Consider the following 67,203-nt stretch of genomic DNA (forward strand, 5'->3'; position numbering starts at 1 on the left):
AAATATATATATACACACAGATAATAATATATAATATATATACATAATATATCCATTCAGATGTAGCGGCCACAGACATGGCCGGTGAAATGGAAAGGCTTACCGCAAAGTTGTTTTCTGTAGGTATGGATATCAAAGAGGGTTGTGAGCATGCAGCTTGTTGACCAACCACAGCAGGAGCCACTGATGACCTGCACCTGCTGGCCTTTTACTGCTTCCTTGCAGCACAGACAGCCAATCAGGAGGGGACCTACCGTCAGCTGACCAAGTCATATGGCTGCTCATGATTAGGCTGGTGGGAAGACATGGGTTACACTGGCCCTCTAAAGCTGGCGCATTAAGGCTGGCCTTTTAAGCCGGCCCTCTAAAGCTGGCCCTCCAAGGCTGGCCCTCTAAGCTGACCCTTTAAGGCTGCCCTCTAAGGCTGGCCCTCTAAGACTGGCCCTTTAAGGCTGGCACTTTAAGCTAACCCTTTAAGGCTGACCCTCGCTGGCCCTCTAAGACTGGCCCTTTAAGGCTGGCACTTTAAGCTAACCCTTTAAGGCTGACCCTCGCTGGCCTTCTAAGGCTGACCTTCTAAGGCTGGCCCTCTAAGGCTGGCCCTTTAAGGCTGGGCCTCTAAGGCTGGGCCTCTAAGGCTGGCCCTCTAAGGCTGGCCCTCTAAGGCTGGCCCTCTAAGGTCGGCCATGTAAGGCTGGCCCTCTAAGGCTGGCCCTTTCAGGATGGCCCTTTCAGGATGGCCCTTTAAGGCTGGCCCTTTAAGGCTGGCCCTCTAAAGCTGGCCCTCTAAGGCTGGCCCTCTAAGGCTGGCCCTCTAATGCTTGCCCTCTAAGACTGGCCCTCTAAGGCTGGCCCTCTAAGGCTGGCCCTTTAAGCTGGCCCTTTAAGCTGGCCCCTTAAGGCTTGCCCTCTAAGGCTGGCCCTCAAAGGCTGGCCCTCTAAGGCTGGCCCTCTAAGGCTGGCCCTTTAAGCTGGCCCTTTAAGGCTGGCCCTCTAAGGCTGGCCCTTTCAGGATGGCCCTTTAAGGCTGGCCCTTTAAGGCTGGCCCTCTAAGGCTGGCCCTTTAAGCTGGCCCTTTAAGCTGGCCCTTTAAGGCTGGCCCTCTAAGGTCGGCCCTTTAAGCTGGCCCTGTAAGGCTGGCCCTCTAAGGCTGGCCCTTCAAGGCTGGCCCTTTAAGGCTGGCCCTTTAAGGCTGGCCCTTTAAGGCTGGCCCTTTCAGGATGGCCCTTTAAGGCTGGCCCTTTAAGCTGGCCCTTTAAGCTGGCCCTGTAAGGCTGGCCCTCTAAGTCTGGCCCTTTAAGGCTGGCCCTCTAAGGCTGGCCCTCTAAGGCTGGCCCTTTAAGCTGGCCCTTTAAGCGGGCCCTGTAAGGCTGGCCCTCTAAGGCTGGCCCTTTAAGGCTACAGCTTTAAGGCTGGCCCTTTAAGCTGGCCCTTTAAGCTGGCCCTCTAAGGCTGGCCCTCTAAGGCTGGCCCTTTACGGATGGCCCCTTAAGGCTGGCCCTCTAAGGCTGGCCCTCTAAGGCTGGCTCTTTAAGCTGGCCCGCTAAGGCTGGCCCTCTAAGGCTGGCCCTCTAAGGCTGGCCCTTTAAGGCTGGCCCTTTAAGGCTGGCCCTTTAAGGCTGGCCCTCTAAGGCTGGCCCTTTAAGCTGGCCCTTTAAGCTGGCCCTGTAAGGCTGGCCCTCTAAGGCTGGCCCTTTAAGGCTGGCCTTTAAGGCTGTCCCTTAAAGGCTGGCCCTCTAAGGCTGGCCCTTTAAGCTGGCCCTTTAAGCGGGCCCTGTAAGGCTGGCCCTTTAAGCGGGCCCTGTAAGGCTGGCCCTCTAAGGCTGGCCCTTTAAGGCTACAGCTTTAAGGCTGGTCCTTTAAGCTGGCCCTTTAAGCTGGCCCTCTAAGGCTGGCCCTTTAAGGATGGCCCCTTAAGGCTGGCCCTCTAAGGCTGGCCCTCTAAGGCTGGCCCTCTAAGGCTGGCCCTCTAAGGCTGGCCCTTTAAGCTGGCCCTCTAAGGCTGGCCCTCTATGGCTGGCCCTCTAAGGCTGGCCCTCTAAGGTCGGCCATGTAAGGCTGGCCCTTTAAGGCTGGCCCTCTAAGGCTGGCCCTTTAAGCTGGCCCTTCAAGCTGGCCCTTTAAGCTGGCCCTTTAAGCGGGCCCTGTAAGGCTGGCCCTTTAAGCGGGCCCTGTAAGGCTGGCCCTCTAAGGCTGGCCCTTTAAGGCTACAGCTTTAAGGCTGGCCCTTTAAGCTGGCCCTTTAAGCTGGCCCTCTAAGGCTGGCCCTCTAAGGCTGGCCCTCTAAGGATGGCCCCGTAAGGCTGGCCCTCTAAGGCTGGCCCTCTAAGGCTGGCCCTCTAAGGCTGGCCCTTTCAGCTGGCCCTCTAAGGCTGGCCCTCTAAGGCTGGGCCGCTAAGGCTGGCCCTCTAAGGCTGGCCCTCTAAGGCTGGCCCTTTAAGCTGGCCCTCTAAGGCTGGCCCTCTAAGGCTGGCCCTCTAAGGCTGGCCCTCTAAGGTCGGCCATGTAAGGCTGGCCCTTTAAGGCTGGCCCTCTAAGGCTGGCCCTTTAAGCTGGCCCTTCAAGCTGGCCCTTTAAGCTGGCCCTTTAAGCGGGCCCTGTAAGGCTGGCCCTTTAAGCGGGCCCTGTAAGGCTGGCCCTCTAAGGCTGGCCCTTTAAGGCTACAGCTTTAAGGCTGGCCCTTTAAGCTGGCCCTTTAAGCTGGCCCTCTAAGGCTGGCCCTCTAAGGCTGGCCCTCTAAGGATGGCCCCGTAAGGCTGGCCCTCTAAGGCTGGCCCTCTAAGGCTGGCCCTCTAAGGCTGGCCCTTTCAGCTGGCCCTCTAAGGCTGGCCCTCTAAGGCTGGGCCGCTAAGGCTGGCCCTTTAAGCTGGCCCTTTAAGGCTGGCCCTCTAAGGCTAGCCCTTTAAGCTGGCCCTTTAAGATGGCCCTGTAAGGCTGGCCCTCTAAGGCTGGCCCTTTAAGGCTGGCCCTCTAAGGCTGGCCCTTTAAGCTGACCCTTTAAGGCTAGAGCTTTAAGGCGGCCCTTCAAGGCTGGCCCTTTAATGCCAGAAACAGGTATTAACATGTCAGTCCACTTTACAAAATGTACCGGTAAATAATCCAACACTTATACATCCAATTCAAGATGGCCATCCTTCATAATGACAGTAAAAGTTCACTTGTGGCATTCATCCCACTTTACTGTCGAGCAATGAGTTTAGCAGTTGAAATATATATATACACACAGATAATAATATATAATATATATACATAATATATCCATTCAGATGTAGCGGCCACAGACATGGCCGGTGAAATGGAAAGGCTTACCGCAAAGTTGTTTTCTGTAGGTATGGATATCAAAGAGGGTTGTGAGCATGCAGCTTGTTGACCAACCACAGCAGGAGCCACTGATGACCTGCACCTGCTGGCCTTTTACTGCTTCCTTGCAGCACAGACAGCCAATCAGGAGGGGACCTACCGTCAGCTGACCAAGTCATATGGCTGCTCATGATTAGGCTGGTGGGAAGACATGGGTTACACTGGCCCTCTAAAGCTGGCGCATTAAGGCTGGCCTTTTAAGCCGGCCCTCTAAAGCTGGCCCTCCAAGTCTGGCCCTCTAAGCTGACCCTTTAAGGCTGCCCTCTAAGGCTGGCCCTCTAAGACTGGCACTTTAAGCTAACCCTTTAAGGCTGACCCTCGCTGGCCCCCTAAGACTGGCCCTTTAAGGCTGGCACTTTAAGCTAACCCTTTAAGGCTGACCCTCGCTGGCCTTCTAAGGCTGGCCTTCTAAGGCTGGCCCTCTAAGGCTGGCCCTTTAAGGCTGGCCCTCTAAGGCTGGGCCTCTAAGGCTGGCCCTCTAAGGCTGGCCCTCTAAGGCTGGCCCTCTAAGGTCGGCCATGTAAGGCTGGCCCTCTAAGGCTGGCCCTTTCAGGATGGCCCTTTCAGGATGGCCCTTTAAGGCTGGCCCTTTAAGGCTGGCCCTCTAAAGCTGGCCCTCTAAGGCTGGCCCTCTAAGGCTGGCCCTCTAATGCTGGCCCTCTAAGACTGGCCCTGTAAGGCTGGCCCTCTAAGGCTGGCCCTTCAAGGCTGGCCCTTTAAGGCTGGCCCTTTAAGGCTGGCCCTTTAAGGCTGGCCCTTTCAGGATGGCCCTTTAAGGCTGGCCCTTTAAGCTGGCCCTTTAAGCTGGCCCTGTAAGGCTGGCCCTCTAAGTCTGGCCCTTTAAGGCTGGCCCTCTAAGGCTGGCCCTTTAAGGCTGGCCCTCTAAGGCTGGCCCTCTAAGTCTGGCCCTTTAAGGCTGGCCCTCTAAGGCTGGCCCTTTAAGGCTGGCCCTCTAAGGCTGGCCCTTTAAGCTGGCCCTTTAAGCGGGCCCTGTAAGGCTGGCCCTTTAAGCGGGCCCTGTAAGGCTGGCCCTCTAAGGCTGGCCCTTTAAGGCTACAGCTTTAAGGCTGGCCCTTTAAGCTGGCCCTTTAAGCTGGCCCTCTAAGGCTGGCCCTCTAAGGCTGGCCCTTTACGGATGGCCCCTTAAGGCTGGCCCTCTAAGGCTGGCCCTCTAAGGCTGGCTCTTTAAGCTGGCCCTCTAAGGCTGGCCCTCTAAGGCTGGCCCTCTAAGGCTGGCCCTTTAAGGCTGGCCCTTTAAGGCTGGCCCTCTAAGGCTGGCCCTTTAAGCTGGCCCTTTAAGCTGGCCCTTTAAGCTGGCCCTCTAAGGCTGGCCCTCTAAGGCTGGCCCTTTACGGATGGCCCCTTAAGGCTGGCCCTCTAAGGCTGGCCCTCTAAGGCTGGCTCTTTAAGCTGGCCCTCTAAGGCTGGCCCTCTAAGGCTGGCCCTCTAAGGCTGGCCCTTTAAGGCTGGCCCTTTAAGGCTGGCCCTCTAAGGCTGGCCCTTTAAGCTGGCCCTTTAAGCTGGCCCTGTAAGGCTGGCCCTCTAAGGCTGGCCCTTTAAGGCTGGCCTTTAAGGCTGGCCCTTAAAGGCTGGCCCTCTAAGGCTGGCCCTTTAAGCTGGCCCTTTAAGCGGGCCCTGTAAGGCTGGCCCTTTAAGCGGGCCCTGTAAGGCTGGCCCTCTAAGGCTGGCCCTTTAAGGCTACAGCTTTAAGGCTGGTCCTTTAAGCTGGCCCTTTAAGCTGGCCCTCTAAGGCTGGCCCTTTAAGGATGGCCCCTTAAGGCTGGCCCTCTAAGGCTGGCCCTCTAAGGCTGGCCCTCTAAGGCTGGCCATTTAAGCTGGCCCTCTAAGGCTGGCCCTCTAAGGCTGGCCCTCTAAGGCTGGCCCTCTAAGGCTGGCCCTCTAAGGTCGGCCATGTAAGGCTGGCCCTTTAAGGCTGGCCCTCTAAGGCTGGCCCTTTAAGCTGGCCCTTCAAGCTGGCCCTTTAAGCTGGCCCTTTAAGCGGGCCCTGTAAGGCTGGCCCTTTAAGCGGGCCCTGTAAGGCTGGCCCTCTAAGGCTGGCCCTTTAAGGCTACAGCTTTAAGGCTGGCCCTTTAAGCTGGCCCTTTAAGCTGGCCCTCTAAGGCTGGCCCTCTAAGGCTGGCCCTCTAAGGATGGCCCCGTAAGGCTGGCCCTCTAAGGCTGGCCCTCTAAGGCTGGCCCTCTAAGGCTGGCCCTTTCAGCTGGCCCTCTAAGGCTGGCCCTCTAAGGCTGGGCCGCTAAGGCTGGCCCTTTAAGCTGGCCCTTTAAGGCTGGCCCTCTAAGGCTAGCCCTTTAAGCTGGCCCTTTAAGATGGCCCTGTAAGGCTGGCCCTCTAAGGCTGGCCCTTTAAGGCTGGCCCTCTAAGGCTGGCCCTTTAAGCTGACCCTTTAAGGCTAGAGCTTTAAGGCGGCCCTTCAAGGCTGGCCCTTTAATGCCAGAAACAGGTATTAACATGTCAGTCCACTTTACAAAATGTACCGGTAAATAATCCAACACTTATACATCCAATTCAAGATGGCCATCCTTCATAATGACAGTAAAAGTTCACTTGTGGCATTCATCCCACTATACTGTCGAGCAATGAGTTTAGCAGTTGAAATATATATATACACACAGATAATAATATATAATATATATACATAATATATCCATTCAGATGTAGCGGCCACAGACATGGCCGGTGAAATGGAAAGGCTTACCGCAAAGTTGTTTTCTGTAGGTATGGATATCAAAGAGGGTTGTGAGCATGCAGCTTGTTGACCAACCACAGCAGGAGCCACTGATGACCTGCACCTGCTGGCCTTTTACTGCTTCCTTGCAGCACAGACAGCCAATCAGGAGGGGACCTACCGTCAGCTGACCAAGTCATATGGCTGCTCATGATTAGGCTGGTGGGAAGACATGGGTTACACTGGCCCTCTAAAGCTGGCGCATTAAGGCTGGCCTTTTAAGCCGGCCCTCTAAAGCTGGCCCTCCAAGTCTGGCCCTCTAAGCTGACCCTTTAAGGCTGCCCTCTAAGGCTGGCCCTCTAAGACTGGCACTTTAAGCTAACCCTTTAAGGCTGACCCTCGCTGGCCCCCTAAGACTGGCCCTTTAAGGCTGGCACTTTAAGCTAACCCTTTAAGGCTGACCCTCGCTGGCCTTCTAAGGCTGGCCTTCTAAGGCTGGCCCTCTAAGGCTGGCCCTTTAAGGCTGGCCCTCTAAGGCTGGGCCTCTAAGGCTGGCCCTCTAAGGCTGGCCCTCTAAGGCTGGCCCTCTAAGGCTGGCCCTCTAAGGTCGGCCATGTAAGGCTGGCCCTCTAAGGCTGGCCCTTTCAGGATGGCCCTTTCAGGATGGCCCTTTAAGGCTGGCCCTTTAAGGCTGGCCCTCTAAAGCTGGCCCTCTAAGGCTGGCCCTCTAAGGCTGGCCCTCTAATGCTGGCCCTCTAAGACTGGCCCTCTAAGGCTGGCCCTCTAAGGCTGGCCCTTTAAGCTGGCCCTTTAAGCTGGCCCCTTAAGGCTGGCCCTCAAAGGCTGGCCCTCAAAGGCTGGCCCTTTAAGCTGGCCCTTTAAGGCTGGCCCTCTAAGGCTGGCCCTCTAAGGCTGGCCCTTTCAGGATGGCCCTTTAAGGCTGGCCCTTTAAGGCTGGCCCTTTAAGCGGGCCCTCTAAGGCTGGCCCTCTAAGGCTGGCCCTTTAAGCTGGCCCTTTAAGATGGCCCTTTAAGCTGGCCCTTTAAGGCTGGCCCTCTAAGGTCGGCCCTCTAAGGTCGGCCCTTTAAGCTGGCCCTGTAAGGCTGGCCCTCTAAGGCTGGCCCTCTAAGGCTGGCCCTCTAAGGCTGGCCCTCTAAGGCTGGCCCTTCAAGGCTGGCCCTTTAAGGCTGGCCCTTTAAGGCTGGCCCTTTCAGGATGGCCCTTTAAGGCTGGCCCTTTAAGGCTGGCCCTTTAAGCTGGCCCTTTAAGCTGGCCCTGTAAGGCTGGCCCTCTAAGTCTGGCCCTTTAAGGGTGGCCCTCTAAGGCTGGCCCTTTAAGGCTGGCCCTCTAAGGCTGGCCCTCTAAGGCTGGCCCTTTAAGCTGGCCCTTTAAGCGGGCCCTGTAAGGCTGGCCCTTTAAGCGGGCCCTGTAAGGCTGGCCCTCTAAGGCTGGCCCTTTAAGGCTACAGCTTTAAGGCTGGCCCTTTAAGCTGGCCCTTTAAGCTGGCCCTCTAAGGCTGGCCCTCTAAGGCTGGCCCTCTAAGGATGGCCCCTTAAGGCTGGCCCTCTAAGGCTGGCCCTCTAAGGCTGGCCCTCTAATGCTGGCCCTTTCAGCTGGCCCTCTAAGGCTGGCCCTCTAAGGCTGGGCCGCTAAGGCTGACCCTTTAAGCTGGCCCTTTAAGGCTGGCCCTCTAAGGCTAGCCCTTTAAGCTGGCCCTTTAAGATGGCCCTGTAAGGCTGGCCCTCTAAGGCTGGCCCTTTAAGGCTGGCCCTCTAAGGCTGGCCCTTTAAGCTGACCCTTTAAGGCTAGAGCTTTAAGGCGGCCCTTCAAGGCTGGCCCTTTAATGCCAGAAACAGGTATTAACATGTCAGTCCACTTTACAAAATGTACCGGTAAATAATCCAACACTTATACATCCAATTCAAGATGGCCATCCTTCATAATGACAGTAAAAGTTCACTTGTGGCATTCATCCCACTTTACTGTCGAGCAATGAGTTTAGCAGTTGAAATATATATATACACACAGATAATAATATATAATATATATACATAATATATCCATTCAGATGTAGCGGCCACAGACATGGCCGGTGAAATGGAAAGGCTTACCGCAAAGTTGTTTTCTGTAGGTATGGATATCAAAGAGGGTTGTGAGCATGCAGCTTGTTGACCAACCACAGCAGGAGCCACTGATGACCTGCACCTGCTGGCCTTTTACTGCTTCCTTGCAGCACAGACAGCCAATCAGGAGGGGACCTACCGTCAGCTGACCAAGTCATATGGCTGCTCATGATTAGGCTGGTGGGAAGACATGGGTTACACTGGCCCTCTAAAGCTGGCGCATTAAGGCTGGCCTTTTAAGCCGGCCCTCTAAAGCTGGCCCTCCAAGTCTGGCCCTCTAAGCTGACCCTTTAAGGCTGCCCTCTAAGGCTGGCCCTCTAAGACTGGCACTTTAAGCTAACCCTTTAAGGCTGACCCTCGCTGGCCCCCTAAGACTGGCCCTTTAAGGCTGGCACTTTAAGCTAACCCTTTAAGGCTGACCCTCGCTGGCCTTCTAAGGCTGGCCTTCTAAGGCTGGCCCTCTAAGGCTGGCCCTTTAAGGCTGGCCCTCTAAGGCTGGGCCTCTAAGGCTGGCCCTCTAAGGCTGGCCCTCTAAGGCTGGCCCTCTAAGGTCGGCCATGTAAGGCTGGCCCTCTAAGGCTGGCCCTTTCAGGATGGCCCTTTCAGGATGGCCCTTTAAGGCTGGCCCTTTAAGGCTGGCCCTCTAAAGCTGGCCCTCTAAGGCTGGCCCTCTAAGGCTGGCCCTCTAATGCTGGCCCTCTAAGACTGGCCCTCTAAGGCTGGCCCTCTAAGGCTGGCCCTTTAAGCTGGCCCTTTAAGCTGGCCCCTTAAGGCTTGCCCTCTAAGGCTGGCCCTCAAAGGCTGGCCCTCTAAGGCTGGCCCTCTAAGGCTGGCCCTTTAAGCTGGCCCTTTAAGGCTGGCCCTCTAAGGCTGGCCCTTTAAGGCTGGCCCTTTAAGCGGGCCCTGTAAGGCTGGCCCTCTAAGGCTGGCCCTCTAAGGCTGGCCCTTTAAGCTGGCCCTTTAAGCTGGCCCTTTAAGGCTGGCCCTCTAAGGTCGGCCCTTTAAGCTGGCCCTGTAAGGCTGGCCCTCTAAGGCTGGCCCTTCAAGGCTGGCCCTTTAAGGCTGGCCCTTTAAGGCTGGCCCTTTCAGGATGGCCCTTTAAGGCTGGCCCTTTAAGCTGGCCCTTTAAGCTGGCCCTGTAAGGCTGGCCCTCTAAGTCTGGCCCTTTAAGGCTGGCCCTCTAAGGCTGGCCCTTTAAGGCTGGCCCTCTAAGGCTGGCCCTTTAAGCTGGCCCTTTAAGCGGGCCCTGTAAGGCTGGCCCTTTAAGCGGGCCCTGTAAGGCTGGCCCTCTAAGGCTGGCCCTTTAAGGCTACAGCTTTAAGGCTGGCCCTTTAAGCTGGCCCTTTAAGCTGGCCCTCTAAGGCTGGCCCTCTAAGGCTGGCCCTTTACGGATGGCCCCTTAAGGCTGGCCCTCTAAGGCTGGCCCTCTAAGGCTGGCTCTTTAAGCTGGCCCTCTAAGGCTGGCCTTCTAAGGCTGGCCCTCTAAGGCTGGCCCTTTAAGGCTGGCCCTTTAAGGCTGGCCCTCTAAGGCTGGCCCTTTAAGCTGGCCCTGTAAGGCTGGCCCTCTAAGGCTGGCCCTTTAAGGCTGGCCTTTAAGGCTGGCCCTTAAAGGCTGGCCCTCTAAGGCTTGCCCTTTAAGCTGGCCCTTTAAGCGGGCCCTGTAAGGCTGGCCCTTTAAGCGGGCCCTGTAAGGCTGGCCCTCTAAGGCTGGCCCTTTAAGGCTACAGCTTTAAGGCTGGTCCTTTAAGCTGGCCCTTTAAGCTGGCCCTCTAAGGCTGGCCCTTTAAGGATGGCCCCTTAAGGCTGGCCCTCTAAGGCTGGCCCTCTAAGGCTGGCCCTCTAAGGCTGGCCCTTTAAGCTGGCCCTCTAAGGCTGGCCCTCTAAGGCTGGCCCTCTAAGGCTGGCCCTCTAAGGCTGGCCCTCTAAGGCTGGCCCTCTAAGGTCGGCCATGTAAGGCTGGCCCTTTAAGGCTGGCCCTCTAAGGCTGGCCCTTTAAGCTGGCCCTTCAAGCTGGCCCTTTAAGCTGGCCCTTTAAGCGGGCCCTGTAAGGCTGGCCCTTTAAGCGGGCCCTGTAAGGCTGGCCCTCTAAGGCTGGCCCTTTAAGGCTACAGCTTTAAGGCTGGCCCTTTAAGCTGGCCCTTTAAGCTGGCCCTCTAAGGCTGGCCCTCTAAGGATGGCCCCGTAAGGCTGGCCCTCTAAGGCTGGCCCTCTAAGGCTGGCCCTCTAAGGCTGGCCCTTTCAGCTGGCCCTCTAAGGCTGGCCCTCTAAGGCTGGGCCGCTAAGGCTGGCCCTTTAAGCTGGCCCTTTAAGGCTGGCCCTCTAAGGCTAGCCCTTTAAGCTGGCCCTTTAAGATGGCCCTGTAAGGCTGGCCCTCTAAGGCTGGCCCTTTAAGGCTGGCCCTCTAAGGCTGGCCCTTTAAGCTGACCCTTTAAGGCTAGAGCTTTAAGGCGGCCCTTCAAGGCTGGCCCTTTAATGCCAGAAACAGGTATTAACATGTCAGTCCACTTTACAAAATGTACCGGTAAATAATCCAACACTTATACATCCAATTCAAGATGGCCATCCTTCATAATGACAGTAAAAGTTCACTTGTGGCATTCATCCCACTTTACTGTCGAGCAATGAGTTTAGCAGTTGAAATATATATATACACACAGATAATAATATATAATATATATACATAATATATCCATTCAGATGTAGCGGCCACAGACATGGCCGGTGAAATGGAAAGGCTTACCGCAAAGTTGTTTTCTGTAGGTATGGATATCAAAGAGGGTTGTGAGCATGCAGCTTGTTGACCAACCACAGCAGGAGCCACTGATGACCTGCACCTGCTGGCCTTTTACTGCTTCCTTGCAGCACAGACAGCCAATCAGGAGGGGACCTACCGTCAGCTGACCAAGTCATATGGCTGCTCATGATTAGGCTGGTGGGAAGACATGGGTTACACTGGCCCTCTAAAGCTGGCGCATTAAGGCTGGCCTTTTAAGCCGGCCCTCTAAAGCTGGCCCTCCAAGTCTGGCCCTCTAAGCTGACCCTTTAAGGCTGCCCTCTAAGGCTGGCCCTCTAAGACTGGCACTTTAAGCTAACCCTTTAAGGCTGACCCTCGCTGGCCCCCTAAGACTGGCCCTTTAAGGCTGGCACTTTAAGCTAACCCTTTAAGGCTGACCCTCGCTGGCCTTCTAAGGCTGGCCTTCTAAGGCTGGCCCTCTAAGGCTGGCCCTTTAAGGCTGGCCCTCTAAGGCTGGGCCTCTAAGGCTGGCCCTCTAAGGTCGGCCATGTAAGGCTGGCCCTCTAAGGCTGGCCCTTTCAGGATGGCCCTTTCAGGATGGCCCTTTAAGGCTGGCCCTTTAAGGCTGGCCCTCTAAAGCTGGCCCTCTAAGGCTGGCCCTCTAAGGCTGGCCCTCTAATGCTGGCCCTCTAAGGCTGGCCCTCTAAGGCTGGCCCTTTAAGCTGGCCCTTTAAGCTGGCCCCTTAAGGCTTGCCCTCTAAGGCTGGCCCTCAAAGGCTGGCCCTCTAAGGCTGGCCCTCTAAGGCTGGCCCTTTAAGCTGGCCCTTTAAGGCTGGCCCTCTAAGGCTGGCCCTTTAAGGCTGGCCCTTTAAGCGGGCCCTGTAAGGCTGGCCCTCTAAGGCTGGCCCTCTAAGGCTGGCCCTTTAAGCTGGCCCTTTAAGCTGGCCCTTTAAGGCTGGCCCTCTAAGGTCGGCCCTTTAAGCTGGCCCTGTAAGGCTGGCCCTCTAAGGCTGGCCCTTCAAGGCTGGCCCTTTAAGGCTGGCCCTTTAAGGCTGGCCCTTTAAGGCTGGCCCTTTCAGGATGGCCCTTTAAGGCTGGCCCTTTAAGCTGGCCCTTTAAGCTGGCCCTGTAAGGCTGGCCCTCTAAGTCTGGCCCTTTAAGGCTGGCCCTCTAAGGCTGGCCCTTTAAGGCTGGCCCTCTAAGGCTGGCCCTTTAAGCTGGCCCTTTAAGCGGGCCCTGTAAGGCTGGCCCTTTAAGCGGGCCCTGTAAGGCTGGCCCTCTAAGGCTGGCCCTTTAAGGCTACAGCTTTAAGGCTGGCCCTTTAAGCTGGCCCTTTAAGCTGGCCCTCTAAGGCTGGCCCTCTAAGGCTGGCCCTTTACGGATGGCCCCTTAAGGCTGGCCCTCTAAGGCTGGCCCTCTAAGGCTGGCTCTTTAAGCTGGCCCTCTAAGGCTGGCCCTCTAAGGCTGGCCCTCTAAGGCTGGCCCTTTAAGGCTGGCCCTTTAAGGCTGGCCCTCTAAGGCTGGCCCTTTAAGCTGGCCCTTTAAGCTGGCCCTTTAAGCTGGCCCTGTAAGGCTGGCCCTCTAAGGCTGGCCCTTTAAGGCTGGCCTTTAAGGCTGGCCCTTAAAGGCTGGCCCTCTAAGGCTGGCCCTTTAAGCTGGCCCTTTAAGCGGGCCCTGTAAGGCTGGCCCTTTAAGCGGGCCCTGTAAGGCTGGCCCTCTAAGGCTGGCCCTTTAAGGCTACAGCTTTAAGGCTGGTCCTTTAAGCTGGCCCTTTAAGCTGGCCCTCTAAGGCTGGCCCTTTAAGGATGGCCCCTTAAGGCTGGCCCTCTAAGGCTGGCCCTCTAAGGCTGGCCCTCTAAGGCTGGCCCTTTAAGCTGGCCCTCTAAGGCTGGCCCTCTAAGGCTGGCCCTCTAAGGCTGGCCCTCTAAGGCTGGCCCTCTAAGGCTGGCCCTCTAAGGTCGGCCATGTAAGGCTGGCCCTTTAAGGCTGGCCCTCTAAGGCTGGCCCTTCAAGGCTGGCCCTTTAAGGCTGGCCCTTTAAGGCTGGCCCTTTAAGGCTGGCCCTTTCAGGATGGCCCTTTAAGGCTGGCCCTTTAAGCTGGCCCTTTAAGCTGGCCCTGTAAGGCTGGCCCTCTAAGTCTGGCCCTTTAAGGCTGGCCCTCTAAGGCTGGCCCTTTAAGGCTGGCCCTCTAAGGCTGGCCCTTTAAGCTGGCCCTTTAAGCGGGCCCTGTAAGGCTGGCCCTTTAAGCGGGCCCTGTAAGGCTGGCCCTCTAAGGCTGGCCCTTTAAGGCTACAGCTTTAAGGCTGGCCCTTTAAGCTGGCCCTTTAAGCTGGCCCTCTAAGGCTGGCCCTCTAAGGCTGGCCCTTTACGGATGGCCCTTTAAGGCTGGCCCTCTAAGGCTGGCCCTCTAAGGCTGGCTCTTTAAGCTGGCCCTCTAAGGCTGGCCCTCTAAGGCTGGCCCTCTAAGGCTGGCCCTTTAAGGCTGGCCCTTTAAGGCTGGCCCTCTAAGGCTGGCCCTTTAAGCTGGCCCTTTAAGCTGGCCCTTTAAGCTGGCCCTGTAAGGCTGGCCCTCTAAGGCTGGCCCTTTAAGGCTGGCCTTTAAGGCTGGCCCTTAAAGGCTGGCCCTCTAAGGCTGGCCCTTTAAGCTGGCCCTTTAAGCGGGCCCTGTAAGGCTGGCCCTTTAAGCGGGCCCTGTAAGGCTGGCCCTCTAAGGCTGGCCCTTTAAGGCTACAGCTTTAAGGCTGGTCCTTTAAGCTGGCCCTTTAAGCTGGCCCTCTAAGGCTGGCCCTTTAAGGATGGCCCCTTAAGGCTGGCCCTCTAAGGCTGGCCCTCTAAGGCTGGCCCTCTAAGGCTGGCCCTCTAAGGCTGGCCCTTTAAGCTGGCCCTCTAAGGCTGGCCCTCTAAGGCTGGCCCTCTAAGGCTGGCCCTCTAAGGTCGGCCATGTAAGGCTGGCCCTTTAAGGCTGGCCCTCTAAGCCTGGCCCTTTAAGCTGGCCCTTCAAGCTGGCCCTTTAAGCTGGCCCTTTAAGCGGGCCCTGTAAGGCTGGCCCTTTAAGCGGGCCCTGTAAGGCTGGCCCTCTAAGGCTGGCCCTTTAAGGCTACAGCTTTAAGGCTGGCCCTTTAAGCTGGCCCTTTAAGCTGGCCCTCTAAGGCTGGCCCTCTAAGGCTGGCCCTCTAAGGATGGCCCCGTAAGGCTGGCCCTCTAAGGCTGGCCCTCTAAGGCTGGCCCTCTAAGGCTGGCCCTTTCAGCTGGCCCTCTAAGGCTGGCCCTCTAAGGCTGGGCCGCTAAGGCTGGCCCTTTAAGCTGGCCCTTTAAGGCTAGCCCTTTAAGCTGGCCCTTTAAGATGGCCCTTTAAGATGGCCCTCTAAGGCTGGCCCTCTAAGGCTGGCCCTTTAAGGCTGGCCCTCTAAGGCTGGCCCTTTAAGCTGACCCTTTAAGGCTAGAGCTTTAAGGCGGCCCTTCAAGGCTGGCCCTTTAATGCCAGAAACAGGTATTAACATGTCAGTCCACTTTACAAAATGTACCGGTAAATAATCCAACACTTATACATCCAATTCAAGATGGCCATCCTTCATAATGACAGTAAAAGTTCACTTGTGGCATTCATCCCACTTTACTGTCGAGCAATGAGTTTAGCAGTTGAAATATATATATACACACAGATAATAATATATAATATATATACATAATATATCCATTCAGATGTAGCGGCCACAGACATGGCCGGTGAAATGGAAAGGCTTACCGCAAAGTTGTTTTCTGTAGGTATGGATATCAAAGAGGGTTGTGAGCATGCAGCTTGTTGACCAACCACAGCAGGAGCCACTGATGACCTGCACCTGCTGGCCTTTTACTGCTTCCTTGCAGCACAGACAGCCAATCAGGAGGGGACCTACCGTCAGCTGACCAAGTCATATGGCTGCTCATGATTAGGCTGGTGGGAAGACATGGGTTACACTGGCCCTCTAAAGCTGGCGCATTAAGGCTGGCCTTTTAAGCCGGCCCTCTAAAGCTGGCCCTCCAAGTCTGGCCCTCTAAGCTGACCCTTTAAGGCTGCCCTCTAAGGCTGGCCCTCTAAGACTGGCACTTTAAGCTAACCCTTTAAGGCTGACCCTCGCTGGCCCCCTAAGACTGGCCCTTTAAGGCTGGCACTTTAAGCTAACCCTTTAAGGCTGACCCTCGCTGGCCTTCTAAGGCTGGCCTTCTAAGGCTGGCCCTCTAAGGCTGGCCCTTTAAGGCTGGCCCTCTAAGGCTGGGCCTCTAAGGCTGGCCCTCTAAGGCTGGCCCTCTAAGGCTGGCCCTCTAAGGTCGGCCATGTAAGGCTGGCCCTCTAAGGCTGGCCCTTTCAGGATGGCCCTTTCAGGATGGCCCTTTAAGGCTGGCCCTTTAAGGCTGGCCCTCTAAAGCTGGCCCTCTAAGGCTGGCCCTCTAAGGCTGGCCCTCTAATGCTGGCCCTCTAAGACTGGCCCTCTAAGGCTGGCCCTCTAAGGCTGGCCCTTTAAGCTGGCCCTTTAAGCTGGCCCCTTAAGGCTTGCCCTCTAAGGCTGGCCCTCAAAGGCTGGCCCTCTAAGGCTGGCCCTCTAAGGCTGGCCCTTTAAGCTGGCCCTTTAAGGCTGGCCCTCTAAGGCTGGCCCTTTAAGGCTGGCCCTTTAAGCGGGCCCTGTAAGGCTGGCCCTCTAAGGCTGGCCCTCTAAGGCTGGCCCTTTAAGCTGGCCCTTTAAGGCTGGCCCTCTAAGGTCGGCCCTTTAAGCTGGCCCTGTAAGGCTGGCCCTCTAAGGCTGGCCCTTCAAGGCTGGCCCTTTAAGGCTGGCCCTTTAAGGCTGGCCCTTTAAGGCTGGCCCTTTCAGGATGGCCCTTTAAGGCTGGCCCTTTAAGCTGGCCCTTTAAGCTGGCCCTGTAAGGCTGGCCCTCTAAGTCTGGCCCTTTAAGGCTGGCCCTCTAAGGCTGGCCCTTTAAGCTGGCCCTTTAAGCGGGCCCTGTAAGGCTGGCCCTTTAAGCGGGCCCTGTAAGGCTGGCCCTCTAAGGCTGGCCCTTTAAGGCTACAGCTTTAAGGCTGGCCCTTTAAGCTGGCCCTTTAAGCTGGCCCTCTAAGGCTGGCCCTCTAAGGCTGGCCCTTTACGGATGGCCCCTTAAGGCTGGCCCTCTAAGGCTGGCTCTTTAAGCTGGCCCTCTAAGGCTGGCCCTCTAAGGCTGGCCCTTTAAGGCTGGCCCTTTAAGGCTGGCCCTCTAAGGCTGGCCCTTTAAGCTGGCCCTTTAAGCTGGCCCTGTAAGGCTGGCCCTCTAAGGCTGGCCCTTTAAGGCTGGCCTTTAAGGCTGGCCCTTAAAGGCTGGCCCTCTAAGGCTGGCCCTTTAAGCTGGCCCTTTAAGCGGGCCCTGTAAGGCTGGCCCTTTAAGCGGGCCCTGTAAGGCTGGCCCTCTAAGGCTGGCCCTTTAAGGCTACAGCTTTAAGGCTGGTCCTTTAAGCTGGCCCTTTAAGCTGGCCCTCTAAGGCTGGCCCTTTAAGGATGGCCCCTTAAGGCTGGCCCTCTAAGGCTGGCCCTCTAAGGCTGGCCCTTTAAGCTGGCCCTTTAAGCGGGCCCTGTAAGGCTGGCCCTTTAAGCGGGCCCTGTAAGGCTGGCCCTCTAAGGCTGGCCCTTTAAGGCTACAGCTTTAAGGCTGGTCCTTTAAGCTGGCCCTTTAAGCTGGCCCTCTAAGGCTGGCCCTTTAAGGATGGCCCCTTAAGGCTGGCCCTTTAAGGCTGGCCCTCTAAGGCTGGCCCTCTAAGGCTGGCCCTTTCAGGATGGCCCTTTAAGGCTGGCCCTTTAAGGCTGGCCCTTTAAGCGGGCCCTCTAAGGCTGGCCCTCTAAGGCTGGCCCTTTAAGCTGGCCCTTTAAGATGGCCCTTTAAGCTGGCCCTTTAAGGCTGGCCCTCTAAGGTCGGCCCTCTAAGGTCGGCCCTTTAAGCTGGCCCTGTAAGGCTGGCCCTCTAAGGCTGGCCCTCTAAGGCTGGCCCTCTAAGGCTGGCCCTCTAAGGCTGGCCCTTCAAGGCTGGCCCTTTAAGGCTGGCCCTTTAAGGCTGGCCCTTTCAGGATGGCCCTTTAAGGCTGGCCCTTTAAGGCTGGCCCTTTAAGCTGGCCCTTTAAGCTGGCCCTGTAAGGCTGGCCCTCTAAGTCTGGCCCTTTAAGGCTGGCCCTCTAAGGCTGGCCCTTTAAGGCTGGCCCTCTAAGGCTGGCCCTCTAAGGCTGGCCCTTTAAGCTGGCCCTTTAAGCGGGCCCTGTAAGGCTGGCCCTTTAAGCGGGCCCTGTAAGGCTGGCCCTCTAAGGCTGGCCCTTTAAGGCTACAGCTTTAAGGCTGGCCCTTTAAGCTGGCCCTTTAAGCTGGCCCTCTAAGGCTGGCCCTCTAAGGCTGGCCCTCTAAGGATGGCCCCTTAAGGCTGGCCCTCTAAGGCTGGCCCTCTAAGGCTGGCCCTTTCAGCTGGCCCTCTAAGGCTGGCCCTCTAAGGCTGGGCCGCTAAGGCTGGCCCTTTAAGCTGGCCCTTTAAGGCTGGCCCTCTAAGGCTAGCCCTTTAAGCTGGCCCTTTAAGATGGCCCTGTAAGGCTGGCCCTCTAAGGCTGGCCCTTTAAGGCTGGCCCTCTAAGGCTGGCCCTTTAAGCTGACCCTTTAAGGCTAGAGCTTTAAGGCGGCCCTTCAAGGCTGGCCCTTTAATGCCAGAAACAGGTATTAACATGTCAGTCCACTTTACAAAATGTACCGGTAAATAATCCAACACTTATACATCCAATTCAAGATGGCCATCCTTCATAATGACAGTAAAAGTTCACTTGTGGCATTCATCCCACTTTACTGTCGAGCAATGAGTTTAGCAGTTGAAATATATATATACACACAGATAATAATATATAATATATATACATAATATATCCATTCAGATGTAGCGGCCACAGACATGGCCGGTGAAATGGAAAGGCTTACCGCAAAGTTGTTTTCTGTAGGTATGGATATCAAAGAGGGTTGTGAGCATGCAGCTTGTTGACCAACCACAGCAGGAGCCACTGATGACCTGCACCTGCTGGCCTTTTACTGCTTCCTTGCAGCACAGACAGCCAATCAGGAGGGGACCTACCGTCAGCTGACCAAGTCATATGGCTGCTCATGATTAGGCTGGTGGGAAGACATGGGTTACACTGGCCCTCTAAAGCTGGCGCATTAAGGCTGGCCTTTTAAGCCGGCCCTCTAAAGCTGGCCCTCCAAGTCTGGCCCTCTAAGCTGACCCTTTAAGGCTGCCCTCTAAGGCTGGCCCTCTAAGACTGGCACTTTAAGCTAACCCTTTAAGGCTGACCCTCGCTGGCCCCCTAAGACTGGCCCTTTAAGGCTGGCACTTTAAGCTAACCCTTTAAGGCTGACCCTCGCTGGCCTTCTAAGGCTGGCCTTCTAAGGCTGGCCCTCTAAGGCTGGCCCTTTAAGGCTGGCCCTCTAAGGCTGGCCCTCTAAGGCTGGCCCTCTAAGGTCGGCCATGTAAGGCTGGCCCTCTAAGGCTGGCCCTTTCAGGATGGCCCTTTCAGGATGGCCCTTTCAGGATGGCCCTTTAAGGCTGGCCCTTTAAGGCTGGCCCTCTAAAGCTGGCCCTCTAAGGCTGGCCCTCTAAGGCTGGCCCTCTAATGCTGGCCCTCTAAGACTGGCCCTCTAAGGCTGGCCCTCTAAGGCTGGCCCTTTAAGCTGGCCCTTTAAGCTGGCCCCTTAAGGCTGGCCCTCAAAGGCTGGCCCTCTAAGGCTGGCCCTCTAAGGCTGGCCCTCTAAGGCTGGCCCTTTAAGCTGGCCCTTTAAGGCTGGCCCTCTAAGGCTGGCCCTTTAAGGCTGGCCCTTTAAGCGGGCCCTGTAAGGCTGGCCCTCTAAGGCTGGCCCTCTAAGGCTGGCCCTTTAAGCTGGCCCTTTAAGCTGGCCCTTTAAGGCTGGCCCTCTAAGGTCGGCCCTTTAAGCTGTCCCTGTAAGGCTGGCCCTCTAAGGCTGGCCCTTCAAGGCTGGCCCTTTAAGGCTGGCCCTTTAAGGCTGGCCCTTTAAGGCTGGCCCTTTCAGGATGGCCCTTTAAGGCTGGCCCTTTAAGCTGGCCCTTTAAGCTGGCCCTGTAAGGCTGGCCCTCTAAGTCTGGCCCTTTAAGGCTGGCCCTCTAAGGCTGGCCCTTTAAGGCAGGCCCTCTAAGGCTGGCCCTTTAAGCTGGCCCTTTAAGCGGGCCCTGTAAGGCTGGCCCTTTAAGCGGGCCCTGTAAGGCTGGCCCTCTAAGGCTGGCCCTTTAAGGCTACAGCTTTAAGGCTGGCCCTTTAAGCTGGCCCTTTAAGCTGGCCCTCTAAGGCTGGCCCTCTAAGGCTGGCCCTTTACGGATGGCCCCTTAAGGCTGGCCCTCTAAGGCTGGCCCTCTAAGGCTGGCTCTTTAAGCTGGCCCTCTAAGGCTGGCCCTCTAAGGCTGGCCCTCTAAGGCTGGCCCTTTAAGGCTGGCCCTTTAAGGCTGGCCCTTTAAGGCTGGCCCTCTAAGGCTGGCCCTTTAAGCTGGCCCTTTAAGCTGGCCCTGTAAGGCTGGCCCTCTAAGGCTGGCCCTTTAAGGCTGGCCCTCTAAGGCTGGGCCTCTAAGGCTGGCCCTCTAAGGATGGCCCCTTAAGGCTGGCCCTCTAAGGCTGGCCCTCTAAGGCTGGCCCTCCAAGGCTGGCCCTTTCAGCTGGCCCTCTAAGGCTGGCCCTCTAAGGCTGGGCCGCTAAGGCTGGCCCTTTAAGCTGGCCCTTTAAGGCTGGCCCTCTAAGGCTAGCCCTTTAAGCTGGCCCTTTAAGATGGCCCTGTAAGGCTGGCCCTCTAAGGCTGGCCCTTTAAGGCTGGCCCTCTAAGGCTGGCCCTTTAAGCTGACCCTTTAAGGCTAGAGCTTTAAGGCGGCCCTTCAAGGCTGGCCCTTTAATGCCAGAAACAGGTATTAACATGTCAGTCCACTTTACAAAATGTACCGGTAAATAATCCAACACTTATACATCCAATTCAAGATGGCCATCCTTCATAATGACAGTAAAAGTTCACTTGTGGCATTCATCCCACTTTACTGTCGAGCAATGAGTTTAGCAGTTGAAATATATATATACACACAGATAATAATATATAATATATATACATAATATATCCATTCAGATGTAGCGGCCACAGACATGGCCGGTGAAATGGAAAGGCTTACCGCAAAGTTGTTTTCTGTAGGTATGGATATCAAAGAGGGTTGTGAGCATGCAGCTTGTTGACCAACCACAGCAGGAGCCACTGATGACCTGCACCTGCTGGCCTTTTACTGCTTCCTTGCAGCACAGACAGCCAATCAGGAGGGGACCTACCGTCAGCTGACCAAGTCATATGGCTGCTCATGATTAGGCTGGTGGGAAGACATGGGTTACACTGGCCCTCTAAAGCTGGCGCATTAAGGCTGGCCTTTTAAGCCGGCCCTCTAAAGCTGGCCCTCCAAGTCTGGCCCCCTAAGCTGACCCTTTAAGGCTGCCCTCTAAGGCTGGCCCTCTAAGACTGGCACTTTAAGCTAACCCTTTAAGGCTGACCCTCGCTGGCCCCCTAAGACTGGCCCTTTAAGGCTGGCACTTTAAGCTAACCCTTTAAGGCTGACCCTCGCTGGCCTTCTAAGGCTGGCCTTCTAAGGCTGGCCCTCTAAGGCTGGCCCTTTAAGGCTGGCCCTCTAAGGCTGGGCCTCTAAGGCTGGCCCTCTAAGGCTGGCCCTCTAAGGCTGGCCCTCTAAGGTCGGCCATGTAAGGCTGGCCCTCTAAGGCTGGCCCTTTCAGGATGGCCCTTTCAGGATGGCCCTTTAAGGCTGGCCCTTTAAGGCTGGCCCTCTAAAGCTGGCCCTCTAAGGCTGGCCCTCTAAGGCTGGCCCTCTAATGCTGGCCCTCTAAGACTGGCCCTCTAAGGCTGGCCCTCTAAGGCTGGCCCTTTAAGCTGGCCCTTTAAGCTGGCCCCTTAAGGCTTGCCCTCTAAGGCTGGCCCTCAAAGGCTGGCCCTCTAAGGCTGGCCCTCTAAGGCTGGCCCTTTAAGCTGGCCCTTTAATGCTGGCCCTCTAAGGCTGGCCCTTTAAGGCTGGCCCTTTAAGCGGGCCCTGTAAGGCTGGCCCTCTAAGGCTGGCCCTCTAAGGCTGGCCCTTTAAGCTGGCCCTTTAAGCTGGCCCTTTAAGGCTGGCCCTTTAAGGCTGGCCCTTTAAGGCTGGCCCTCTAAGGTCGGCCCTTTAAGCTGGCCCTGTAAGGCTGGCCCTCTAAGGCTGGCCCTTCAAGGCTGGCCCTTTAAGGCTGGCCCTTTAAGGCTGGCCCTTTAAGGCTGGCCCTTTCAGGATGGCCCTTTAAGGCTGGCCCTTTAAGCTGGCCCTTTAAGCTGGCCCTGTAAGGCTGGCCCTCTAAGTCTGGCCCTTTAAGGCTGGCCCTCTAAGGCTGGCCCTTTAAGGCTGGCCCTCTAAGGCTGGCCCTTTAAGCTGGCCCTTTAAGCGGGCCCTGTAAGGCTGGCCCTTTAAGCGGGCCCTGTAAGGCTGGCCCTCTAAGGCTGGCCCTTTAAGGCTACAGCTTTAAGGCTGGCCCTTTAAGCTGGCCCTTTAAGCTGGCCCTCTAAGGCTGGCCCTCTAAGGCTGGCCCTCTAAGGCTGGCCCTTTACGGATGGCCCCTTAAGGCTGGCCCTCTAAGGCTGGCCCTCTAAGGCTGGCTCTTTAAGCTGGCCCTCTAAGGCTGGCCCTCTAAGGCTGGCCCTCTAAGGCTGGCCCTTTAAGGCTGGCCCTTTAAGGCTGGCCCTCTAAGGCTGGCCCTTTAAGCTGGCCCTTTAAGCTGGCCCTGTAAGGCTGGCCCTCTAAGGCTGGCCCTTTAAGGCTGGCCTTTAAGGCTGGCCCTTAAAGGCTGGCCCTCTAAGGCTGGCCCTTTAAGCTGGCCCTTTAAGCGGGCCCTGTAAGGCTGGCCCTTTAAGCGGGCCCTGTAAGGCTGGCCCTCTAAGGCTGGCCCTTTAAGGCTACAGCTTTAAGGCTGGTCCTTTAAGCTGGCCCTTTAAGCTGGCCCTGTAAGGCTGGCCCTTTAAGGATGGCCCCTTAAGGCTGGCCCTCTAAGGCTGGCCCTCTAAGGCTGGCCCTCTAAGGCTGGCCCTCTAAGGCTGGCCCTTTAAGCTGGCCCTCTAAGGCTGGCCCTCTAAGGCTGGCCCTCTAAGGTCGGCCATGTAAGGCTGGCCCTTTAAGGCTGGCCCTCTAAGGCTGGCCCTTTAAGCTGGCCCTTCAAGCTGGCCCTTTAAGCTGGCCCTTTAAGCGGGCCCTGTAAGGCTGGCCCTTTAAGCGGGCCCTGTAAGGCTGGCCCTCTAAGGCTGGCCCTTTAAGGCTACAGCTTTAAGGCTGGCCCTTTAATCTGGCCCTTTAAGCTGGCCCTCTAAGGCTGGCCCTCTAAGGCTGGCCCTCTAAGGATGGCCCCGTAAGGCTGGCCCTCTAAGGCTGGCCCTCTAAGGCTGGCCCTTTCAGCTGGCCCTCTAAGGCTGGCCCTCTAAGGCTGGGCCGCTAAGGCTGGCCCTTTAAGCTGGCCCTTTAAGGCTGGCCCTCTAAGGCTAGCCCTTTAAGCTGGCCCTTTAAGATGGCCCTGTAAGGCTGGCCCTCTAAGGCTGGCCCTTTAAGGCTGGCCCTCTAAGGCTGGCCCTTTAAGCTGACCCTTTAAGGCTAGAGCTTTAAGGCGGCCCTTCAAGGCTGGCCCTTTAATGCCAGAAACAGGTATTAACATGTCAGTCCACTTTACAAAATGTACCGGTAAATAATCCAACACTTATACATCCAATTCAAGATGGCCATCCTTCATAATGACAGTAAAAGTTCACTTGTGGCATTCATCCCACTTTACTGTCGAGCAATGAGTTTAGCAGTTGAAATATATATATACACACAGATAATAATATATAATATATATACATAATATATCCATTCAGATGTAGCGGCCACAGACATGGCCGGTGAAATGGAAAGGCTTACCGCAAAGTTGTTTTCTGTAGGTATGGATATCAAAGAGGGTTGTGAGCATGCAGCTTGTTGACCAACCACAGCAGGAGCCACTGATGACCTGCACCTGCTGGCCTTTTACTGCTTCCTTGCAGCACAGACAGCCAATCAGGAGGGGACCTACCGTCAGCTGACCAAGTCATATGGCTGCTCATGATTAGGCTGGTGGGAAGACATGGGTTACACTGGCCCTCTAAAGCTGGCGCATTAAGGCTGGCCTTTTAAGCCGGCCCTCTAAAGCTGGCCCTCCAAGTCTGGCCCTCTAAGCTGACCCTTTAAGGCTGCCCTCTAAGGCTGGCCCTCTAAGACTGGCACTTTAAGCTAACCCTTTAAGGCTGACCCTCGCTGGCCCCCTAAGACTGGCCCTTTAAGGCTGGCACTTTAAGCTAACCCTTTAAGGCTGACCCTCGCTGGCCTTCTAAGGCTGGCCTTCTAAGGCTGGCCCTCTAAGGCTGGCCCTTTAAGGCTGGCCCTCTAAGGCTGGCCCTCTAAGGCTGGCCCTCTAAGGTCGGCCATGTAAGGCTGGCCCTCTAAGGCTGGCCCTTTCAGGATGGCCCTTTCAGGATGGCCCTTTAAGGCTGGCCCTTTAAGGCTGGCCCTCTAAAGCTGGCCCTCTAAGGCTGGCCCTCTAAGGCTGGCCCTCTAATGCTGGCCCTCTAAGACTGGCCCTCTAAGGCTGGCCCTCTAAGGCTGGCCCTTTAAGCTGGCCCTTTAAGCTGGCCCCTTAAGGCTTGCCCTCTAAGGCTGGCCCTCAAAGGCTGGCCCTCTAAGGCTGGCCCTCTAAGGCTGGCCCTTTAAGCTGGCCCTTTAAGGCTGGCCCTCTAAGGCTGGCCCTTTAAGGCTGGCCCTTTAAGCGGGCCCTGTAAGGCTGGCCCTCTAAGGCTGGCCCTCTAAGGCTGGCCCTTTAAACTGGCCCTTTAAGCTGGCCCTTTAAGGCTGGCCCTCTAAGGTCGGCCCTTTAAGCTGGCCCTGTAAGGCTGGCCCTCTAAGGCTGGCCCTTCAAGGCTGGCCCTTTAAGGCTGGCCCTTTAAGGCTGGCCCTTTCAGGATGGCCCTTTAAGGCTGGCCCTTTAAGCTGGCCCTTTAAGCTGGCCCTGTAAGGCTGGCCCTCTAAGTCTGGCCCTTTAAGGCTGGCCCTCTAAGGCTGGCCCTTTAAGGCTGGCCCTCTAAGGCTGGCCCTTTAAGCTGGCCCTTTAAGCGGGCCCTGTAAGCGGGCCCTGTAAGGCTGGCCCTGTAAGGCTGGCCCTCTAAGGCTGGCCCTTTAAGGCTACAGCTTTAAGGCTGGCCCTTTAAGCTGGCCCTTTAAGCTGGCCCTCTAAGGCTGGCCCTCTAAGGCTGGCCCTTTACGGATGGCCCCTTAAGGCTGGCCCTCTAAGGCTGGCCCTCTAAGGCTGGCTCTTTAAGCTGGCCCTCTAAGGCTGGCCCTCTAAGGCTGGCCCTCTAAGGCTGGCCCTTTAAGGCTGGCCCTTTAAGGCTGGCCCTCTAAGGCTGGCCCTTTAAGCTGGCCCTTTAAGCTGGCCCTGTAAGGCTGGCCCTCTAAGGCTGGCCCTTTAAGGCTGGCCTTTAAGGCTGGCCCTTAAAGGCTGGCCCTCTAAGGCTGGCCCTTTAAGCTGGCCCTTTAAGCGGGCCCTGTAAGGCTGGCCCTTTAAGCGGGCCCTGTAAGGCTGGCCCTCTAAGGCTGGCCCTTTAAGGCTACAGCTTTAAGGCTGGTCCTTTAAGCTGGCCCTTTAAGCTGGCCCTCTAAGGCTGGCCCTTTAAGGATGGCCCCTTAAGGCTGGCCCTCTAAGGCTGGCCCTCTAAGGCTGGCCCTCTAAGGCTGGCCCTCTAAGGCTGGCCCTTTAAGCTGGCCCTCTAAGGCTGGCCCTCTAAGGCTGGCCCTCTAAGGCTGGCCCTCTAAGGCTGGCCCTCTAAGGCTGGCCCTCTAAGGTCGGCCATGTAAGGCTGGCCCTTTAAGGCTGGCCCTCTAAGGCTGGCCCTTTAAGCTGGCCCTTCAAGCTGGCCCTTTAAGCTGGCCCTTTAAGCGGGCCCTGTAAGGCTGGCCCTTTAAGCGGGCCCTGTAAGGCTGGCCCTCTAAGGCTGGCCCTTTAAGGCTACAGCTTTAAGGCTGGCCCTTTAAGCTGGCCCTTTAAGCTGGCCCTCTAAGGCTGGCCCTCTAAGGCTGGCCCTCTAAGGATGGCCCCGTAAGGCTGGCCCTCTAAGGCTGGCCCTCTAAGGCTGGCCCTCTAAGGCTGGCCCTTTCAGCTGGCCCTCTAAGGCTGGCCCTCTAAGGCTGGGCCGCTAAGGCTGGCCCTTTAAGCTGGCCCTTTAAGGCTGGCCCTCTAAGGCTAGCCCTTTAAGCTGGCCCTTTAAGATGGCCCTGTAAGGCTGGCCCTCTAAGGCTGGCCCTTTAAGGCTGGCCCTCTAAGGCTGGCCCTTTAAGCTGACCCTTTAAGGCTAGAGCTTTAAGGCGGCCCTTCAAGGCTGGCCCTTTAATGCCAGAAACAGGTATTAACATGTCAGTCCACTTTACAAAATGTACCGGTAAATAATCCAACACTTATACATCCAATTCAAGATGGCCATCCTTCATAATGACAGTAAAAGTTCACTTGTGGCATTCATCCCACTTTACTGTCGAGCAATGAGTTTAGCAGTTGAAATATATATATACACACAGATAATAATATATAATATATATACATAATATATCCATTCAGATGTAGCGGCCACAGACATGGCCGGTGAAATGGAAAGGCTTACCGCAAAGTTGTTTTCTGTAGGTATGGATATCAAAGAGGGTTGTGAGCATGCAGCTTGTTGACCAACCACAGCAGGAGCCACTGATGACCTGCACCTGCTGGCCTTTTACTGCTTCCTTGCAGCACAGACAGCCAATCAGGAGGGGACCTACCGTCAGCTGACCAAGTCATATGGCTGCTCATGATTAGGCTGGTGGGAAGACATGGGTTACACTGGCCCTCTAAAGCTGGCGCATTAAGGCTGGCCTTTTAAGCCGGCCCTCTAAAGCTGGCCCTCCAAGTCTGGCCCTCTAAGCTGACCCTTTAAGGCTGCCCTCTAAGGCTGGCCCTCTAAGACTGGCACTTTAAGCTAACCCTTTAAGGCTGACCCTCGCTGGCCCCCTAAGACTGGCCCTTTAAGGCTGGCACTTTAAGCTAACCCTTTAAGGCTGACCCTCGCTGGCCTTCTAAGGCTGGCCTTCTAAGGCTGGCCCTCTAAGGCTGGCCCTTTAAGGCTGGCCCTCTAAGGCTGGGCCTCTAAGGCTGGCCCTCTAAGGCTGGCCCTCTAAGGCTGGCCCTCTAAGGTCGGCCATGTAAGGCTGGCCCTCTAAGGCTGGCCCTTTCAGGATGGCCCTTTCAGGATGGCCCTTTAAGGCTGGCCCTTTAAGGCTGGCCCTCTAAAGCTGGCCCTCTAAGGCTGGCCCTCTAAGGCTGGCCCTCTAATGCTGGCCCTCTAAGACTGGCCCTCTAAGGCTGGCCCTCTAAGGCTGGCCCTTTAAGCTGGCCCTTTAAGCTGGCCCCTTAAGGCTTGCCCTCTAAGGCTGGCCCTCAAAGGCTGGCCCTCTAAGGCTGGCCCTCTAAGGCTGGCCCTTTAAGCTGGCCCTTTAAGGCTGGCCCTCTAAGGCTGGCCCTTTAAGGCTGGCCCTTTAAGCGGGCCCTGTAAGGCTGGCCCTCTAAGGCTGGCCCTCTAAGGCTGGCCCTTTAAGCTGGCCCTTTAAGCTGGCCCTTTAAGGCTGGCCCTCTAAGGTCGGCCCTTTAAGCTGGCCCTGTAAGGCTGGCCCTCTAAGGCTGGCCCTTCAAGGCTGGCCCTTTAAGGCTGGCCCTTTAAGGCTGGCCCTTTCAGGATGGCCCTTTAAGGCTGGCCCTTTAAGCTGGCCCTTTAAGCTGGCCCTGTAAGGCTGGCCCTCTAAGTCTGGCCCTTTAAGGCTGGCCCTCTAAGGCTGGCCCTTTAAGGCTGGCCCTTTAAGCGGGCCCTGTAAGGCTGGCCCTCTAAGGCTGGCCCTCTAAGGCTGGCCCTTTAAGCTGGCCCTTTAAGCTGGCCCTTTAAGGCTGGCCCTCTAAGGTCGGCCCTTTAAGCTGGCCCTGTAAGGCTGGCCCTCTAAGGCTGGCCCTTCAAGGCTGGCCCTTTAAGGCTGGCCCTTTAAGGCTGGCCCTTTCAGGATGGCCCTTTAAGGCTGGCCCTTTAAGCTGGCCCTTTAAGCTGGCCCTGTAAGGCTGGCCCTCTAAGTCTGGCCCTTTAAGGCTGGCCCTCTAAGGCTGGCCCTTTAAGGCTGGCCCTCTAAGGCTGGCCCTTTAAGCGGGCCCTGTAAGGCTGGCCCTTTAAGCGGGCCCTGTAAGGCTGGCCCTCTAAGGCTGGCCCTTTAAGGCTACAGCTTTAAGGCTGGCCCTTTAAGCTGGCCCTTTAAGCTGGCCCTCTAAGGCTGGCCCTCTAAGGCTGGCCCTTTACGGATGGCCCCTTAAGGCTGGCCCTCTAAGGCTGGCCCTCTAAGGCTGGCTCTTTAAGCTGGCCCTCTAAGGCTGGCCCTCTAAGGCTGGCCCTCTAAGGCTGGCCCTTTAAGGCTGGCCCTTTAAGGCTGGCCCTCTAAGGCTGGCCCTTTAAGCTGGCCCTTTAAGCTGGCCCTGTAAGGCTGGCCCTCTAAGGCTGGCCCTTTAAGGCTGGCCTTTAAGGCTGGCCCTTAAAGGCTGGCCCTCTAAGGCTGGCCCTTTAAGCTGGCCCTTTAAGCGGGCCCTGTAAGGCTGGCCCTTTAAGCGGGCCCTGTAAGGCTGGCCCTCTAAGGCTGGCCCTTTAAGGCTACAGCTTTAAGGCTGGTCCTTTAAGCTGGCCCTTTAAGCTGGCCCTCTAAGGCTGGCCCTTTAAGGATGGCCCCTTAAGGCTGGCCCTCTAAGGCTGGCCCTCTAAGGCTGGCCCTCTAAGGCTGGCCCTCTAAGGCTGGCCCTTTAAGCTGGCCCTCTAAGGCTGGCCCTCTAAGGCTGGCCCTCTAAGGCTGGCCCTCTAAGGCTGGCCCTCTAAGGTCGGCCATGTAAGGCTGGCCCTTTAAGGCTGGCCCTCTAAGGCTGGCCCTTTAAGCTGGCCCTTCAAGCTGGCCCTTTAAGCTGGCCCTTTAAGCGGGCCCTGTAAGGCTGGCCCTTTAAGCGGGCCCTGTAAGGCTGGCCCTCTAAGGCTGGCCCTTTAAGGCTACAGCTTTAAGGCTGGCCCTTTAAGCTGGCCCTTTAAGCTGGCCCTCTAAGGCTGGCCCTCTAAGGCTGGCCCTCTAAGGATGGCCCCGTAAGGCTGGCCCTCTAAGGCTGGCCCTCTAAGGCTGGCCCTCTAAGGCTGGCCCTTTCAGCTGGCCCTCTAAGGCTGGCCCTCTAAGGCTGGGCCGCTAAGGCTGGCCCTTTAAGCTGGCCCTTTAAGGCTGGCCCTCTAAGGCTAGCCCTTTAAGCTGGCCCTTTAAGATGGCCCTGTAAGGCTGGCCCTCTAAGGCTGGCCCTTTAAGGCTGGCCCTCTAAGGCTGGCCCTTTAAGCTGACCCTTTAAGGCTAGAGCTTTAAGGCGGCCCTTCAAGGCTGGCCCTTTAATGCCAGAAACAGGTATTAACATGTCAGTCCACTTTACAAAATGTACCGGTAAATAATCCAACACTTATACATCCAATTCAAGATGGCCATCCTTCATAATGACAGTAAAAGTTCACTTGTGGCATTCATCCCACTTTACTGTCGAGCAATGAGTTTAGCAGTTGAAATATATATATACACACAGATAATAATATATAATATATATACATAATATATCCATTCAGATGTAGCGGCCACAGACATGGCCGGTGAAATGGAAAGGCTTACCGCAAAGTTGTTTTCTGTAGGTATGGATATCAAAGAGGGTTGTGAGCATGCAGCTTGTTGACCAACCACAGCAGGAGCCACTGATGACCTGCACCTGCTGGCCTTTTACTGCTTCCTTGCAGCACAGACAGCCAATCAGGAGGGGACCTACCGTCAGCTGACCAAGTCATATGGCTGCTCATGATTAGGCTGGTGGGAAGACATGGGTTACACTGGCCCTCTAAAGCTGGCGCATTAAGGCTGGCCTTTTAAGCCGGCCCTCTAAAGCTGGCCCTCCAAGTCTGGCCCTCTAAGCTGACCCTTTAAGGCTGCCCTCTAAGGCTGGCCCTCTAAGACTGGCACTTTAAGCTAACCCTTTAAGGCTGACCCTCGCTGGCCCCCTAAGACTGGCCCTTTAAGGCTGGCACTTTAAGCTAACCCTTTAAGGCTGACCCTCGCTGGCCTTCTAAGGCTGGCCTTCTAAGGCTGGCCCTCTAAGGCTGGCCCTTTAAGGCTGGCCCTCTAAGGCTGGGCCTCTAAGGCTGGCCCTCTAAGGCTGGCCCTCTAAGGCTGGCCCTCTAAGGTCGGCCATGTAAGGCTGGCCCTCTAAGGCTGGCCCTTTCAGGATGGCCCTTTCAGGATGGCCCTTTAAGGCTGGCCCTTTAAGGCTGGCCCTCTAAAGCTGGCCCTCTAAGGCTGGCCCTCTAAGGCTGGCCCTCTAATGCTGGCCCTCTAAGACTGGCCCTCTAAGGCTGGCCCTCTAAGGCTGGCCCTTTAAGCTGGCCCTTTAAGCTGGCCCCTTAAGGCTTGCCCTCTAAGGCTGGCCCTCAAAGGCTGGCCCTCTAAGGCTGGCCCTCTAAGGCTGGCCCTTTAAGCTGGCCCTTTAAGGCTGGCCCTCTAAGGCTGGCCCTTTAAGGCTGGCCCTTTAAGCGGGCCCTGTAAGGCTGGCCCTCTAAGGCTGGCCCTCTAAGGCTGGCCCTTTAAGCTGGCCCTTTAAGCTGGCCCTTTAAGGCTGGCCCTCTAAGGTCGGCCCTTTAAGCTGGCCCTGTAAGGCTGGCCCTCTAAGGCTGGCCCTTCAAGGCTGGCCCTTTAAGGCTGGCCCTTTAAGGCTGGCCCTTTCAGGATGGCCCTTTAAGGCTGGCCCTTTAAGCTGGCCCTTTAAGCTGGCCCTGTAAGGCTGGCCCTCTAAGTCTGGCCCTTTAAGGCTGGCCCTCTAAGGCTGGCCCTTTAAGGCTGGCCCTCTAAGGCTGGCCCTTTAAGCTGGCCCTTTAAGCGGGCCCTGTAAGGCTGGCCCTTTAAGCGGGCCCTGTAAGGCTGGCCCTCTAAGGCTGGCCCTTTAAGGCTACAGCTTTAAGGCTGGCCCTTTAAGCTGGCCCTTTAAGCTGGCCCTCTAAGGCTGGCCCTCTAAGGCTGGCCCTTTACGGATGGCCCCTTAAGGCTGGCCCTCTAAGGCTGGCCCTCTAAGGCTGGCTCTTTAAGCTGGCCCTCTAAGGCTGGCCCTCTAAGGCTGGCCCTCTAAGGCTGGCCCTTTAAGGCTGGCCCTTTAAGGCTGGCCCTCTAAGGCTGGCCCTTTAAGCTGGCCCTTTAAGCTGGCCCTGTAAGGCTGGCCCTCTAAGGCTGGCCCTTTAAGGCTGGCCTTTAAGGCTGGCCCTTAAAGGCTGGCCCTCTAAGGCTGGCCCTTTAAGCTGGCCCTTTAAGCGGGCCCTGTAAGGCTGGCCCTTTAAGCGGGCCCTGTAAGGCTGGCCCTCTAAGGCTGGCCCTTTAAGGCTACAGCTTTAAGGCTGGTCCTTTAAGCTGGCCCTTTAAGCTGGCCCTCTAAGGCTGGCCCTTTAAGGATGGCCCCTTAAGGCTGGCCCTCTAAGGCTGGCCCTCTAAGGCTGGCCCTCTAAGGCTGGCCCTCTAAGGCTGGCCCTTTAAGCTGGCCCTCTAAGGCTGGCCCTCTAAGGCTGGCCCTCTAAGGCTGGCCCTCTAAGGCTGGCCCTCTAAGGTCGGCCATGTAAGGCTGGCCCTTTAAGGCTGGCCCTCTAAGGCTGGCCCTTTAAGCTGGCCCTTCAAGCTGGCCCTTTAAGCTGGCCCTTTAAGCGGGCCCTGTAAGGCTGGCCCTTTAAGCGGGCCCTGTAAGGCTGGCCCTCTAAGGCTGGCCCTTTAAGGCTACAGCTTTAAGGCTGGCCCTTTAAGCTGGCCCTTTAAGCTGGCCCTCTAAGGCTGGCCCTCTAAGGCTGGCCCTCTAAGGATGGCCCCGTAAGGCTGGCCCTCTAAGGCTGGCCCTCTAAGGCTGGCCCTCTAAGGCTGGCCCTTTCAGCTGGCCCTCTAAGGCTGGCCCTCTAAGGCTGGGCCGCTAAGGCTGGCCCTTTAAGCTGGCCCTTTAAGGCTGGCCCTCTAAGGCTAGCCCTTTAAGCTGGCCCTTTAAGATGGCCCTGTAAGGCTGGCCCTCTAAGGCTGGCCCTTTAAGGCTGGCCCTCTAAGGCTGGCCCTTTAAGCTGACCCTTTAAGGCTAGAGCTTTAAGGCGGCCCTTCAAGGCTGGCCCTTTAATGCCAGAAACAGGTATTAACATGTCAGTCCACTTTACAAAATGTACCGGTAAATAATCCAACACTTATACATCCAATTCAAGATGGCCATCCTTCATAATGACAGTAAAAGTTCACTTGTGGCATTCATCCCACTTTACTGTCGAGCAATGAGTTTAGCAGTTGAAATATATATATACACACAGATAATAATATATAATATATATACATAATATATCCATTCAGATGTAGCGGCCACAGACATGGCCGGTGAAATGGAAAGGCTTACCGCAAAGTTGTTTTCTGTAGGTATGGATATCAAAGAGGGTTGTGAGCATGCAGCTTGTTGACCAACCACAGCAGGAGCCACTGATGACCTGCACCTGCTGGCCTTTTACTGCTTCCTTGCAGCACAGACAGCCAATCAGGAGGGGACCTACCGTCAGCTGACCAAGTCATATGGCTGCTCATGATTAGGCTGGTGGGAAGACATGGGTTACACTGGCCCTCTAAAGCTGGCGCATTAAGGCTGGCCTTTTAAGCCGGCCCTCTAAAGCTGGCCCTCCAAGTCTGGCCCTCTAAGCTGACCCTTTAAGGCTGCCCTCTAAGGCTGGCCCTCTAAGACTGGCACTTTAAGCTAACCCTTTAAGGCTGACCCTCGCTGGCCCCCTAAGACTGGCCCTTTAAGGCTGGCACTTTAAGCTAACCCTTTAAGGCTGACCCTCGCTGGCCTTCTAAGGCTGGCCTTCTAAGGCTGGCCCTCTAAGGCTGGCCCTTTAAGGCTGGCCCTCTAAGGCTGGGCCTCTAAGGCTGGCCCTCTAAGGCTGGCCCTCTAAGGCTGGCCCTCTAAGGTCGGCCATGTAAGGCTGGCCCTCTAAGGCTGGCCCTTTCAGGATGGCCCTTTCAGGATGGCCCTTTAAGGCTGGCCCTTTAAGGCTGGCCCTCTAAAGCTGGCCCTCTAAGGCTGGCCCTCTAAGGCTGGCCCTCTAATGCTGGCCCTCTAAGACTGGCCCTCTAAGGCTGGCCCTCTAAGGCTGGCCCTTTAAGCTGGCCCTTTAAGCTGGCCCCTTAAGGCTTGCCCTCTAAGGCTGGCCCTCAAAGGCTGGCCCTCTAAGGCTGGCCCTCTAAGGCTGGCCCTTTAAGCTGGCCCTTTAAGGCTGGCCCTCTAAGGCTGGCCCTTTAAGGCTGGCCCTTTAAGCGGGCCCTGTAAGGCTGGCCCTCTAAGGCTGGCCCTCTAAGGCTGGCCCTTTAAGCTGGCCCTTTAAGCTGGCCCTTTAAGGCTGGCCCTCTAAGGTCGGCCCTTTAAGCTGGCCCTGTAAGGCTGGCCCTCTAAGGCTGGCCCTTCAAGGCTGGCCCTTTAAGGCTGGCCCTTTAAGGCTGGCCCTTTCAGGATGGCCCTTTAAGGCTGGCCCTTTAAGCTGGCCCTTTAAGCTGGCCCTGTAAGGCTGGCCCTCTAAGTCTGGCCCTTTAAGGCTGGCCCTCTAAGGCTGGCCCTTTAAGGCTGGCCCTCTAAGGCTGGCCCTTTAAGCTGGCCCTTTAAGCGGGCCCTGTAAGGCTGGCCCTTTAAGCGGGCCCTGTAAGGCTGGCCCTCTAAGGCTGGCCCTTTAAGGCTACAGCTTTAAGGCTGGCCCTTTAAGCTGGCCCTTTAAGCTGGCCCTCTAAGGCTGGCCCTCTAAGGCTGGCCCTTTACGGATGGCCCCTTAAGGCTGGCCCTCTAAGGCTGGCCCTCTAAGGCTGGCTCTTTAAGCTGGCCCTCTAAGGCTGGCCCTCTAAGGCTGGCCCTCTAAGGCTGGCCCTTTAAGGCTGGCCCTTTAAGGCTGGCCCTCTAAGGCTGGCCCTTTAAGCTGGCCCTTTAAGCTGGCCCTGTAAGGCTGGCCCTCTAAGGCTGGCCCTTTAAGGCTGGCCTTTAAGGCTGGCCCTTAAAGGCTGGCCCTCTAAGGCTGGCCCTTTAAGCTGGCCCTTTAAGCGGGCCCTGTAAGGCTGGCCCTTTAAGCGGGCCCTGTAAGGCTGGCCCTCTAAGGCTGGCCCTTTAAGGCTACAGCTTTAAGGCTGGTCCTTTAAGCTGGCCCTTTAAGCTGGCCCTCTAAGGCTGGCCCTTTAAGGATGGCCCCTTAAGGCTGGCCCTCTAAGGCTGGCCCTCTAAGGCTGGCCCTCTAAGGCTGGCCCTCTAAGGCTGGCCCTTTAAGCTGGCCCTCTAAGGCTGGCCCTCTAAGGCTGGCCCTCTAAGGCTGGCCCTCTAAGGCTGGCCCTCTAAGGCTGGCCCTCTAAGGTCGGCCATGTAAGGCTGGCCCTTTAAGGCTGGCCCTCTAAGGCTGGCCCTTTAAGCTGGCCCTTCAAGCTGGCCCTTTAAGCTGGCCCTTTAAGCGGGCCCTGTAAGGCTGGCCCTTTAAGCGGGCCCTGTAAGGCTGGCCCTCTAAGGCTGGCCCTTTAAGGCTACAGCTTTAAGGCTGGCCCTTTAAGCTGGCCCTTTAAGCTGGCCCTCTAAGGCTGGCCCTCTAAGGCTGGCCCTCTAAGGATGGCCCCGTAAGGCTGGCCCTCTAAGGCTGGCCCTCTAAGGCTGGCCCTCTAAGGCTGGCCCTTTCAGCTGGCCCTCTAAGGCTGGCCCTCTAAGGCTGGGCCGCTAAGGCTGGCCCTTTAAGCTGGCCCTTTAAGGCTGGCCCTCTAAGGCTAGCCCTTTAAGCTGGCCCTTTAAGATGGCCCTGTAAGGCTGGCCCTCTAAGGCTGGCCCTTTAAGGCTGGCCCTCTAAGGCTGGCCCTTTAAGCTGACCCTTTAAGGCTAGAGCTTTAAGGCGGCCCTTCAAGGCTGGCCCTTTAATGCCAGAAACAGGTATTAACATGTCAGTCCACTTTACAAAATGTACCGGTAAATAATCCAACACTTATACATCCAATTCAAGATGGCCATCCTTCATAATGACAGTAAAAGTTCACTTGTGGCATTCATCCCACTTTACTGTCGAGCAATGAGTTTAGCAGTTGAAATATATATATACACACAGATAATAATATATAATATATATACATAATATATCCATTCAGATGTAGCGGCCACAGACATGGCCGGTGAAATGGAAAGGCTTACCGCAAAGTTGTTTTCTGTAGGTATGGATATCAAAGAGGGTTGTGAGCATGCAGCTTGTTGACCAACCACAGCAGGAGCCACTGATGACCTGCACCTGCTGGCCTTTTACTGCTTCCTTGCAGCACAGACAGCCAATCAGGAGGGGACCTACCGTCAGCTGACCAAGTCATATGGCTGCTCATGATTAGGCTGGTGGAAAGACATGGGTTACACTGGCCCTCTAAAGCTGGCGCATTAAGGCTGGCCTTTTAAGCCGGCCCTCTAAAGCTGGCCCTCCAAGTCTGGCCCTCTAAGCTGACCCTTTAAGGCTGCCCTCTAAGGCTGGCCCTCTAAGACTGGCACTTTAAGCTAACCCTTTAAGGCTGACCCTCGCTGGCCCCCTAAGACTGGCCCTTTAAGGCTGGCACTTTAAGCTAACCCTTTAAGGCTGACCCTCGCTGGCCTTCTAAGGCTGGCCTTCTAAGGCTGGCCCTCTAAGGCTGGCCCTTTAAGGCTGGCCCTCTAAGGCTGGCCCTCTAAGGCTGGCCCTCTAAGGTCGGCCATGTAAGGCTGGCCCTCTAAGGCTGGCCCTTTCAGGATGGCCCTTTCAGGATGGCCCTTTAAGGCTGGCCCTTTAAGGCTGGCCCTCTAAAGCTGGCCCTCTAAGGCTGGCCCTCTAAGGCTGGCCCTCTAATGCTGGCCCTCTAAGACTGGCCCTCTAAGGCTGGCCCTCTAAGGCTGGCCCTTTAAGCTGGCCCTTTAAGCTGGCCCCTTAAGGCTTGCCCTCTAAGGCTGGCCCTCAAAGGCTGGCCCTCTAAGGCTGGCCCTCTAAGGCTGGCCCTTTAAGCTGGCCCTTTAAGGCTGGCCCTCTAAGGCTGGCCCTTTAAGGCTGGCCCTTTAAGCGGGCCCTGTAAGGCTGGCCCTCTAAGGCTGGCCCTCTAAGGCTGGCCCTCTAAGGCTGGCCCTTTAAGCTGGCCCTTTAAGCTGGCCCTTTAAGGCTGGCCCTCTAAGGTCGGCCCTTTAAGCTGGCCCTGTAAGGCTGGCCCTCTAAGGCTGGCCCTTCAAGGCTGGCCCTTTAAGGCTGGCCCTTTAAGGCTGGCCCTCTAAGGCTGGCCCTTTAAGCTGGCCCTTTAAGCTGGCCCTGTAAGGCTGGCCCTCTAAGGCTGGCCCTTTAAGGCTGGCCCTCTAAGGCTGGGCCTCTAAGGCTGGCCCTCTAAGGATGGCCCCTTAAGGCTGGCCCTCTAAGGCTGGCCCTCTAAGGCTGGCCCTCTAAGGCTGGCCCTTTCAGCTGGCCCTCTAAGGCTGGCCCTCTAAGGCTGGGCCGCTAAGGCTGGCCCTTTAAGCTGGCCCTTTAAGGCTGGCCCTCTAAGGCTAGCCCTTTAAGCTGGCCCTTTAAGATGGCCCTGTAAGGCTGGCCCTCTAAGGCTGGCCCTTTAAGGCTGGCCCTCTAAGGCTGGCCCTTTAAGCTGACCCTTTAAGGCTAGAGCTTTAAGGCGGCCCTTCAAGGCTGGCCCTTTAATGCCAGAAACAGGTATTAACATGTCAGTCCACTTTACAAAATGTACCGGTAAATAATCCAACACTTATACATCCAATTCAAGATGGCCATCCTTCATAATGACAGTAAAAGTTCACTTGTGGCATTCATCCCACTTTACTGTCGAGCAATGAGTTTAGCAGTTGAAATATATATATACACACAGATAATAATATATAATATATATACATAATATATCCATTCAGATGTAGCGGCCACAGACATGGCCGGTGAAATGGAAAGGCTTACCGCAAAGTTGTTTTCTGTAGGTATGGATATCAAAGAGGGTTGTGAGCATGCAGCTTGTTGACCAACCACAGCAGGAGCCACTGATGACCTGCACCTGCTGGCCTTTTACTGCTTCCTTGCAGCACAGACAGCCAATCAGGAGGGGACCTACCGTCAGCTGACCAAGTCATATGGCTGCTCATGATTAGGCTGGTGGGAAGACATGGGTTACACTGGCCCTCTAAAGCTGGCGCATTAAGGCTGGCCTTTTAAGCCGGCCCTCTAAAGCTGGCCCTCCAAGTCTGGCCCTCTAAGCTGACCCTTTAAGGCTGCCCTCTAAGGCTGGCCCTCTAAGACTGGCACTTTAAGCTAACCCTTTAAGGCTGACCCTCGCTGGCCCCCTAAGACTGGCCCTTTAAGGCTGGCACTTTAAGCTAACCCTTTAAGGCTGACCCTCGCTGGCCTTCTAAGGCTGGCCTTCTAAGGCTGGCCCTCTAAGGCTGGCCCTTTAAGGCTGGCCCTCTAAGGCTGGGCCTCTAAGGCTGGCCCTCTAAGGCTGGCCCTCTAAGGCTGGCCCTCTAAGGCTGGCCCTCTAAGGTCGGCCATGTAAGGCTGGCCCTCTAAGGCTGGCCCTTTCAGGATGGCCCTTTCAGGATGGCCCTTTAAGGCTGGCCCTTTAAGGCTGGCCCTCTAAAGCTGGCCCTCTAAGGCTGGCCCTCTAAGGCTGGCCCTCTAATGCTGGCCCTCTAAGACTGGCCCTCTAAGGCTGGCCCTCTAAGGCTGGCCCTTTAAGCTGGCCCCTTAAGGCTGGCCCTCAAAGGCTGGCCCTCAAAGGCTGGCCCTTTAAGCTGGCCCTTTAAGGCTGGCCCTCTAAGGCTGGCCCTCTAAGGCTGGCCCTTTCAGGATGGCCCTTTAAGGCTGGCCCTTTAAGGCTGGCCCTTTAAGCGGGCGCTCTAAGGCTGGCCCTCTAAGGCTGGCCCTTTAAGCTGGCCCTTTAAGATGGCCCTTTAAGCTGGCCCTTTAAGGCTGGCCCTCTAAGGTCGGCCCTCTAAGGTCGGCCCTTTAAGCTGGCCCTGTAAGGCTGGCCCTCTAAGGCTGGCCCTCTAAGGCTGGCCCTCTAAGGCTGGCCCTCTAAGGCTGGCCCTTCAAGGCTGGCCCTTTAAGGCTGGCCCTTTAAGGCTGGCCCTTTCAGGATGGCCCTTTAAGGCTGGCCCTTTAAGGCTGGCCCTTTAAGCTGGCCCTTTAAGCTGGCCCTGTAAGGCTGGCCCTCTAAGTCTGGCCCTTTAAGGCTGGCCCTCTAAGGCTGGCCCTTTAAGGCTGGCCCTCTAAGGCTGGCCCTCTAAGGCTGGCCCTTTAAGCTGGCCCTTTAAGCGGGCCCTGTAAGGCTGGCCCTTTAAGCGGGCCCTGTAAGGCTGGCCCTCTAAGGCTGGCCCTTTAAGGCTACAGCTTTAAGGCTGGCCCTTTAAGCTGGCCCTTTAAGCTGGCCCTCTAAGGCTGGCCCTCTAAGGCTGGCCCTCTAAGGATGGCCCCTTAAGGCTGGCCCTCTAAGGCTGGCCCTCTAAGGCTGGCCCTTTCAGCTGGCCCTCTAAGGCTGGCCCTCTAAGGCTGGGCCGCTAAGGCTGGCCCTTTAAGCTGGCCCTTTAAGGCTGGCCCTCTAAGGCTAGCCCTTTAAGCTGGCCCTTTAAGATGGCCCTGTAAGGCTGGCCCTCTAAGGCTGGCCCTTTAAGGCTGGCCCTCTAAGGCTGGCCCTTTAAGCTGACCCTTTAAGGCTAGAGCTTTAAGGCGGCCCTTCAAGGCTGGCCCTTTAATGCCAGAAACAGGTATTAACATGTCAGTCCACTTTACAAAATGTACCGGTAAATAATCCAACACTTATACATCCAATTCAAGATGGCCATCCTTCATAATGACAGTAAAAGTTCACTTGTGGCATTCATCCCACTTTACTGTCGAGCAATGAGTTTAGCAGTTGAAATATATATATACACACAGATAATAATATATAATATATATACATAATATATCCATTCAGATGTAGCGGCCACAGACATGGCCGGTGAAATGGAAAGGCTTACCGCAAAGTTGTTTTCTGTAGGTATGGATATCAAAGAGGGTTGTGAGCATGCAGCTTGTTGACCAACCACAGCAGGAGCCACTGATGACCTGCACCTGCTGGCCTTTTACTGCTTCCTTGCAGCACAGACAGCCAATCAGGAGGGGACCTACCGTCAGCTGACCAAGTCATATGGCTGCTCATGATTAGGCTGGTGGGAAGACATGGGTTACACTGGCCCTCTAAAGCTGGCGCATTAAGGCTGGCCTTTTAAGCCGGCCCTCTAAAGCTGGCCCTCCAAGTCTGGCCCTCTAAGCTGACCCTTTAAGGCTGCCCTCTAAGGCTGGCCCTCTAAGACTGGCACTTTAAGCTAACCCTTTAAGGCTGACCCTCGCTGGCCCCCTAAGACTGGCCCTTTAAGGCTGGCACTTTAAGCTAACCCTTTAGGGCTGACCCTCGCTGGCCTTCTAAGGCTGGCCTTCTAAGGCTGGCCCTCTAAGGCTGGCCCTTTAAGGCTGGCCCTCTAAGGCTGGGCCTCTAAGGCTGGCCCTCTAAGGTCGGCCATGTAAGGCTGGCCCTCTAAGGCTGGCCCTTTCAGGATGGCCCTTTCAGGATGGCCCTTTAAGGCTGGCCCTTTAAGGCTGGCCCTCTAAAGCTGGCCCTCTAAGGCTGGCCCTCTAAGGCTGGCCCTCTAATGCTGGCCCTCTAAGACTGGCCCTCTAAGGCTGGCCCTCTAAGGCTGGCCCTTTAAGCTGGCCCTTTAAGCTGGCCCCTTAAGGCTTGCCCTCTAAGGCTGGCCCTCAAAGGCTGGCCCTCTAAGGCTGGCCCTCTAAGGCTGGCCCTTTAAGCTGGCCCTTTAAGGCTGGCCCTCTAAGGCTGGCCCTTTAAGGCTGGCCCTTTAAGCGGGCCCTGTAAGGCTGGCCCTCTAAGGCTGGCCCTCTAAGGCTGGCCCTTTAAGCTGGCCCTTTAAGCTGGCCCTTTAAGGCTGGCCCTCTAAGGTCGGCCCTTTAAGCTGGCCCTGTAAGGCTGGCCCTCTAAGGCTGGCCCTTCAAGGCTGGCCCTTTAAGGCTGGCCCTTTAAGGCTGGCCCTTTCAGGATGGCCCTTTAAGGCTGGCCCTTTAAGCTGGCCCTTTAAGCTGGCCCTGTAAGGCTGGCCCTCTAAGTCTGGCCCTTTAAGGCTGGCCCTCTAAGGCTGGCCCTTTAAGGCTGGCCCTCTAAGGCTGGCCCTTTAAGCGGGCCCTGTAAGGCTGGCCCTTTAAGCGGGCCCTGTAAGGCTGGCCCTCTAAGGCTGGCCCTTTAAGGCTACAGCTTTAAGGCTGGCCCTTTAAGCTGGCCCTTTAAGCTGGCCCTCTAAGGCTGGCCCTCTAAGGCTGGCCCTTTACGGATGGCCCCTTAAGGCTGGCCCTCTAAGGCTGGCCCTCTAAGGCTGGCTCTTTAAGCTGGCCCTCTAAGGCTGGCCCTCTAAGGCTGGCCCTCTAAGGCTGGCCCTTTAAGGCTGGCCCTTTAAGGCTGGCCCTCTAAGGCTGGCCCTTTAAGCTGGCCCTTTAAGCTGGCCCTGTAAGGCTGGCCCTCTAAGGCTGGCCCTTTAAGGCTGGCCTTTAAGGCTGGCCCTTAAAGGCTGGCCCTCTAAGGCTGGCCCTTTAAGCTGGCCCTTTAAGCGGGCCCTGTAAGGCTGGCCCTTTAAGCGGGCCCTGTAAGGCTGGCCCTCTAAGGCTGGCCCTTTAAGGCTACAGCTTTAAGGCTGGTCCTTTAAGCTGGCCCTTTAAGCTGGCCCTCTAAGGCTGGCCCTTTAAGGATGGCCCCTTAAGGCTGGCCCTCTAAGGCTGGCCCTCTAAGGCTGGCCCTCTAAGGCTGGCCCTCTAAGGCTGGCCCTTTAAGCTGGCCCTCTAAGGCTGGCCCTCTAAGGCTGGCCCTCTAAGGCTGGCCCTCTAAGGTCGGCCATGTAAGGCTGGCCCTTTAAGGCTGGCCCTGTAAGGCTGGCCCTTTAAGCGGGCCCTGTAAGGCTGGCCCTCTAAGGCTGGCCCTTTAAGGCTACAGCTTTAAGGCTGGCCCTTTAAGCTGGCCCTTTAAGCTGGCCCTCTAAGGCTGGCCCTCTAAGGCTGGCCCTCTAAGGATGGCCCCGTAAGGCTGGCCCTCTAAGGCTGGCCCTCTAAGGCTGGCCCTCTAAGGCTGGCCCTTTCAGCTGGCCCTCTAAGGCTGGCCCTCTAAGGCTGGGCCGCTAAGGCTGGCCCTTTAAGCTGGCCCTTTAAGGCTGGCCCTCTAAGGCTAGCCCTTTAAGCTGGCCCTTTAAGATGGCCCTGTAAGGCTGGCCCTCTAAGGCTGGCCCTTTAAGGCTGGCCCTCTAAGGCTGGCCCTTTAAGCTGACCCTTTAAGGCTAGAGCTTTAAGGCGGCCCTTCAAGGCTGGCCCTTTAATGCCAGAAACAGGTATTAACATGTCAGTCCACTTTACAAAATGTACCGGTAAATAATCCAACACTTATACATCCAATTCAAGATGGCCATCCTTCATAATGACAGTAAAAGTTCACTTGTGGCATTCATCCCACTTTACTGTCGAGCAATGAGTTTAGCAGTTGAAATATATATATACACACAGATAATAATATATAATATATATACATAATATATCCATTCAGATGTAGCGGCCACAGACATGGCCGGTGAAATGGAAAGGCTTACCGCAAAGTTGTTTTCTGTAGGTATGGATATCAAAGAGGGTTGTGAGCATGCAGCTTGTTGACCAACCACAGCAGGAGCCACTGATGACCTGCACCTGCTGGCCTTTTACTGCTTCCTTGCAGCACAGACAGCCAATCAGGAGGGGACCTACCGTCAGCTGACCAAGTCATATGGCTGCTCATGATTAGGCTGGTGGGAAGACATGGGTTACACTGGCCCTCTAAAGCTGGCGCATTAAGGCTGGCCTTTTAAGCCGGCCCTCTAAAGCTGGCCCTCCAAGTCTGGCCCTCTAAGCTGACCCTTTAAGGCTGCCCTCTAAGGCTGGCCCTCTAAGACTGGCACTTTAAGCTAACCCTTTAAGGCTGACCCTCGCTGGCCCCCTAAGACTGGCCCTTTAAGGCTGGCACTTTAAGCTAACCCTTTAAGGCTGACCCTCGCTGGCCTTCTAAGGCTGGCCTTCTAAGGCTGGCCCTCTAAGGCTGGCCCTTTAAGGCTGGCCCTCTAAGGCTGGGCCTCTAAGGCTGGCCCTCTAAGGTCGGCCATGTAAGGCTGGCCCTCTAAGGCTGGCCCTTTCAGGATGGCCCTTTCAGGATGGCCCTTTAAGGCTGGCCCTTTAAGGCTGGCCCTCTAAAGCTGGCCCTCTAAGGCTGGCCCTCTAAGGCTGGCCCTCTAATGCTGGCCCTCTAAGGCTGGCCCTCTAAGGCTGGCCCTTTAAGCTGGCCCTTTAAGCTGGCCCCTTAAGGCTTGCCCTCTAAGGCTGGCCCTCAAAGGCTGGCCCTCTAAGGCTGGCCCTCTAAGGCTGGCCCTTTAAGCTGGCCCTTTAAGGCTGGCCCTCTAAGGCTGGCCCTTTAAGGCTGGCCCTTTAAGCGGGCCCTGTAAGGCTGGCCCTCTAAGGCTGGCCCTCTAAGGCTGGCCCTTTAAGCTGGCCCTTTAAGCTGGCCCTTTAAGGCTGGCCCTCTAAGGTCGGCCCTTTAAGCTGGCCTTCTAAGGCTGGCCCTCTAAGGCTGGCCCTTTAAGCTGGCCCTTTAAGCTGGCCCCTTAAGGCTGGCCCTCAAAGGCTGGCCCTCAAAGGCTGGCCCTTTAAGCTGGCCCTTTAAGGCTGGCCCTCTAAGGCTGGCCCTTTCAGGATGGCCCTTTAAGGCTGGCCCTTTAAGGCTGGCCCTTTAAGCGGGCCCTCTAAGGCTGGCCCTCTAAGGCTGGCCCTTTAAGCTGGCCCTTTAAGATGGCCCTTTAAGCTGGCCCTTTAAGGCTGGCCCTCTAAGGTCGGCCCTCTAAGGTCGGCCCTTTAAGCTGGCCCTGTAAGGCTGGCCCTCTAAGGCTGGCCCTCTAAGGCTGGCCCTCTAAGGCTGGCCCTCTAAGGCTGGCCCTTCAAGGCTGGCCCTTTAAGGCTGGCCCTTTAAGGCTGGCCCTTTCAGGATGGCCCTTTAAGGCTGGCCCTTTAAGGCTGGCCCTTTAAGCTGGCCCTTTAAGCTGGCCCTTTAAGCTGGCCCTGTAAGGCTGGCCCTCTAAGTCTGGCCCTTTAAGGCTGGCCCTCTAAGGCTGGCCCTTTAAGGCTGGCCCTCTAAGGCTGGCCCTCTAAGGCTGGCCCTTTAAGCTGGCCCTTTAAGCGGGCCCTGTAAGGCTGGCCCTTTAAGCGGGCCCTGTAAGGCTGGCCCTCTAAGGCTGGCCCTTTAAGGCTACAGCTTTAAGGCTGGCCCTTTAAGCTGGCCCTTTAAGCTGGCCCTCTAAGGCTGGCCCTCTAAGGCTGGCCCTCTAAGGATGGCCCCTTAAGGCTGGCCCTCTAAGGCTGGCCCTCTAAGGCTGGCCCTTTCAGCTGGCCCTCTAAGGCTGGCCCTCTAAGGCTGGGCCGCTAAGGCTGGCCCTTTAAGCTGGCCCTTTAAGGCTGGCCCTCTAAGGCTAGCCCTTTAAGCTGGCCCTTTAAGATGGCCCTGTAAGGCTGGCCCTCTAAGGCTGGCCCTTTAAGGCTGGCCCTCTAAGGCTGGCCCTTTAAGCTGACCCTTTAAGGCTAGAGCTTTAAGGCGGCCCTTCAAGGCTGGCCCTTTAATGCCAGAAACAGGTATTAACATGTCAGTCCACTTTACAAAATGTACCGGTAAATAATCCAACACTTATACATCCAATTCAAGATGGCCATCCTTCATAATGACAGTAAAAGTTCACTTGTGGCATTCATCCCACTTTACTGTCGAGCAATGAGTTTAGCAGTTGAAATATATATATACACACAGATAATAATATATAATATATATACATAATATATCCATTCAGATGTAGCGGCCACAGACATGGCCGGTGAAATGGAAAGGCTTACCGCAAAGTTGTTTTCTGTAGGTATGGATATCAAAGAGGGTTGTGAGCATGCAGCTTGTTGACCAACCACAGCAGGAGCCACTGATGACCTGCACCTGCTGGCCTTTTACTGCTTCCTTGCAGCACAGACAGCCAATCAGGAGGGGACCTACCGTCAGCTGACCAAGTCATATGGCTGCTCATGATTAGGCTGGTGGGAAGACATGGGTTACACTGGCCCTCTAAAGCTGGCGCATTAAGGCTGGCCTTTTAAGCCGGCCCTCTAAAGCTGGCCCTCCAAGTCTGGCCCTCTAAGCTGACCCTTTAAGGCTGCCCTCTAAGGCTGGCCCTCTAAGACTGGCACTTTAAGCTAACCCTTTAAGGCTGACCCTCGCTGGCCCCCTAAGACTGGCCCTTTAAGGCTGGCACTTTAAGCTAACCCTTTAAGGCTGACCCTCGCTGGCCTTCTAAGGCTGGCCTTCTAAGGCTGGCCCTCTAAGGCTGGCCCTCTAAGGCTGGCCCTTTAAGGCTGGCCCTCTAAGGCTGGCCCTCTAAGGCTGGCCCTCTAAGGTCGGCCATGTAAGGCTGGCCCTCTAAGGCTGGCCCTTTCAGGATGGCCCTTTCAGGATGGCCCTTTAAGGCTGGCCCTTTAAGGCTGGCCCTCTAAAGCTGGCCCTCTAAGGCTGGCCCTCTAAGGCTGGCCCTCTAATGCTGGCCCTCTAAGACTGGCCCTCTAAGGCTGGCCCTCTAAGGCTGGCCCTTTAAGCTGGCCCTTTAAGCTGGCCCCTTAAGGCTTGCCCTCTAAGGCTGGCCCTCAAAGGCTGGCCCTCTAAGGCTGGCCCTCTAAGGCTGGCCCTTTAAGCTGGCCCTTTAAGGCTGGCCCTCTAAGGCTGGCCCTTTAAGGCTGGCCCTTTAAGCGGGCCCTGTAAGGCTGGCCCTCTAAGGCTGGCCCTCTAAGGCTGGCCCTTTAAGCTGGCCCTTTAAGCTGGCCCTTTAAGGCTGGCCCTCTAAGGTCGGCCCTTTAAGCTGGCCCTGTAAGGCTGGCCCTCTAAGGCTGGCCCTTCAAGGCTGGCCCTTTAAGGCTGGCCCTTTAAGGCTGGCCCTTTAAGGCTGGCCCTTTCAGGATGGCCCTTTAAGGCTGGCCCTTTAAGCTGGCCCTTTAAGCTGGCCCTGTAAGGCTGGCCCTCTAAGTCTGGCCCTTTAAGGCTGGCCCTCTAAGGCTGGCCCTTTAAGGCTGGCCCTCTAAGGCTGGCCCTTTAAGCTGGCCCTTTAAGCGGGCCCTGTAAGGCTGGCCCTTTAAGCGGGCCCTGTAAGGCTGGCCCTCTAAGGCTGGCCCTTTAAGGCTACAGCTTTAAGGCTGGCCCTTTAAGCTGGCCCTTTAAGCTGGCCCTCTAAGGCTGGCCCTCTAAGGCTGGCCCTCTAAGGATGGCCCCGTAAGGCTGGCCCTCTAAGGCTGGCCCTCTAAGGCTGGCCCTCTAAGGCTGGCCCTTTCAGCTGGCCCTCTAAGGCTGGCCCTCTAAGGCTGGGCCGCTAAGGCTGGCCCTTTAAGCTGGCCCTTTAAGGCTGGCCCTCTAAGGCTAGCCCTTTAAGCTGGCCCTTTAAGATGGCCCTGTAAGGCTGGCCCTCTAAGGCTGGCCCTTTAAGGCTGGCCCTCTAAGGCTGGCCCTTTAAGCTGACCCTTTAAGGCTAGAGCTTTAAGGCGGCCCTTCAAGGCTGGCCCTTTAATGCCAGAAACAGGTATTAACATGTCAGTCCACTTTACAAAATGTACCGGTAAATAATCCAACACTTATACATCCAATTCAAGATGGCCATCCTTCATAATGACAGTAAAAGTTCACTTGTGGCATTCATCCCACTTTACTGTCGAGCAATGAGTTTAGCAGTTGAAATATATATATACACACAGATAATAATATATAATATATATACATAATATATCCATTCAGATGTAGCGGCCACAGACATGGCCGGTGAAATGGAAAGGCTTACCGCAAAGTTGTTTTCTGTAGGTATGGATATCAAAGAGGGTTGTGAGCATGCAGCTTGTTGACCAACCACAGCAGGAGCCACTGATGACCTGCACCTGCTGGCCTTTTACTGCTTCCTTGCAGCACAGACAGCCAATCAGGAGGGGACCTACCGTCAGCTGACCAAGTCATATGGCTGCTCATGATTAGGCTGGTGGGAAGACATGGGTTACACTGGCCCTCTAAAGCTGGCGCATTAAGGCTGGCCTTTTAAGCCGGCCCTCTAAAGCTGGCCCTCCAAGTCTGGCCCTCTAAGCTGACCCTTTAAGGCTGCCCTCTAAGGCTGGCCCTCTAAGACTGGCACTTTAAGCTAACCCTTTTAAGGCTGACCCTCGCTGGCCCCCTAAGACTGGCCCTTTAAGGCTGGCACTTTAAGCTAACCCTTTAAGGCTGACCCTCGCTGGCCTTCTAAGGCTGGCCTTCTAAGGCTGGCCCTCTAAGGCTGGCCCTTTAAGGCTGGCCCTCTAAGGCTGGGCCTCTAAGGCTGGCCCTCTAAGGCTGGCCCTCTAAGGCTGGCCCTCTAAGGTCGGCCATGTAAGGCTGGCCCTCTAAGGCTGGCCCTTTCAGGATGGCCCTTTCAGGATGGCCCTTTAAGGCTGGCCCTTTAAGGCTGGCCCTCTAAAGCTGGCCCTCTAAGGCTGGCCCTCTAAGGCTGGCCCTCTAATGCTGGCCCTCTAAGGCTGGCCCTCTAAGACTGGCCCTCTAAGGCTGGCCCTTTAAGCTGGCCCTTTAAGCTGGCCCCTTAAGGCTTGCCCTCTAAGGCTGGCCCTTAAAGGCTGGCCCTCTAAGGCTGGCCCTCTAAGGCTGGCCCTTTAAGCTGGCCCTTTAAGGCTGGCCCTCTAAGGCTGGCCCTTTAAGGCTGGCCCTTTAAGCGGGCCCTGTAAGGCTGGCCCTGTAAGGCTGGCCCTGTAAGGCTGGCCCTTTAAGCTGGCCCTTTAAGCTGGCCCTTTAAGGCTGGCCCTCTAAGGTCGGCCCTGTAAGGCTGGCCCTGTAAGGCTGGCCCTCTAAGGCTGGCCCTTCAAGGCTGGCCCTTTAAGGCTGGCCCTTTATGGCTGGCCCTTTAAGGCTGGCCCTTTCAGGATGGCCCTTTAAGGCTGGCCCTTTAAGCTGGCCCTTTAAGCTGGCCCTGTAAGGCTGGCCCTCTAAGTCTGGCCCTTTAAGGCTGGCCCTCTAAGGCTGGCCCTTTAAGGCTGGCCCTCTAAGGCTGGCCCTTTAAGCTGGCCCTTTAAGCGGGCCCTGTAAGGCTGGCCCTTTAAGCGGGCCCTGTAAGGCTGGCCCTCTAAGGCTGGCCCTTTAAGGCTACAGCTTTAAGGCTGGCCCTTTAAGCTGGCCCTTTAAGCTGGCCCTCTAAGGCTGGCCCTCTAAGGCTGGCCCTTTACGGATGGCCCCTTAAGGCTGGCCCTCTAAGGCTGGCCCTCTAAGGCTGGCTCTTTAAGCTGGCCCTCTAAGGCTGGCCCTCTAAGGCTGGCCCTCTAAGGCTGGCCCTTTAAGCTGGCCCTTTAAGCTGGCCCTGTAAGGCTGGCCCTCTAAGGCTGGCCCTTTAAGGCTGGCCCTCTAAGGCTGGGCCTCTAAGGCTGGCCCTCTAAGGATGGCCCCTTAAGGCTGGCCCTCTAAGGCTGGCCCTCTAAGGCTGGCCCTCCAAGGCTGGCCCTTTCAGCTGGCCCTCTAAGGCTGGCCCTCTAAGGCTGGGCCGCTAAGGCTGGCCCTTTAAGCTGGCCCTTTAAGGCTGGCCCTCTAAGGCTAGCCCTTTAAGCTGGCCCTTTAAGATGGCCCTGTAAGGCTGGCCCTCTAAGGCTGGCCCTTTAAGGCTGGCCCTCTAAGGCTGGCCCTTTAAGCTGACCCTTTAAGGCTAGAGCTTTAAGGCGGCCCTTCAAGGCTGGCCCTTTAATGCCAGAAACAGGTATTAACATGTCAGTCCACTTTACAAAATGTACCGGTAAATAATCCAACACTTATACATCCAATTCAAGATGGCCATCCTTCATAATGACAGTAAAAGTTCACTTGTGGCATTCATCCCACTTTACTGTCGAGCAATGAGTTTAGCAGTTGAAATATATATATACACACAGATAATAATATATAATATATATACATAATATATCCATTCAGATGTAGCGGCCACAGACATGGCCGGTGAAATGGAAAGGCTTACCGCAAAGTTGTTTTCTGTAGGTATGGATATCAAAGAGGGTTGTGAGCATGCAGCTTGTTGACCAACCACAGCAGGAGCCACTGATGACCTGCACCTGCTGGCCTTTTACTGCTTCCTTGCAGCACAGACAGCCAATCAGGAGGGGACCTACCGTCAGCTGACCAAGTCATATGGCTGCTCATGATTAGGCTGGTGGGAAGACATGGGTTACACTGGCCCTCTAAAGCTGGCGCATTAAGGCTGGCCTTTTAAGCCGGCCCTCTAAAGCTGGCCCTCCAAGTCTGGCCCTCTAAGCTGACCCTTTAAGGCTGCCCTCTAAGGCTGGCCCTCTAAGACTGGCACTTTAAGCTAACCCTTTAAGGCTGACCCTCGCTGGCCCCCTAAGACTGGCCCTTTAAGGCTGGCACTTTAAGCTAACCCTTTAAGGCTGACCCTCGCTGGCCTTCTAAGGCTGGCCTTCTAAGGCTGGCCCTCTAAGGCTGGCCCTTTAAGGCTGGCCCTCTAAGGCTGGCCCTCTAAGGCTGGGCCTCTAAGGCTGGCCCTCTAAGGCTGGCCCTCTAAGGCTGGCCCTCTAAGGTCGGCCATGTAAGGCTGGCCCTCTAAGGCTGGCCCTTTCAGGATGGCCCTTTCAGGATGGCCCTTTAAGGCTGGCCCTTTAAGGCTGGCCCTCTAAAGCTGGCCCTCTAAGGCTGGCCCTCTAAGGCTGGCCCTCTAATGCTGGCCCTCTAAGACTGGCCCTCTAAGGCTGGCCCTCTAAGGCTGGCCCTTTAAGCTGGCCCTTTAAGCTGGCCCCTTAAGGCTTGCCCTCTAAGGCTGGCCCTCAAAGGCTGGCCCTCTAAGGCTGGCCCTCTAAGGCTGGCCCTTTAAGCTGGCCCTTTAAGGCTGGCCCTCTAAGGCTGGCCCTTTAAGGCTGGCCCTTTAAGCGGGCCCTGTAAGGCTGGCCCTCTAAGGCTGGCCCTCTAAGGCTGGCCCTTTAAGCTGGCCCTTTAAGCTGGCCCTTTAAGGCTGGCCCTCTAAGGTCGGCCCTTTAAGCTGGCCCTGTAAGGCTGGCCCTCTAAGGCTGGCCCTTCAAGGCTGGCCCTTTAAGGCTGGCCCTTTAAGGCTGGCCCTTTAAGGCTGGCCCTTTCAGGATGGCCCTTTAAGGCTGGCCCTTTAAGCTGGCCCTGTAAGGCTGGCCCTCTAAGTCTGGCCCTTTAAGGCTGGCCCTCTAAGGCTGGCCCTTTAAGGCTGGCCCTCTAAGGCTGGCCCTTTAAGCTGGCCCTTTAAGCGGGCCCTGTAAGGCTGGCCCTTTAAGCGGGCCCTGTAAGGCTGGCCCTCTAAGGCTGGCCCTTTAAGGCTACAGCTTTAAGGCTGGCCCTTTAAGCTGGCCCTTTAAGCTGGCCCTCTAAGGCTGGCCCTCTAAGGCTGGCCCTTTACGGATGGCCCCTTAAGGCTGGCCCTCTAAGGCTGGCCCTCTAAGGCTGGCTCTTTAAGCTGGCCCTCTAAGGCTGGCCCTCTAAGGCTGGCCCTCTAAGGCTGGCCCTTTAAGGCTGGCCCTTTAAGGCTGGCCCTCTAAGGCTGGCCCTTTAAGCTGGCCCTTTAAGCTGGCCCTGTAAGGCTGGCCCTCTAAGGCTGGCCCTTTAAGGCTGGCCTTTAAGGCTGGCCCTTAAAGGCTGGCCCTCTAAGGCTGGCCCTTTAAGCTGGCCCTTTAAGCGGGCCCTGTAAGGCTGGCCCTTTAAGCGGGCCCTGTAAGGCTGGCCCTCTAAGGCTGGCCCTTTAAGGCTACAGCTTTAAGGCTGGTCCTTTAAGCTGGCCCTTTAAGCTGGCCCTCTAAGGCTGGCCCTTTAAGGATGGCCCCTTAAGGCTGGCCCTCTAAGGCTGGCCCTCTAAGGCTGGCCCTCTAAGGCTGGCCCTCTAAGGCTGGCCCTCTAAGGCTGGCCCTTTAAGCTGGCCCTCTAAGGCTGGCCCTCTAAGGCTGGCCCTCTAAGGTCGGCCATGTAAGGCTGGCCCTTTAAGGCTGGCCCTCTAAGGCTGGCCCTTTAAGCTGGCCCTTCAAGCTGGCCCTTTAAGCTGGCCCTTTAAGCGGGCCCTGTAAGGCTGGCCCTTTAAGCGGGCCCTGTAAGGCTGGCCCTCTAAGGCTGGCCCTTTCAGCTGGCCCTCTAAGGCTGGCCCTCTAAGGCTGGGCCGCTAAGGCTGGCCCTTTAAGTTGGCCCTTTAAGGCTGGCCCTCTAAGGCTAGCCCTTTAAGCTGGCCCTTTAAGATGGCCCTGTAAGGCTGGCCCTCTAAGGCTGGCCCTTTAAGGCTGGCCCTCTAAGGCTGGCCCTTTAAGCTGACCCTTTAAGGCTAGAGCTTTAAGGCGGCCCTTCAAGGCTGGCCCTTTAATGCCAGAAACAGGTATTAACATGTCAGTCCACTTTACAAAATGTACCGGTAAATAATCCAACACTTATACATCCAATTCAAGATGGCCATCCTTCATAATGACAGTAAAAGTTCACTTGTGGCATTCATCCCACTTTACTGTCGAGCAATGAGTTTAGCAGTTGAAATATATATATACACACAGATAATAATATATAATATATATACATAATATATCCATTCAGATGTAGCGGCCACAGACATGGCCGGTGAAATGGAAAGGCTTACCGCAAAGTTGTTTTCTGTAGGTATGGATATCAAAGAGGGTTGTGAGCATGCAGCTTGTTGACCAACCACAGCAGGAGCCACTGATGACCTGCACCTGCTGGCCTTTTACTGCTTCCTTGCAGCACAGACAGCCAATCAGGAGGGGACCTACCGTCAGCTGACCAAGTCATATGGCTGCTCATGATTAGGCTGGTGGGAAGACATGGGTTACACTGGCCCTCTAAAGCTGGCGCATTAAGGCTGGCCTTTTAAGCCGGCCCTCTAAAGCTGGCCCTCCAAGTCTGGCCCTCTAAGCTGACCCTTTAAGGCTGCCCTCTAAGGCTGGCCCTCTAAGACTGGCACTTTAAGCTAACCCTTTAAGGCTGACCCTCGCTGGCCCCCTAAGACTGGCCCTTTAAGGCTGGCACTTTAAGCTAACCCTTTAAGGCTGACCCTCGCTGGCCTTCTAAGGCTGGCCTTCTAAGGCTGGCCCTCTAAGGCTGGCCCTCTAAGGCTGGGCCTCTAAGGCTGGCCCTCTAAGGCTGGCCCTCTAAGGCTGGCCCTCTAAGGCTGGCCCTCTAAGGCTGGCCCTCTAAGGCTGGCCCTCTAAGGTCGGCCATGTAAGGCTGGCCCTTTCAGGATGGCCCTTTAAGGCTGGCCCTTTAAGGCTGGCCCTTTAAGGCTGGCCCTCTAAAGCTGGCCCTCTAAGGCTGGCCCTCTAAGGCTGGCCCTCTAATGCTGGCCCTCTAAGACTGGCCCTCTAAGGCTGGCCCTCTAAGGCTGGCCCTTTAAGCTGGCCCTTTAAGCTGGCCCCTTAAGGCTGGCCCTCAAAGGCTGGCCCTCAAAGGCTGGCCCTTTAAGCTGGCCCTTTAAGGCTGGCCCTCTAAGGCTGGCCCTCTAAGGCTGGCCCTTTCAGGATGGCCCTTTAAGGCTGGCCCTTTAAGGCTGGCCCTTTAAGCGGGCCCTCTAAGGCTGGCCCTCTAAGGCTGGCCCTTTAAGCTGGCCCTTTAAGATGGCCCTTTAAGCTGGCCCTTTAAGGCTGGCCCTCTAAGGTCGGCCCTCTAAGGTCGGCCCTTTAAGCTGGCCCTGTAAGGCTGGCCCTCTAAGGCTGGCCCTCTAAGGCTGGCCCTCTAAGGCTGGCCCTCTAAGGCTGGCCCTTCAAGGCTGGCCCTTTAAGGCTGGCCCTTTAAGGCTGGCCCTTTCAGGATGGCCCTTTCAGGATGGCCCTTTAAGGCTGGCCCTTTAAGGCTGGCCCTTTAAGCTGGCCCTTTAAGCTGGCCCTTTAAGGCTGGCCCTCTAAGTCTGGCCCTTTAAGGCTGGCCCTCTAAGGCTGGCCCTTTAAGGCTGGCCCTCTAAGGCTGGCCCTCTAAGGCTGGCCCTTTAAGCTGGCCCTTTAAGCGGGCCCTGTAAGGCTGGCCCTTTAAGCGGGCCCTGTAAGGCTGGCCCTCTAAGGCTGGCCCTTTAAGGCTACAGCTTTAAGGCTGGCCCTTTAAGCTGGCCCTTTAAGCTGGCCCTCTAAGGCTGGCCCTCTAAGGCTGGCCCTCTAAGGATGGCCCCTTAAGGCTGGCCCTCTAAGGCTGGCCCTCTAAGGCTGGCCCTTTCAGCTGGCCCTCTAAGGCTGGCCCTCTAAGGCTGGGCCGCTAAGGCTGGCCCTTTAAGCTGGCCCTTTAAGGCTGGCCCTCTAAGGCTAGCCCTTTAAGCTGGCCCTTTAAGATGGCCCTGTAAGGCTGGCCCTCTAAGGCTGGCCCTTTAAGGCTGGCCCTCTAAGGCTGGCCCTTTAAGCTGACCCTTTAAGGCTAGAGCTTTAAGGCGGCCCTTCAAGGCTGGCCCTTTAATGCCAGAAACAGGTATTAACATGTCAGTCCACTTTACAAAATGTACCGGTAAATAATCCAACACTTATACATCCAATTCAAGATGGCCATCCTTCATAATGACAGTAAAAGTTCACTTGTGGCATTCATCCCACTTTACTGTCGAGCAATGAGTTTAGCAGTTGAAATATATATATACACACAGATAATAATATATAATATATATACATAATATATCCATTCAGATGTAGCGGCCACAGACATGGCCGGTGAAATGGAAAGGCTTACCGCAAAGTTGTTTTCTGTAGGTATGGATATCAAAGAGGGTTGTGAGCATGCAGCTTGTTGACCAACCACAGCAGGAGCCACTGATGACCTGCACCTGCTGGCCTTTTACTGCTTCCTTGCAGCACAGACAGCCAATCAGGAGGGGACCTACCGTCAGCTGACCAAGTCATATGGCTGCTCATGATTAGGCTGGTGGGAAGACATGGGTTACACTGGCCCTCTAAAGCTGGCGCATTAAGGCTGGCCTTTTAAGCCGGCCCTCTAAAGCTGGCCCTCCAAGTCTGGCCCTCTAAGCTGACCCTTTAAGGCTGCCCTCTAAGGCTGGCCCTCTAAGACTGGCACTTTAAGCTAACCCTTTAAGGCTGACCCTCGCTGGCCCCCTAAGACTGGCCCTTTAAGGCTGGCACTTTAAGCTAACCCTTTAAGGCTGACCCTCGCTGGCCTTCTAAGGCTGGCCTTCTAAGGCTGGCCCTCTAAGGCTGGCCCTCTAAGGCTGGGCCTCTAAGGCTGGCCCTCTAAGGCTGGCCCTCTAAGGCTGGCCCTCTAAGGCTGGCCCTCTAAGGCTGGCCCTCTAAGGCTGGCCCTCTAAGGTCGGCCATGTAAGGCTGGCCCTTTCAGGATGGCCCTTTAAGGCTGGCCCTTTAAGGCTGGCCCTTTAAGGCTGGCCCTCTAAAGCTGGCCCTCTAAGGCTGGCCCTCTAAGGCTGGCCCTCTAATGCTGGCCCTCTAAGACTGGCCCTCTAAGGCTGGCCCTCTAAGGCTGGCCCTTTAAGCTGGCCCTTTAAGCTGGCCCCTTAAGGCTGGCCCTCAAAGGCTGGCCCTCAAAGGCTGGCCCTTTAAGCTGGCCCTTTAAGGCTGGCCCTCTAAGGCTGGCCCTCTAAGGCTGGCCCTTTCAGGATGGCCCTTTAAGGCTGGCCCTTTAAGGCTGGCCCTTTAAGCGGGCCCTCTAAGGCTGGCCCTCTAAGGCTGGCCCTTTAAGCTGGCCCTTTAAGATGGCCCTTTAAGCTGGCCCTCTAAGGTCGGCCCTCTAAGGTCGGCCCTCTAAGGTCGGCCCTTTAAGCTGGCCCTGTAAGGCTGGCCCTCTAAGGCTGGCCCTCTAAGGCTGGCCCTCTAAGGCTGGCCCTCTAAGGCTGGCCCTTCAAGGCTGGCCCTTTAAGGCTGGCCCTTTAAGGCTGGCCCTTTCAGGATGGCCCTTTCAGGATGGCCCTTTAAGGCTGGCCCTTTAAGGCTGGCCCTTTAAGCTGGCCCTTTAAGCTGGCCCTTTAAGGCTGGCCCTCTAAGTCTGGCCCTTTAAGGCTGGCCCTCTAAGGCTGGCCCTTTAAGGCTGGCCCTCTAAGGCTGGCCCTCTAAGGCTGGCCCTTTAAGCTGGCCCTTTAAGCGGGCCCTGTAAGGCTGGCCCTTTAAGCGGGCCCTGTAAGGCTGGCCCTCTAAGGCTGGCCCTTTAAGGCTACAGCTTTAAGGCTGGCCCTTTAAGCTGGCCCTTTAAGCTGGCCCTCTAAGGCTGGCCCTCTAAGGCTGGCCCTCTAAGGATGGCCCCTTAAGGCTGGCCCTCTAAGGCTGGCCCTCTAAGGCTGGCCCTTTCAGCTGGCCCTCTAAGGCTGGCCCTCTAAGGCTGGGCCGCTAAGGCTGGCCCTTTAAGCTGGCCCTTTAAGGCTGGCCCTCTAAGGCTAGCCCTTTAAGCTGGCCCTTTAAGATGGCCCTGTAAGGCTGGCCCTCTAAGGCTGGCCCTTTAAGGCTGGCCCTCTAAGGCTGGCCCTTTAAGCTGACCCTTTAAGGCTAGAGCTTTAAGGCGGCCCTTCAAGGCTGGCCCTTTAATGCCAGAAACAGGTATTAACATGTCAGTCCACTTTACAAAATGTACCGGTAAATAATCCAACACTTATACATCCAATTCAAGATGGCCATCCTTCATAATGACAGTAAAAGTTCACTTGTGGCATTCATCCCACTTTACTGTCGAGCAATGAGTTTAGCAGTTGAAATATATATATACACACAGATAATAATATATAATATATATACATAATATATCCATTCAGATGTAGCGGCCACAGACATGGCCGGTGAAATGGAAAGGCTTACCGCAAAGTTGTTTTCTGTAGGTATGGATATCAAAGAGGGTTGTGAGCATGCAGCTTGTTGACCAACCACAGCAGGAGCCACTGATGACCTGCACCTGCTGGCCTTTTACTGCTTCCTTGCAGCACAGACAGCCAATCAGGAGGGGACCTACCGTCAGCTGACCAAGTCATATGGCTGCTCATGATTAGGCTGGTGGGAAGACATGGGTTACACTGGCCCTCTAAAGCTGGCGCATTAAGGCTGGCCTTTTAAGCCGGCCCTCTAAAGCTGGCCCTCCAAGTCTGGCCCTCTAAGCTGACCCTTTAAGGCTGCCCTCTAAGGCTGGCCCTCTAAGACTGGCACTTTAAGCTAACCCTTTAAGGCTGACCCTCGCTGGCCCCCTAAGACTGGCCCTTTAAGGCTGGCACTTTAAGCTAACCCTTTAAGGCTGACCCTCGCTGGCCTTCTAAGGCTGGCCTTCTAAGGCTGGCCCTCTAAGGCTGGCCCTTTAAGGCTGGCCCTCTAAGGCTGGGCCTCTAAGGCTGGCCCTCTAAGGCTGGCCCTCTAAGGTCGGCCATGTAAGGCTGGCCCTCTAAGGCTGGCCCTTTCAGGATGGCCCTTTCAGGATGGCCCTTTAAGGCTGGCCCTTTAAGGCTGGCCCTCTAAAGCTGGCCCTCTAAGGCTGGCCCTCTAAGGCTGGCCCTCTAATGCTGGCCCTCTAAGACTGGCCCTCTAAGGCTGGCCCTCTAAGGCTGGCCCTTTAAGCTGGCCCTTTAAGCTGGCCCCTTAAGGCTTGCCCTCTAAGGCTGGCCCTCAAAGGCTGGCCCTCTAAGGCTGGCCCTCTAAGGCTGGCCCTTTAAGCTGGCCCTTTAAGGCTGGCCCTCTAAGGCTGGCCCTTTAAGGCTGGCCCTTTAAGCGGGCCCTGTAAGGCTGGCCCTGTAAGGCTGGCCCTGTAAGGCTGGCCCTTTAAGCTGGCCCTTTAAGCTGGCCCTTTAAGGCTGGCCCTCTAAGGTCGGCCCTGTAAGGCTGGCCCTGTAAGGCTGGCCCTCTAAGGCTGGCCCTTCAAGGCTGGCCCTTTAAGGCTGGCCCTTTAAGGCTGGCCCTTTAAGGCTGGCCCTTTCAGGATGGCCCTTTAAGGCTGGCCCTTTAAGCTGGCCCTTTAAGCTGGCCCTGTAAGGCTGGCCCTCTAAGTCTGGCCCTTTAAGGCTGGCCCTCTAAGGCTGGCCCTTTAAGGCTGGCCCTCTAAGGCTGGCCCTTTAAGCTGGCCCTTTAAGCGGGCCCTGTAAGGCTGGCCCTTTAAGCGGGCCCTGTAAGGCTGGCCCTCTAAGGCTGGCCCTTTAAGGCTACAGCTTTAAGGCTGGCCCTTTAAGCTGGCCCTTTAAGCTGGCCCTCTAAGGCTGGCCCTCTAAGGCTGGCCCTTTACGGATGGCCCCTTAAGGCTGGCCCTCTAAGGCTGGCCTTCTAAGGCTGGCTCTTTAAGCTGGCCCTCTAAGGCTGGCCCTCTAAGGCTGGCCCTCTAAGGCTGGCCCTTTAAGGCTGGCCCTTTAAGGCTGGCCCTCTAAGGCTGGCCCTTTAAGCTGGCCCTTTAAGCTGGCCCTGTAAGGCTGGCCCTCTAAGGCTGGCCCTTTAAGGCTGGCCTTTAAGGCTGGCCCTTAAAGGCTGGCCCTCTAAGGCTGGCCCTTTAAGCTGGCCCTTTAAGCGGGCCCTGTAAGGCTGGCCCTTTAAGCGGGCCCTGTAAGGCTGGCCCTCTAAGGCTGGCCCTTTAAGGCTACAGCTTTAAGGCTGGTCCTTTAAGCTGGCCCCTTAAGGCTGGCCCTCTAAGGCTGGCCCTCTAAGGCTGGCCCTCTAAGGCTGGCCCTCTAAGGCTGGCCCTTTAAGCTGGCCCTCTAAGGCTGGCCCTCTAAGGCTGGCCCTCTAAGGTCGGCCATGTAAGGCTGGCCCTTTAAGGCTGGCCCTCTAAGGCTGGCCCTTTAAGCTGGCCCTTCAAGCTGGCCCTTTAAGCTGGCCCTTTAAGCGGGCCCTGTAAGGCTGGCCCTTTAAGCGGGCCCTGTAAGGCTGGCCCTCTAAGGCTGGCCCTTTAAGGCTACAGCTTTAAGGCTGGCCCTTTAAGCTGGCCCTTTAAGCTGGCCCTCTAAGGCTGGCCCTCTAAGGCTGGCCCTCTAAGGATGGCCCCGTAAGGCTGGCCCTCTAAGGCTGGCCCTCTAAGGCTGGCCCTCTAAGGCTGGCCCTTTCAGCTGGCCCTCTAAGGCTGGCCCTCTAAGGCTGGGCCGCTAAGGCTGGCCCTTTAAGCTGGCCCTTTAAGGCTGGCCCTCTAAGGCTAGCCCTTTAAGCTGGCCCTTTAAGATGGCCCTGTAAGGCTGGCCCTCTAAGGCTGGCCCTTTAAGGCTGGCCCTCTAAGGCTGGCCCTTTAAGCTGACCCTTTAAGGCTAGAGCTTTAAGGCGGCCCTTCAAGGCTGGCCCTTTAATGCCAGAAACAGGTATTAACATGTCAGTCCACTTTACAAAATGTACCGGTAAATAATCCAACACTTATACATCCAATTCAAGATGGCCATCCTTCATAATGACAGTAAAAGTTCACTTGTGGCATTCATCCCACTTTACTGTCGAGCAATGAGTTTAGCAGTTGAAATATATATATACACACAGATAATAATATATAATATATATACATAATATATCCATTCAGATGTAGCGGCCACAGACATGGCCGGTGAAATGGAAAGGCTTACCGCAAAGTTGTTTTCTGTAGGTATGGATATCAAAGAGGGTTGTGAGCATGCAGCTTGTTGACCAACCACAGCAGGAGCCACTGATGACCTGCACCTGCTGGCCTTTTACTGCTTCCTTGCAGCACAGACAGCCAATCAGGAGGGGACCTACCGTCAGCTGACCAAGTCATATGGCTGCTCATGATTAGGCTGGTGGGAAGACATGGGTTACACTGGCCCTCTAAAGCTGGCGCATTAAGGCTGGCCTTTTAAGCCGGCCCTCTAAAGCTGGCCCTCCAAGTCTGGCCCTCTAAGCTGACCCTTTAAGGCTGCCCTCTAAGGCTGGCCCTCTAAGACTGGCACTTTAAGCTAACCCTTTAAGGCTGACCCTCGCTGGCCCCCTAAGACTGGCCCTTTAAGGCTGGCACTTTAAGCTAACCCTTTAAGGCTGACCCTCGCTGGCCTTCTAAGGCTGGCCTTCTAAGGCTGGCCCTCTAAGGCTGGCCCTTTAAGGCTGGCCCTCTAAGGCTGGGCCTCTAAGGCTGGCCCTCTAAGGCTGGCCCTCTAAGGCTGGCCCTCTAAGGCTGGCCCTCTAAGGTCGGCCATGTAAGGCTGGCCCTCTCAGGATGGCCCTTTCAGGATGGCCCTTTCAGGATGGCCCTTTAAGGCTGGCCCTTTAAGGCTGGCCCTCTAAAGCTGGCCCTCTAAGGCTGGCCCTCTAAGGCTGGCCCTCTAATGCTGGCCCTCTAAGACTGGCCCTCTAAGGCTGGCCCTCTAAGGCTGGCCCTTTAAGCTGGCCCTTTAAGCTGGCCCCTTAAGGCTGGCCCTCAAAGGCTGGCCCTCAAAGGCTGGCCCTCAAAGGCTGGCCCTTTAAGCTGGCCCTTTAAGGCTGGCCCTCTAAGGCTGGCCCTCTAAGGCTGGCCCTTTCAGGATGGCCCTTTAAGGCTGGCCCTTTAAGGCTGGCCCTTTAAGCGGGCCCTCTAAGGCTGGCCCTCTAAGGCTGGCCCTTTAAGCTGGCCCTTTAAGATGGCCCTTTAAGCTGGCCCTTTAAGGCTGGCCCTCTAAGGTCGGCCCTCTAAGGTCGGCCCTTTAAGCTGGCCCTGTAAGGCTGGCCCTCTAAGGCTGGCCCTCTAAGGCTGGCCCTCTAAGGCTGGCCCTCTAAGGCTGGCCCTTCAAGGCTGGCCCTTTAAGGCTGGCCCTTTAAGGCTGGCCCTTTAAGGCTGGCCCTTTAAGGCTGGCCCTTTAAGCTGGCCCTTTAAGCTGGCCCTGTAAGGCTGGCCCTCTAAGTCTGGCCCTTTAAGGCTGGCCCTCTAAGGCTGGCCCTTTAAGGCTGGCCCTCTAAGGCTGGCCCTCTAAGGCTGGCCCTTTAAGCTGGCCCTTTAAGCGGGCCCTGTAAGGCTGGCCCTTTAAGCGGGCCCTGTAAGGCTGGCCCTCTAAGGCTACAGCTTTAAGGCTGGCCCTTTAAGCTGGCCCTTTAAGCTGGCCCTCTAAGGCTGGCCCTCTAAGGCTGGCCCTCTAAGGATGGCCCCTTAAGGCTGGCCCTCTAAGGCTGGCCCTCTAAGGCTGGCCCTTTCAGCTGGCCCTCTAAGGCTGGCCCTCTAAGGCTGGGCCGCTAAGGCTGGCCCTTTAAGCTGGCCCTTTAAGGCTGGCCCTCTAAGGCTAGCCCTTTAAGCTGGCCCTTTAAGATGGCCCTGTAAGGCTGGCCCTCTAAGGCTGGCCCTTTAAGGCTGGCCCTCTAAGGCTGGCCCTTTAAGCTGACCCTTTAAGGCTAGAGCTTTAAGGCGGCCCTTCAAGGCTGGCCCTTTAATGCCAGAAACAGGTATTAACATGTCAGTCCACTTTACAAAATGTACCGGTAAATAATCCAACACTTATACATCCAATTCAAGATGGCCATCCTTCATAATGACAGTAAAAGTTCACTTGTGGCATTCATCCCACTTTACTGTCGAGCAATGAGTTTAGCAGTTGAAATATATATATACACACAGATAATAATATATAATATATATACATAATATATCCATTCAGATGTAGCGGCCACAGACATGGCCGGTGAAATGGAAAGGCTTACCGCAAAGTTGTTTTCTGTAGGTATGGATATCAAAGAGGGTTGTGAGCATGCAGCTTGTTGACCAACCACAGCAGGAGCCACTGATGACCTGCACCTGCTGGCCTTTTACTGCTTCCTTGCAGCACAGACAGCCAATCAGGAGGGGACCTACCGTCAGCTGACCAAGTCATATGGCTGCTCATGATTAGGCTGGTGGGAAGACATGGGTTACACTGGCCCTCTAAAGCTGGCGCATTAAGGCTGGCCTTTTAAGCCGGCCCTCTAAAGCTGGCCCTCCAAGTCTGGCCCTCTAAGCTGACCCTTTAAGGCTGCCCTCTAAGGCTGGCCCTCTAAGACTGGCACTTTAAGCTAACCCTTTAAGGCTGACCCTCGCTGGCCCCCTAAGACTGGCCCTTTAAGGCTGGCACTTTAAGCTAACCCTTTAAGGCTGACCCTCGCTGGCCTTCTAAGGCTGGCCTTCTAAGGCTGGCCCTCTAAGGCTGGCCCTTTAAGGCTGGCCCTCTAAGGCTGGGCCTCTAAGGCTGGCCCTCTAAGGCTGGCCCTCTAAGGCTGGCCCTCTAAGGCTGGCCCTCTAAGGTCGGCCATGTAAGGCTGGCCCTCTAAGGCTGGCCCTTTCAGGATGGCCCTTTCAGGATGGCCCTTTAAGGCTGGCCCTTTAAGGCTGGCCCTCTAAAGCTGGCCCTCTAAGGCTGGCCCTCTAAGGCTGGCCCTCTAATGCTGGCCCTCTAAGACTGGCCCTCTAAGGCTGGCCCTCTAAGGCTGGCCCTTTAAGCTGGCCCTTTAAGCTGGCCCCTTAAGGCTTGCCCTCTAAGGCTGGCCCTTTAAGCTGGCCCTTTAAGGCTGGCCCTCTAAGGCTGGCCCTTTAAGGCTGGCCCTTTAAGCGGGCCCTGTAAGGCTGGCCCTGTAAGGCTGGCCCTGTAAGGCTGGCCCTTTAAGCTGGCCCTTTAAGCTGGCCCTTTAAGGCTGGCCCTCTAAGGTCGGCCCTGTAAGGCTGGCCCTGTAAGGCTGGCCCTCTAAGGCTGGCCCTTCAAGGCTGGCCCTTTAAGGCTGGCCCTTTAAGGCTGGCCCTTTAAGGCTGGCCCTTTCAGGATGGCCCTTTAAGGCTGGCCCTTTAAGCTGGCCCTTTAAGCTGGCCCTGTAAGGCTGGCCCTCTAAGTCTGGCCCTTTAAGGCTGGCCCTCTAAGGCTGGCCCTTTAAGGCTGGCCCTCTAAGGCTGGCCCTTTAAGCTGGCCCTTTAAGCGGGCCCTGTAAGGCTGGCCCTTTAAGCGGGCCCTGTAAGGCTGGCCCTCTAAGGCTGGCCCTTTAAGGCTACAGCTTTAAGGCTGGCCCTTTAAGCTGGCCCTTTAAGCTGGCCCTCTAAGGCTGGCCCTCTAAGGCTGGCCCTTTACGGATGGCCCCTTAAGGCTGGCCCTCTAAGGCTGGCCCTCTAAGGCTGGCTCTTTAAGCTGGCCCTCTAAGGCTGGCCCTCTAAGGCTGGCCCTCTAAGGCTGGCCCTTTAAGGCTGGCCCTCTAAGGCTGGCCCTTTAAGCTGGCCCTTTAAGCTGGCCCTGTAAGGCTGGCCCTCTAAGGCTGGCCCTTTAAGGCTGGCCCTCTAAGGCTGGGCCTCTAAGGCTGGCCCTCTAAGGATGGCCCCTTAAGGCTGGCCCTCTAAGGCTGGCCCTCTAAGGCTGGCCCTCCAAGGCTGGCCCTTTCAGCTGGCCCTCTAAGGCTGGCCCTCTAAGGCTGGGCCGCTAAGGCTGGCCCTTTAAGCTGGCCCTTTAAGGCTGGCCCTCTAAGGCTAGCCCTTTAAGCTGGCCCTTTAAGATGGCCCTGTAAGGCTGGCCCTCTAAGGCTGGCCCTTTAAGGCTGGCCCTCTAAGGCTGGCCCTTTAAGCTGACCCTTTAAGGCTAGAGCTTTAAGGCGGCCCTTCAAGGCTGGCCCTTTAATGCCAGAAACAGGTATTAACATGTCAGTCCACTTTACAAAATGTACCGGTAAATAATCCAACACTTATACATCCAATTCAAGATGGCCATCCTTCATAATGACAGTAAAAGTTCACTTGTGGCATTCATCCCACTTTACTGTCGAGCAATGAGTTTAGCAGTTGAAATATATATATACACACAGATAATAATATATAATATATATACATAATATATCCATTCAGATGTAGCGGCCACAGACATGGCCGGTGAAATGGAAAGGCTTACCGCAAAGTTGTTTTCTGTAGGTATGGATATCAAAGAGGGTTGTGAGCATGCAGCTTGTTGACCAACCACAGCAGGAGCCACTGATGACCTGCACCTGCTGGCCTTTTACTGCTTCCTTGCAGCACAGACAGCCAATCAGGAGGGGACCTACCGTCAGCTGACCAAGTCATATGGCTGCTCATGATTAGGCTGGTGGGAAGACATGGGTTACACTGGCCCTCTAAAGCTGGCGCATTAAGGCTGGCCTTTTAAGCCGGCCCTCTAAAGCTGGCCCTCCAAGTCTGGCCCTCTAAGCTGACCCTTTAAGGCTGCCCTCTAAGGCTGGCCCTCTAAGACTGGCACTTTAAGCTAACCCTTTAAGGCTGACCCTCGCTGGCCCCCTAAGACTGGCCCTTTAAGGCTGGCACTTTAAGCTAACCCTTTAAGGCTGACCCTCGCTGGCCTTCTAAGGCTGGCCTTCTAAGGCTGGCCCTCTAAGGCTGGCCCTTTAAGATGGCCCTGTAAGGCTGGGCCTCTAAGGCTGGCCCTTTAAGGCTGGCCCTCTAAGGCTGGCCCTTTAAGCTGACCCTTTAAGGCTAGAGCTTTAAGGCGGCCCTTCAAGGCTGGCCCTTTAATGCCAGAAACAGGTATTAACATGTCAGTCCACTTTACAAAATGTACCGGTAAATAATCCAACACTTATACATCCAATTCAAGATGGCCATCCTTCATAATGACAGTAAAAGTTCACTTGTGGCATTCATCCCACTTTACTGTCGAGCAATGAGTTTAGCAGTTGAAATATATATATACACACAGATAATAATATATAATATATATACATAATATATCCATTCAGATGTAGCGGCCACAGACATGGCCGGTGAAATGGAAAGGCTTACCGCAAAGTTGTTTTCTGTAGGTATGGATATCAAAGAGGGTTGTGAGCATGCAGCTTGTTGACCAACCACAGCAGGAGCCACTGATGACCTGCACCTGCTGGCCTTTTACTGCTTCCTTGCAGCACAGACAGCCAATCAGGAGGGGACCTACCGTCAGCTGACCAAGTCATATGGCTGCTCATGATTAGGCTGGTGGGAAGACATGGGTTACACTGGCCCTCTAAAGCTGGCGCATTAAGGCTGGCCTTTTAAGCCGGCCCTCTAAAGCTGGCCCTCCAAGTCTGGCCCTCTAAGCTGACCCTTTAAGGCTGCCCTCTAAGGCTGGCCCTCTAAGACTGGCACTTTAAGCTAACCCTTTAAGGCTGACCCTCGCTGGCCCCCTAAGACTGGCCCTTTAAGGCTGGCACTTTAAGCTAACCCTTTAAGGCTGACCCTCGCTGGCCTTCTAAGGCTGGCCTTCTAAGGCTGGCCCTCTAAGGCTGGCCCTTTAAGGCTGGCCCTCTAAGGCTGGGCCTCTAAGGCTGGCCCTCTAAGGCTGGCCCTCTAAGGCTGGCCCTCTAAGGTCGGCCATGTAAGGCTGGCCCTCTAAGGCTGGCCCTTTCAGGATGGCCCTTTCAGGATGGCCCTTTAAGGCTGGCCCTTTAAGGCTGGCCCTCTAAAGCTGGCCCTCTAAGGCTGGCCCTCTAAGGCTGGCCCTCTAATGCTGGCCCTCTAAGACTGGCCCTCTAAGGCTGGCCCTTTAAGGCTGGCCCTCTAAGGCTGGCCCTTTAAGGCTGGCCCTTTAAGCGGGCCCTGTAAGGCTGGCCCTCTAAGGCTGGCCCTCTAAGGCTGGCCCTTTAAGCTGGCCCTTTAAGCTGGCCCTTTAAGGCTGGCCCTCTAAGGTCGGCCCTTTAAGCTGGCCCTGTAAGGCTGGCCCTCTAAGGCTGGCCCTTCAAGGCTGGCCCTTTAAGGCTGGCCCTTTAAGGCTGGCCCTTTAAGGCTGGCCCTTTCAGGATGGCCCTTTAAGGCTGGCCCTTTAAGCTGGCCCTTTAAGCTGGCCCTGTAAGGCTGGCCCTCTAAGTCTGGCCCTTTAAGGCTGGCCCTCTAAGGCTGGCCCTTTAAGGCTGGCCCTCTAAGGCTGGCCCTTTAAGCTGGCCCTTTAAGCGGGCCCTGTAAGGCTGGCCCTTTAAGCGGGCCCTGTAAGGCTGGCCCTCTAAGGCTGGCCCTTTAAGGCTACAGCTTTAAGGCTGGCCCTTTAAGCTGGCCCTTTAAGCTGGCCCTCTAAGGCTGGCCCTCTAAGGCTGGCCCTTTACGGATGGCCCCTTAAGGCTGGCCCTCTAAGGCTGGCCCTCTAAGGCTGGCTCTTTAAGCTGGCCCTCTAAGGCTGGCCCTCTAAGGCTGGCCCTCTAAGGCTGGCCCTTTAAGGCTGGCCCTTTAAGGCTGGCCCTCTAAGGCTGGCCCTTTAAGCTGGCCCTTTAAGCTGGCCCTGTAAGGCTGGCCCTCTAAGGCTGGCCCTTTAAGGCTGGCCTTTAAGGCTGGCCCTTAAAGGCTGGCCCTCTAAGGCTGGCCCTTTAAGCTGGCCCTTTAAGCGGGCCCTGTAAGGCTGGCCCTTTAAGCGGGCCCTGTAAGGCTGGCCCTCTAAGGCTGGCCCTTTAAGGCTACAGCTTTAAGGCTGGTCCTTTAAGCTGGCCCCTTAAGGCTGGCCCTCTAAGGCTGGCCCTCTAAGGCTGGCCCTCTAAGGCTGGCCCTCTAAGGCTGGCCCTTTAAGCTGGCCCTCTAAGGCTGGCCCTCTAAGGCTGGCCCTCTAAGGTCGGCCATGTAAGGCTGGCCCTTTAAGGCTGGCCCTCTAAGGCTGGCCCTTTAAGCTGGCCCTTCAAGCTGGCCCTTTAAGCTGGCCCTTTAAGCGGGCCCTGTAAGGCTGGCCCTTTAAGCGGGCCCTGTAAGGCTGGCCCTCTAAGGCTGGCCCTTTAAGGCTACAGCTTTAAGGCTGGCCCTTTAAGCTGGCACTTTAAGCTGGCCCTCTAAGGATGGTTCCGTAAGGCTGGCCCTCTAAGGCTGGCCCTCTAAGGCTGGCCCTCTAAGGCTGGCCCTTTCAGCTGGCCCTCTAAGGCTGGCCCTCTAAGGCTGGGCCGCTAAGGCTGGCCCTTTAAGCTGGCCCTTTAAGGCTGGCCCTCTAAGGCTAGCCCTTTAAGCTGGCCCTTTAAGATGGCCCTGTAAGGCTGGCCCTCTAAGGCTGGCCCTTTAAGGCTGGCCCTCTAAGGCTGGCCCTTTAAGCTGACCCTTTAAGGCTAGAGCTTTAAGGCGGCCCTTCAAGGCTGGCCCTTTAATGCCAGAAACAGGTATTAACATGTCAGTTCACTTTACAAAATGTACCGGTAAATAATCCAACACTTATACATCCAATTCAAGATGGCCATCCTTCATAATGACAGTAAAAGTTCACTTGTGGCATTCATCCCACTTTACTGTCGAGCAATGAGTTTAGCAGTTGAAATATATATATACACACAGATAATAATATATAATATATATACATAATATATCCATTCAGATGTAGCGGCCACAGACATGGCCGGTGAAATGGAAAGGCTTACCGCAAAGTTGTTTTCTGTAGGTATGGATATCAAAGAGGGTTGTGAGCATGCAGCTTGTTGACCAACCACAGCAGGAGCCACTGATGACCTGCACCTGCTGGCCTTTTACTGCTTCCTTGCAGCACAGACAGCCAATCAGGAGGGGACCTACCGTCAGCTGACCAAGTCATATGGCTGCTCATGATTAGGCTGGTGGGAAGACATGGGTTACACTGGCCCTCTAAAGCTGGCGCATTAAGGCTGGCCTTTTAAGCTTGCCCTCTAAAGCTGGCCCTCCAAGTCTGGCCCTCTAAGCTGACCCTTTAAGGCTGCCCTCTAAGGCTGGCCCTCTAAGACTGGCACTTTAAGCTAACCCTTTAAGGCTGACCCTCGCTGGCCCCCTAAGACTGGCCCTTTAAGGCTGGCACTTTAAGCTAACCCTTTAAGGCTGACCCTCGCTGGCCTTCTAAGGCTGGCCTTCTAAGGCTGGCCCTCTAAGGCTGGCCCTTTAAGGCTGGCCCTCTAAGGCTGGGCCTCTAAGGCTGGCCCTCTAAGGCTGGCCCTCTAAGGCTGGCCCTCTAAGGTCGGCCATGTAAGGCTGGCCCTCTAAGGCTGGCCCTTTCAGGATGGCCCTTTCAGGATGGCCCTTTAAGGCTGGCCCTTTAAGGCTGGCCCTCTAAAGCTGGCCCTTTAAGGCTGGCCCTCTAAAGCTGGCCCTCTAAGGCTGGCCCTCTAAGGCTGGCCCTCTAATGCTGGCCCTCTAAGACTGGCCCTCTAAGGCTGGCCCTCTAAGGCTGGCCCTTTAAGCTGGCCCTTTAAGCTGGCCCCTTAAGGCTGGCCCTCAAAGGCTGGCCCTCAAAGGCTGGCCCTTTAAGCTGGCCCTTTAAGGCTGGCCCTCTAAGGCTGGCCCTCTAAGGCTGGCCCTTTCAGGATGGCCCTTTAAGGCTGGCCCTTTAAGGCTGGCCCTTTAAGCGGGCCCTCTAAGGCTGGCCCTCTAAGGCTGGCCCTTTAAGCTGGCCCTTTAAGATGGCCCTTTAAGCTGGCCCTTTAAGGCTGGCCCTCTAAGGTCGGCCCTCTAAGGTCGGCCCTTTAAGCTGGCCCTGTAAGGCTGGCCCTCTAAGGCTGGCCCTCTAAGGCTGGCCCTCTAAGGCTGGCCCTCTAAGGCTGGCCCTTCAAGGCTGGCCCTTTAAGGCTGGCCCTTTAAGGCTGGCCCTTTAAGGCTGGCCCTTTAAGGCTGGCCCTTTAAGCTGGCCCTTTAAGCTGGCCCTGTAAGGCTGGCCCTCAAAGTCTGGCCCTTTAAGGCTGGCCCTCTAAGGCTGGCCCTTTAAGGCTGGCCCTCTAAGGCTGGCCCTCTAAGGCTGGCCCTTTAAGCTGGCCCTTTAAGCGGGCCCTGTAAGGCTGGCCCTTTAAGCGGGCCCTGTAAGGCTGGCCCTCTAAGGCTGGCCCTTTAAGGCTACAGCTTTAAGGCTGGCCCTTTAAGCTGGCCCTTTAAGCTGGCCCTCTATGGCTGGCCCTCTAAGGCTGGCCCTCTAAGGATGGCCCCTTAAGGCTGGCCCTCTAAGGCTGGCCCTCTAAGGCTGGCCCTTTCAGCTGGCCCTCTAAGGCTGGCCCTCTAAGGCTGGGTCGCTAAGGCTGGCCCTTTAAGCTGGCCCTTTAAGGCTGGCCCTCTAAGGCTAGCCCTTTAAGCTGGCCCTTTAAGATGGCCCTGTAAGGCTGGCCCTCTAAGGCTGGCCCTTTAAGGCTGGCCCTCTAAGGCTGGCCCTTTAAGCTGACCCTTTAAGGCTAGAGCTTTAAGGCGGCCCTTCAAGGCTGGCCCTTTAATGCCAGAAACAGGTATTAACATGTCAGTCCACTTTACAAAATGTACCGGTAAATAATCCAACACTTATACATCCAATTCAAGATGGCCATCCTTCATAATGACAGTAAAAGTTCACTTGTGGCATTCATCCCACTTTACTGTCGAGCAATGAGTTTAGCAGTTGAAATATATATATACACACAGATAATAATATATAATATATATACATAATATATCCATTCAGATGTAGCGGCCACAGACATGGCCGGTGAAATGGAAAGGCTTACCGCAAAGTTGTTTTCTGTAGGTATGGATATCAAAGAGGGTTGTGAGCATGCAGCTTGTTGACCAACCACAGCAGGAGCCACTGATGACCTGCACCTGCTGGCCTTTTACTGCTTCCTTGCAGCACAGACAGCCAATCAGGAGGGGACCTACCGTCAGCTGACCAAGTCATATGGCTGCTCATGATTAGGCTGGTGGGAAGACATGGGTTACACTGGCCCTCTAAAGCTGGCGCATTAAGGCTGGCCTTTTAAGCCGGCCCTCTAAAGCTGGCCCTCCAAGGCTGGCCCTCTAAGCTGACCCTTTAAGGCTGCCCTCTAAGGCTGGCCCTCTAAGACTGGCACTTTAAGCTAACCCTTTAAGGCTGACCCTCGCTGGCCCCCTAAGACTGGCCCTTTAAGGCTGGCACTTTAAGCTAACCCTTTAAGGCTGACCCTCGCTGGCCTTCTAAGGCTGGCCTTCTAAGGCTGGCCCTCTAAGGCTGGCCCTTTAAGGCTGGCCCTCTAAGGCTGGGCCTCTAAGGCTGGCCCTCTAAGGCTGGCCCTCTAAGGCTGGCCCTCTAAGGTCGGCCATGTAAGGCTGGCCCTCTAAGGCTGGCCCTTTCAGGATGGCCCTTTCAGGATGGCCCTTTAAGGCTGGCCCTTTAAGGCTGGCCCTCTAAAGCTGGCCCTCTAAGGCTGGCCCTCTA

The sequence above is a fragment of the Doryrhamphus excisus genome, chromosome 14 (genome assembly GCF_030265055.1).
Source record: "Doryrhamphus excisus isolate RoL2022-K1 chromosome 14, RoL_Dexc_1.0, whole genome shotgun sequence".
NCBI classification, from domain to species: Eukaryota; Metazoa; Chordata; class Actinopteri; order Syngnathiformes; family Syngnathidae; genus Doryrhamphus; species Doryrhamphus excisus.